At 30.7% G+C, this 72,089-nt stretch overlaps 8 protein-coding genes across 12 annotated transcripts; all 8 read left to right on the plus strand.

Annotated features, from left to right (window-relative positions):
* The first annotated feature begins 5,841 nt into the window (after positions 1 to 5,841).
* LOC107419287 (uncharacterized) lies at positions 5,842 to 12,122 on the plus strand. Of its 3 annotated transcripts, none has more exons than XM_016028033.4 (10): positions 5,843 to 6,016; positions 6,141 to 6,307; positions 6,445 to 6,509; positions 6,904 to 6,944; positions 7,161 to 7,249; positions 7,338 to 7,451; positions 8,214 to 8,291; positions 9,033 to 9,098; positions 10,209 to 10,286; positions 11,541 to 11,654. In XM_016028033.4, the coding sequence occupies exons 1-10, from the start codon at positions 5,881 to 5,883 to the stop codon at positions 11,586 to 11,588; spliced, it is 882 nt and encodes a 293-aa protein (XP_015883519.3). In that variant the 5' UTR covers positions 5,843 to 5,880; the 3' UTR covers positions 11,589 to 11,654. The 3 variants fall into 3 exon arrangements, with proteins under 3 accessions (XP_060670351.1, XP_015883519.3, XP_015883518.3); XM_016028032.4 differs by lacking the exon at positions 11,541 to 11,654 and adding an exon at positions 11,671 to 12,122 and having other exon boundaries at positions 5,845 to 6,016; XM_060814368.1 differs by lacking the exons at positions 10,209 to 10,286; positions 11,541 to 11,654 and adding an exon at positions 9,663 to 10,125 and having other exon boundaries at positions 5,842 to 6,016.
* Positions 12,123 to 14,110: 1,988 nt separating this feature from the next.
* On the plus strand, positions 14,111 to 17,237 carry LOC107419283 (transcription factor bHLH47). 3 transcript variants are annotated; one of them, XM_048473505.2, is made up of 6 exons: positions 14,111 to 14,510; positions 14,703 to 14,754; positions 15,119 to 15,220; positions 15,671 to 15,789; positions 15,963 to 16,090; positions 16,437 to 17,237. In XM_048473505.2, exons 3-6 carry the CDS (start codon positions 15,153 to 15,155, stop codon positions 16,872 to 16,874), a joined length of 753 nt encoding a protein of 250 aa, XP_048329462.2. In that variant the 5' UTR covers positions 14,111 to 14,510; positions 14,703 to 14,754; positions 15,119 to 15,152; the 3' UTR covers positions 16,875 to 17,237. The 3 variants fall into 3 exon arrangements, with proteins under 3 accessions (XP_048329462.2, XP_048329460.2, XP_048329461.2); XM_048473503.2 differs by lacking the exon at positions 14,703 to 14,754 and having other exon boundaries at positions 14,112 to 14,510; XM_048473504.2 differs by lacking the exon at positions 14,111 to 14,510 and having other exon boundaries at positions 14,519 to 14,754.
* A 1,564-nt stretch (positions 17,238 to 18,801) lies between these two features.
* LOC107419264 (HVA22-like protein a) lies at positions 18,802 to 20,816 on the plus strand. The gene is made up of 5 exons (XM_048472967.2): positions 18,802 to 19,024; positions 19,179 to 19,205; positions 19,349 to 19,471; positions 20,032 to 20,278; positions 20,476 to 20,816. Exons 1-5 carry the CDS (start codon positions 18,963 to 18,965, stop codon positions 20,533 to 20,535), a joined length of 519 nt encoding a protein of 172 aa, XP_048328924.1. The 5' UTR covers positions 18,802 to 18,962; the 3' UTR covers positions 20,536 to 20,816.
* A 1,926-nt stretch (positions 20,817 to 22,742) lies between these two features.
* LOC107419289 (uncharacterized) lies at positions 22,743 to 24,127 on the plus strand. Its single transcript, XM_016028035.4, has one exon. It carries the CDS (start codon positions 22,880 to 22,882, stop codon positions 23,834 to 23,836), a length of 957 nt encoding a protein of 318 aa, XP_015883521.3. The 5' UTR covers positions 22,743 to 22,879; the 3' UTR covers positions 23,837 to 24,127.
* A 6,835-nt stretch (positions 24,128 to 30,962) lies between these two features.
* Positions 30,963 to 32,363, plus strand: LOC107419265 (glutathione S-transferase U9-like). The gene is made up of 2 exons (XM_016028010.1): positions 30,963 to 31,286; positions 31,986 to 32,363. The coding sequence occupies exons 1-2, from the start codon at positions 30,963 to 30,965 to the stop codon at positions 32,361 to 32,363; spliced, it is 702 nt and encodes a 233-aa protein (XP_015883496.1).
* Positions 32,364 to 40,434: 8,071 nt separating this feature from the next.
* On the plus strand, positions 40,435 to 41,203 carry LOC112491830 (uncharacterized). The gene has a single exon (XM_025074339.3). It carries the CDS (start codon positions 40,534 to 40,536, stop codon positions 40,918 to 40,920), a length of 387 nt encoding a protein of 128 aa, XP_024930107.2. The 5' UTR covers positions 40,435 to 40,533; the 3' UTR covers positions 40,921 to 41,203.
* A 7,544-nt stretch (positions 41,204 to 48,747) lies between these two features.
* Positions 48,748 to 51,551, plus strand: LOC125422301 (uncharacterized). Its single transcript, XM_048473155.2, has one exon. The coding sequence runs from the start codon at positions 50,863 to 50,865 to the stop codon at positions 51,247 to 51,249; it is 387 nt and encodes a 128-aa protein (XP_048329112.1). The 5' UTR covers positions 48,748 to 50,862; the 3' UTR covers positions 51,250 to 51,551.
* Positions 51,552 to 51,691: 140 nt separating this feature from the next.
* Positions 51,692 to 63,004, plus strand: LOC125422452 (glutathione S-transferase U9). Its single transcript, XM_060815037.1, is given in 5 exon segments — positions 51,692 to 51,718; positions 51,882 to 51,935; positions 61,568 to 61,828; positions 62,474 to 62,841; positions 62,944 to 63,004. Coding segments are annotated over 5 exon segments (771 nt in total).
* The last annotated feature ends 9,085 nt before the right edge of the window (positions 63,005 to 72,089 follow it).

Here is a 72,089-nt window from a genome sequence, read left to right on the forward strand (position 1 = left end):
AACCACAGTTCCATTTCCAGCGTACTACTAATTCGCGAACTCGGATCGATGTGTACTTTGCAACGGTTCCTCGATCAATGTAAGACTTCATCCACAACAACAGTCAACGTGGTCTCACTCAGTCAACCCCCATCAACTTGATCAAATTCAGCCAACTGGCAAAAAATTCCGGTATACTTCGGGATGTGGTGTAACATCTTAATAGGTAAATATTAGCCTACTTATGAAATGCTTGGCATGCTTAATATAAATGTCTTTGTAGTTCTTATTAGGGATGTGCTAAAAAAACTTACTAACCAAATAAACTGATCAATTCAATCCAATCCAATCCATATTATTTGAATTGGATATTTTATGGTAATTCGATTAAACAATTTTAGAAACTCAAAACTGATAATCAGATCAATTTGGATCGATTTCAAAAGATAAAAACCGATGAAATTGATTTAAATTAAATCGATTAAATAAAATATAAATAATTGATTATTTAGTTAAAAAAAATTAGCTACATTTGATATATATTTTTAACCAATTTTGTTATTTCTAAAATAAATATTTTCATTTCTCAAAATGTTAAAGAGATTTTATTTAAAAATTTGGCTATTTTACATAAGCAAAAAAAGCCAAAATCAGAAATTTCAACTACTTAACATCTAAAATTATAAATTCATACACACTAGTTCAAATTCAACCCTAAATTAATCATTCAATCCAATCCAAATCAATAATATGCATGCTAACTATGATTATGAGAAGGTTGCATATAGAGGTTGACAGTGCAGGTTAGGAAAATGTGTAATAACTCCAATTTCAAATAATTATAATTGTTTTATTTTATTTCTTTAATCTTTCTGAATTATATTATAGTTCAAAAGCTAAGGTTCGAAATATATGTAAATGAAAAGAGTAAAAGAAAAAAAGTAAAGTAATATTGTGGATTCGAAACAGCAAGGTGGAATGGAGGGGGAAATATTGTAAGGATTAAAAAGATTAAAAGAAAGAAAGAACAAGAAAGAAAACATCACCTACAAGAAGTCCTGCTAAAATTCACAAATACTTTACTACTAAGACTATGGATTAATTTGTTTAATGAAAAATTAGTTATTAAATATGTCGTGTGACAAGTGTATATATTATCACATTGGCAAATAGGTACTTCGCACCTCGCAGCCCAAAAAAAAAAAAGACTTTATTAATAGGCTCTAAGCCACAAACTTAACGTCTTTTAGCCACAAAAAGTTGTTACAATTTGACTTTTGTAATAAATATATTACAATAATTTAGTTACTAAATATAAAGTTACTTCAATTTGATACAAAATGTTAGTGTATGAGAGTCATGAATTTTAAGTATGCCATTAGAAGAGTTAAAAAAAAGAAAAAAGAAAAAAAGGAAAAAGAAAAGGGGATTGCGATTAGGAAAAGTCTTTATAGCGAATGATTGATTGTAATAGCTGTGGGAGAAATATCTGGAAAAGAAATCAATTAGAATTAAATGAGTAGTAATAATATCCTTAAAAGTCAAATAAAGCCTCTACTAGCGACAATATTGTGTTAGTAATTGTGGTGATGATAATGACCCTGCCAAATCCACAATTGAGATGGGAATGAGAGCAAAAGATGAAGAAAAAAAGAGAGCTAAGGATAAATATAAAGTCCTTACACTCTTAATCACAAAATCGAAATTGTATTTGATAAAGGATTTTTTAACACAAATTCTTTATTAAAAATTGTTCAATCAACGTCTCTCATCCAACTAATCCTACTTTAATATAATAATAATCCCACTCTTTTTCTTTTTTGTGAAAATAACAATCCTACTCTTGACATAAGAATAAAAAACAAGATGTGTATTAATAAATAAATAATTATATAAACATTACAACAAATCATGTCACAAAACTCGCGACCACTATAGATTATATCACTATGCATTAGATTTTTGTCTCAAATAACAAAATAACAAAAGTTAGTATAACTACGTTATAATTAATGATATAAATAAATAAATAAATAAATAACAAAGTTATAATTATATCTTCGTCCCAAAAGTTTACTAACTATAAACCATTGCCAAAAGTTTACTAACTATAAACCATTGCCACTTGTTCCATGGCTAACTTAAATGATAATGATCATTGATGATGATCCCATAGAGCATAGTACAAAATTTTTTTTTTCCAATTTATCTAAAATACATATACTCAGACTTTTATTTTTATCATAGCTGTTTAATTTTGTTAGATTTATTTAAATGGGTTAGACATATTTTTTAAAATTAAGTCTAAGTGGTTAATTTAATAAATCTTTAGCACATATAATATTAAAAGGTCACAATTTAAAGGTACTAGATCTGTTCAATTAGTTGTGATTATCATATAAAAGGTTGATTTATTAGATTTTTAGTATATAATATTATGAAATTTATCCAAAAAAAATAGTATAATATTATTAGGACAATCTTATAAAAAAATTAATGTAAATATATATAATTAATCTTCCGATAAATATCTTCCAACTTATCCAAGAAAATATGATGATATAAATGATAAAAATGGAAACTGACCCATGTTCATGATAAAGGGGATATGTTTGGGCCTTTCGAGCGCCCAATAAAAAAAAAAAAAAAAAAAAAAAAAAAAAAAAAAGGGGATATGTTTGGGCATTTAGTACAATTTGATGGTTATGTGGAAAATTGTGTCATATACCATGATCACAGGAATAGAAAATGGTCTGGTTAAGTACCGATTTAGCACATGGATATGAACCCAATTGGAACATCCAAATGGACCCAACAATGAAAATCTTGTATCCTAAAATTAACAATATGATTAGACTATCTAAACCATGCATGGAATTATCTTCAACCACACTCCTACAAAAACAAACAAATTAAAGCCCGGCAATGATTTTGGAATTTAAAAAAAGGTGGTCTCTCTTAATTATTAGATGATAAGAATACAGAGAGACCATATTTTAGTTTGGCCCATAAAATCTCTTATAAATGTTTTTTTCCCACTTTGATTTTGTGTGGGATTTTGGTGTTTGGGGACCCAGAAAATCTCTTAATCCCAAGGATGAAAATAAAAAAGAAAATAAATATTTTTTTTCCTCATAACAGAAGCATGTGACTTTCCTACTGGCAATGAGCAAACACAGGTTGGTGGTTGGCATACAAGTAACTGTGGGGAAGACTTGGTAATTATATGATGGTAGACCCACCACCACAAATCTAATCCCTTGACTGTCATATCTGTGACTCCTTAGATTTGTGCAGTGCGCATGGTGATGTTGTGATTGGTTCCCACAAGGCCACAACCATTCACTGCCCCTAAACTGCATTTAATAATATATATATATATATATATATAGTTTTACTACGTGGACCATCCATATATCGACCATAAAAAAAATAGATAGTTTGTATAGTAAAATTATTTATAATTTTTTTTTTTAATATCGGTTTTTTGTGCGATCTGTATACAGACAGTCCGCATCGTAAAATATTTCTATATATATATACTATTATACTTTTTAATCTTTAAAAATTAATAATTTTTTTAAAAAAAATTATCTACTCCTATAAAATTTTTTTTTTTTGTTTGAAAAAACTTCTGTAAAGTTTGATAATAAAAATTTACAATTAATAGTTAGAAACTCATCACTCAATATGCATATATATATATATTTTTAGATCAATACATATATTTTTAGATCAATACGAGCATATAGTTAACCTTAGGCTTCTCAGCCAAAAAAAAAAAAAAAAAAAAGTTATCCTTAGTAAATTTGTTATTATTATTATTTTTTTTTGGTTCAACTTTAAAAATATGTTTCTTATTTAAGATCATTTGTTAAGATATTAGGTTGTCTGGAGGTCAATATATTTTTTAAAGTAAATTGCATCTTGATATTTTTAAATTTTGAAATTTTACAGTTTAGATCGTTGATTTTTAAAATAAACAATTTAGATTTTTCAATTTGCTAGAAATTAGTTCAATCTCAATTTTTACAAACATATCGATATCACTTTTGTCCATGGGTTGCTTTTATATTTCTTGATTAACACCTTAATTTCTTTTTTCACATATTCTACTATAAAATTCCTATATATGATCGTTACCAATCTGTCTTGTTAAATTAAAAATTGAAATAATTAAATGAATTAAAAATTAAAACTTAAATCGTTAAATTTGAAAATTGAGGGCTTAAATGATAAAATTTTATAAGTTATTGATAGTAAAATATAATTAATCCTGTTTTTCTGAAATTCTTTTTAATTTTTCTCCTAGTGGGTAATAAAGTAACTCATGTGCTTGCTTGATTTTGAACAAGCAAATTTGGTCGTTTGGACCCCTTTTGGCTTACCACGTCTTTGTCTCTGGATTCATCTCGACTCTAAGCTTGAATAGTTATTCCATTATGTTTTTTTTGAAAAAAAAAAAAAAAAAAGGCTATTTCTTAATAACTTAAATTTGAAAATTTGAAGTTTGGAGGACTGCACCTCTGCTCGGGGAAAAACTTCAATACTTCATAAGTTCCACTTGTGTGATCAATTTCGTTGTGAATGTTAGAGTGTATACTCTCAAATATTGATTTTTTTTTTTTTTGGTAGTTGAGGAATCAATGATATTTTTCCACTGGAATAATGTACCATTCATGACAAACAATTTACTATTTTTTTTTTCTTCCCAGTATTTGAGATGGAAAAATTCAAATTTAGAATTGAAAAAATAGGAATATTGGCGTCAGACTAGGTTTTTGTATTGTTATTTATGGGATGTTTGGATAACAATAAAATTAGTAGAAATCTAAAATTTTTTATAAAAATAAAATTTTATTTTATTTGAATAATTTTTAAAAAGAAAAATTTGTTAATCTCAATAAAAAATAAATCTTATAATGTAAGAAACTAAAAGGAAAAGTGGATTTTTTTAAAATTATGCCATTTTAAAATTTTTTAAAAAATTGATTTTAAATATTTTTTAATACAATTTTATCCTTTAATTTTAACATATAAATTTATTTAATTACTTATAAATCTTTTTTTTTTATAATTAATAAAATACACTAAAAAAAATTCTAAAAAAACTAATTATCTAAAAATGAATTTCAAAAAACTAAAAATCAGTTTCCCTCAATATTTTTCCTTTTAAACACCCCATTAGGCTAATCCCAAGAAAAATAATATTTCCTAGACTATACGTTTAAGCCATTGGTTTTTCCAAAAGCTTTATAATAAATTAATTATTTTGTCAAATTGTATGTTGAATTTTTAAATTTAAAACATTTTGCATCAATTGTTAATTTATAATTTTTTTCATATTAATTGAATTTTCAAATTGATTAATAAAAATTTTTAAAAAGTTTAAAAATTGATCAGATTTTTCATTAATCATTTTTTCATTTTTCCTCGTTCATTTAAAGTGAGAAAATTAACTAATTTCTCAATTTTAAAGTTTCTACCATTCAATTTGAAAAATAAACAGATATGAATGAATTGTAAATTGAGAGTTTCATATCAAACATATTAAATTCAAAAGTCTAATAATATATGATCTCTTTAAAACACATGCATTCAACTCATTTCATATTAAAATTGCTTCTTTAGTCACAAATCTAACCAAATTCAAATCTAAATCATAATCAAATTCAAATCTAATATGTTCTTTTCTTAGAATATTATTCAATACTAGAAACAAGAACAGAGTTCCAGAGGTAATTGTAACTTGGCTTATTATTTATTTAGTACTATTACCGTTATTTGGTTCGATCTCACGTGACAAGCACGTGCAGCGTGGCTTTACTGGTCGTAGTCGTAAATCACACGCAACCTTAGGGCCAGAACAAAAACTATGGTGTTCCAGTCGGTGAGTCGTCCATGGCTAGAGTCTCCTCCAACTGGTGGAAGTGGAACCATACCAAGACCGTACTTCTCCTCTGGCTCATCTCCGCCACCGTCTTCTACACTCTCTTCAAAATGGCCCTTCGCAATGCCGATCATTCCTCTTCTTCAGGTTCTCTCCCTCTCTCTCTCCCTCCCTCCTCCCCCAAAATCATTTTCATTTTACATTTTCCTCCTCTACTGTTTGGTTCTCGAGAATTTTTATTTTTTTAAATGATTTTTTATTTTTGTTCTAGATTCTTCGGTTTCGTATGCGGAGCAAAGGTCGAAATTGTACGATAATATGGCTAGGGATTTGGATGAGCACGGAGCATTGTTTCTTAAAGGCGGTGAGACTTCTCAGTCTTTGTCGATTTCCGATATTTTCACCATAAAGGATGGATCTGTAGCTCCTGTGCTTAAGGTAATGTGGTGGTTACATTTTTTGAATTTGTTCTGTATAGCTAGTGAAGAGCAAATTTAGAAATTTTCGTCTTTGAGCTGTGATTTATGGTTTTTCCTTTTTTTTTTTTGTTTTTTTTTTTTTCCTTTCTTGTGTAGGCTGCAAATCCTCCTGTTCGTGCTAATGTTTTGTATCTAGGGACAGAGTACTCTCAGCCAATCTCGTAAGCATATTGTTTTGGTTCTTGCAATTCTGTTGTTTATTTCGGTTTCTTTATAAGTGCGATCCACCTTCATATTATTGCAATGTGTATATATGTGTATGATTCTAGGACTTTGGGAATAGATTTAGCAACGTGTTAAGCTGGAATTGACATGACTAGGCACAATTCCTAGAATTTTGCTAATGGTGGCATGAAACTTGGACAACTTTGTGCAAAGGGTTGAGATAATTTTGCTTCAAGCTGGGATTCTTAAATGGAGCTCAAGTTTCTTTTTTTTTTTTTTTTTTTTTTTCTACTTTTTTCCCCCTATGTGTTTTGTTACTTGTTAATTTATTTTCTTTTCCGTTTATAAGTGAAAATTTTAAGACATTAATTCATTTTTGGCTTGCTGCAGGGAGGCTGTGAGACAAATATTTAATCCGTACTTTGATAAAGGTAAGCTTTTCTTCTGGGCAACATGTGCAGCATTAATATTTATATTTTCTTTTTCACTAAAAAAAATGTTTCATTAGAGTAACTTATTTGATCATTGCCTGGAGTATTTGTACTTTGGATAAAATATTCAAAATCCTTAATTTTTAATTTTTTATATTTTTTGGGGTTACCACGATATTTTGGTATATGCTTATATTTGTGATGCAACCTGGTCAGCTATCTGGTTTCAGAACTCAAGTTTGTACCATTTCAGCATGTTTCATGCCTCGCATCATATTGTCCCTGTTCCTGCCACTGAGAATGAGGTAACTGTGTTGTGGAGTTCATTTGTGTGTTTTCTATACTTTCTTTTCTGTTTGAATATTGAATTTCAAACCTTTTTTATGTTACCAGAAAGAAGTTGAAGCAAATGCAGTTAGTATGGTTGCTAAGGAACTCTGCCCTTTAAGAATTGTCTTGGATAGAGTGGTATTAACTTCAACAGGTGTGCTGCTTGGATGTTGGCAGGTTCCTTCTTTAACTTTTTACTCTCTTTTTTACAAACCAATTAGCTGTTTTGGTTTAAAGATTTTGTACATTTAGTTGACCTTTCAAATTTATTCTTATTCTTCTGCCATTGAATATAACTTATACATCACTTGCAATAAGCGGTTTGTCCTTATTGTTATAGGATACCTATGTTTGGACTTGATTTTGCATTTCAGTGCAAGATTCAGAAATTTATTATTTTAATACAAATAGTGCAGTTAAAGCAATAATAATATGAATACAAAAACTGAAATATGCTTGTCACTGAAGCTGTTTTTTCATTATATACTGTAAGGTTGGGTTGGATATAATTCAGTGGAATCCCCCCAGTTATATAGTTACGTTTATGAAATTTCTGTACCTAAAAGGATCAGCATCCATTGAATTTGTTTTAAAATTTCAAACTTTAAAATTTTTTTTTCTTCATATTTTTGAGAATGCACGATACGGTGTGAAGGAGTCTTACTATATTTCGATTCGCTCTTCATATTATGTTAGGACAGCTTAGAAATATTCACTTCTGTGGGGAATTTTTTTTCTTTTTGTTTTTGTTTTTGGTTTTTCGTTTGCATGTTCTTGTTCATAAAAGAAAAAATTGGATATGAATTTTTGTCAGATTGGCTATTTGTGGGATAGAAATTAACCGAGTAGCAACAACTTTTCTGTCTTCTTTTTTTATGATTTGTATTTTACAGACATCCAACCATTCGTTCATTTTAAAGGTAAGCTGTTTTTCTATAGGTAATCTCTGGGCCAGATCCAGTAACCATTCGTTCGAAACTACGAACTGCTCTTCCACATGCACCAGAGAAGCAACTTGTAAGTATTATATAGATAACTTATTTCTATTGAACTCGTAGAGGAGCTTTAATTCTTATATTCTGACTTATCCAAAAGAAATATACCAGTGACATGAGATGTACCAAATATACAAATGCACACAAATGATTTAAGCTATTTTTTGGAATGTCCAAGTTTATGGCCCAACAATTGTGCTTATTTTTGTGATGTTACCTTAAATCTGTGAGTAGAATGATCTTGACTCTTGCCATCAACTCAAGACTTCATTTATATTTTTTTAATTGGCCTTGTTCGTGTATAGTTTTGCGCTCGTTTTATGTTATGATTCATTTGGGCCCCTAAAGTTTGAAATGCTCTTCCTGTAGTTTTGTTTGTTAGAATATGCCCCTCAATGGTCATGTACTCGCATACTTTTGACATTGTATGTAAGATATGCCCCAAAAATGTATTTCCTACCCTTTGGCCTCCTTGAGTGAAATAGTGCTTGAATATATATCCATCGTTTCTTTGTAGTTTAAGAGATATTATGTGTAATGAACTAATTTCTCTTGCACCTCGGTCCCATTATTATGCCATGGGCCGATGGCCCGATTGGTGCTTCATGCATTAACTACTAATAAATAATCTTCTTCTTTTCTGCTGGTTTTATATTGATTGAAAAATGAGCTTGTAATTTTCTATCATCTGCTGTGTAAATTTTTTTTAATCCATATATCACTTAGTAATCACTTACTAATGTGCAGTCATTTTCTTCTGCAGTATGATGCTGCAATTCTTCACACATCATTTGCAAGACTTCTTGGTCGGCCAAAAGCATCAACCATGGTAGGCTTTAGAGGAGCCTTTAATTTTCAAAAACTTTTCTATTTTAATTTTCTGGTTGACATTACTTGTTTTTTTGTCTATCAATTGGTATTATATAAAAGAGCAAATATGAGGTCTGATTCTTTTTTTAAAAAAGTTTATTATATGAGATTTACTTCAAAAGAAAAGGCTGAAACAAAAGGTTAAACTAAATAAATAAATAAAGAAAAGAAAAAGGCTGAAACAAAAGCCTGTCTTACACTTGCACAGATATTTGAATTAAATTTTCTGTACATTGTAAAGCTGTTCGAGGATTTGAGCTATGTGTTGGACCATACAATGTAGAGTTTAGATTGTGTAATTGTGAATTTGTGAACAATCGTTTCTTTTTTGTTCCTCTATCCTTTTTCTCATGTTGGGTTGGCTGTCTTGAGCATTATAAGTGCATTGCCCACCCTTGATCCTAAACTAGTTATATGTACCTTTGTATAATTGTTTCTCTCTCTCTCTTTTCTTGCTTGTGTATGGCTTCATCAAGTTATCTAGCAGTTAATAATCTCCTTGTGATTTTTTCTTTCATCCTAGGCTGCAATTGAGAAAGTTGGTTTTAGGTCTGCTTGAGGGTAGCTTGTAATCTTGCCCAACTGAAGCTTTAGTGGTATATAATGTTGTTTTGAAGTTTGAATTGCTACTTAAAAAAAATAAATAAATAAATTGAGGCTCTCTTAACTTGCACTGGCTTTGTGTGTTATGGGTCTAGTGGCTCAAGTCGGATGAAGAAAAATTGATATCTTTGCTAAATTTTCTTTTGTTAAGATCCTTTATAACCATAAGATCAGACTGGATTTTTGTTTTGTATGGGATGCTACGATTTAAATACACAATGTTAACTTACTAGAAAAGTATTTATATGAATCATGATTTTCTACTAAAACCTTAATCATCAAAGGGACATTAATTATAGCCTCTGGCATACGTTAGATTGGGGTGGAGAGATATTACCATTCTTATTCAAGCTTTAGTTCTCAAAAGTTAAGAAAAATCTTTTGTGCAATTTTGAGATGAGTTGCCCATTTTATTACATGATTTATGCCTGTATTGCTCTGTGATTCATTTAGAATTGTTATTCAGGAGCTGCGTAAGTCAGATGAAATCCAGTTCTTCCATGAACTAGTTGCTCGCCTAAATAATCAGCTCCATGGATTTAAGGTATGCCGTGTTTCTTTTATAGTTGTAATAGTTTAGTCTGCTAGTATTTCTGGTTTTGTGTGGTGGAATGGTTTATGGTCCTGTAAAAAATTGGGATCAAACTTGAAATTTTTTAGGGCCTGTGTTTGGAGACATCCTTGTCAGCAACTAGAATGGTGCAATGAATTTATAAGAATCCCTCATGATAATAGCATATTGGATATTTTGAATACCTGGGATGCTAATAACATATCTCCCAGATTTTGCTCTAGCTGGTAAATATCCAATGTACATGTATGTTTCAGCTTAGGTTTATACTTTACAGACAATTCATTGAGAGAATTAATCAATTGATTGCTAGAATGATAAAAAATTAATAATAATAATAATAAAAAGTTTTGTAAGTGTCATCATAAGATCGTGGCATGCAATTACTTTTCTATTGTAAGTTATATTGTATGAAGTAATCTATGACTTTGATCTACATACCTTCTAAAAAAAAAGTATGTAAATATTTTAACATAACAGCAAAAATTTCTAAACAATTATAATATCAAATGGTAGGATCGGTATCTCCATAGGTATATGCTCTAGCATCTAACTTTCGTTAAAGATAAAGACATAATGATAGGATTGGATTCTAAGGTCCACATGATGTTCTGTGAGAAATGAGAATGGCTGTGATTGAATGCTGAAGCAACTTCATTGCCAACTACCTTGGTCAATGGAAGTTGTCTTAATGATAGACCACTGGAAGGAGCTTTGGCAAAGAATTGAATTATGATGGGCATTATTACCATCAATCCACGAAAATTATAATTTTTTATTTTGTTATTGTTTTCCCCATGGTTTGACATTTTCTTTTGCTTCTCCCGGAAAGCTGGGAAAACTTTCTTACAAATCAAAATGATTGTGGTTGGTCTTAAGAGGATTGACTTTGAATGGTTTTTAGATATCTTAAAACAAACTGAACCAGTTTACGTGGTAGTTGTTCTTTAGGTGTCTGGCAATTACCTCTTTATATTTTAAATTCTCTTCCCCCCACTTCTGTCTTGTATATATATATATATATATATATAGAGAGAGAGAGAGAGAGAGATTCTATGGTCAGGACCGACCGGATGGAGTTTCATGCGGACCAGGAGCAAAGCTGATGCAAAATCGGCATTTTTTAGAAAAGCCGATGTTTTTTTTCTTTTTTTTGTTTTTGTAGCGTCTGCTTTTCTTCTAAGACATTTTTTGTTTTTTTGTTTTGTTTTGTTTTTTTTTTTGTAGCATCTGTTTTTCGCGGGTCCGTATGCAATTCCATCCGAACGGTCCTAACTGTAGAAGGACTCTATATATATTATATGTGTATTAAATTTGTAGCTCATATCATGGCACTTGCCCTGCTATTGTAATTCAGGCAGTGGTTTCCGAGCTATGGTATGTGGAGGAATACGATGTCTTGGCACTTGCATTGAATGGAAGAATGAAGGCTCACAGGTTCCAACATGGCTGCAAGAAGACCTGAGGCTTCCAGGTTCATTATAACCTAAAACATATTCCACGAGGTTTATAATATCTATCACGATGAAAATTTGATAAAAATTTTCCTTTTCTTTTGTTGGGTAGATTTTACACGCCGAACTTCTTTTTCTGTAAATAATGCTAAAAAAGAAAAGAAAAAAATATAGTGTGCTGATATTATAAAAACTCCCCCATTAAGTTATGCTTTACGGTGCATTACAAACTAGACACTAGATAAAAAGTATGTAGCATATCTATGTATTTTGCTTGTATTATTCTTCTGGAACTTTTTGTATTGAGAAAGTGGGGGAAACTTATTTGCGGCAAGTCATATTTTATTGTTTGTGATTTGTGAGAGTTATAGGTAGTATCATTTACTGGTCCAAATTCAATCATCCATTAAGCATGTTAAAGAAATTGTATCAATAAAATGATGAGAATCTCAAGTAGCTTTTATCATTCCACAGTGAATTAAATACATCTGATTTTCAGACTTGTTGAAGTGCTTAAATTAGAGAGAGAGAGAGAGAGAGAGGGTGTTTTTATATATATACATATATATATATATATATATATAGTACTAAAATGGTGTTATTTTCATCAATGATTGAGATTTGTGTCAATTGTTGTCTTCAAATAAGAAAGAATTTCTAGTACAATATTAAAATGGTATTAAAAATTAAAAATTTGCTTAAATATGGTTTGCAATTCAACCCCTCTCCACAAGTGCCAAAAAAAGGGTAGACATTCATTTTAAACAATAATAATAACATTATCTTGATTGAAACGAGAAACTAATGAAAATTAAAAAATTATTATATCAAAGTGGTTATTGACTATTCCATTCAATCAAGAGTCGAAATCCTTTTGTTTTTAATTAACATCTTTATGTATTTGTATCTTCTTTTTGGTTTGCTCTCGTGGAGAAAGGTCGAGTAACTTGAACTGCCATCTATGAGGTACGCTTGCACGCTATAGGTTTTGTCTTATTATTTTACCTTTGATTTTAAATATATTATTTTGGTGTTATTCTAACTGTTTCATATTAAAATATAATATTTTGTCAATACGTTAATTAATTTGAGGGTGAAAGATTTAAACTCGTAATTATTGTGTAAAAAAGTAATAATTTCGATTCCAAGATAACTATATCACTATTGTACAGTTATTACAATTTTTTAACATGCTTATTTTTAAAACTATAGTTCTTGAACAAATTTGAAACTAATTCAATTCTTTTAAGCGATTATCTATTAGAATATGATGGAGTTTTCAATTTCTCTCTCTTTTTTTTTTTTTTTCCTTCAAATTTTTATATGTTGGGAGATTGGAAAATGTGTGCTAATTGGACATGCTACATCAAGCTAGCTTATTGTTTGATTTTTCTTTATTGTTTTTTTTTTAAAAAAAAAACCGACGTGGGAATCATTAGGATAAAACATTTTCCATGACATCATGGGTAAGGTCCACTTGTGAATTAGGACTAAAATGCATGGGGTGGACTGACACCATCAATGGGTTTTGATTGGGCTTCTCGTGGACGCCACACGCTTCTTTACCCATTAATATTTTGCATTATTTTCCAAGCTCTTCCAATTCTATTTTAATTTTTTTCAACGTTTCAAATGATCTCCAAGTGGTAAGCCCACCAAGACGGAATTAGGTTTATCATAATTATGCTTTATATATAATTACTCTCCTAAATTAAAAAAAAAAAATTGCAAAACAAAATCGTTTTGAGAATTGGAGATTAGAACACTAATGGTTATTGTGCAAACCAATGGTTGTTGTGTCCAATCATAAATTAATTATTTTCTCAATTCCAAAATCAAATATTCATATTTAAATATATGAAAACAAAAAATAAGAGAAAAACTAATGATTATTGCAATATAAACCGTCTCCAAACTCTAATAAAAATATATAATTAAAATAAAATGACAAAAAAAATTAATAATTTAGAAGGAACATATATGTTTTGAATAATGTTAAATGTACCAACCATTTTATCAAAAAATTTAAAAGTGATGAATATTATTAATTTATATTTTGTTATATTTATCTTTTAAACATTCTATTATTCATATTAAAGTTTAATCCAACAAAATATAAATATGTTACAGTGCCGAAATGTTTTTGACATACAGTAATAAAATGTAAAACATAATATTGTTTGGAGAAATAATGTTAAATAAAAACCTAGGAAGTTAATTTATAAAATAAGAGCATGAATTTTTTGTTTTAGAAAAAAAAAAAAAAAAAATCTCAAATCCTCAAAAAATTCTTAAGCTGTAATCATCAGCAGCCAGGCCCCAGAACCTGCCATTTGATGGCAATTAGATTTAGATAAAAGCGCGTAAAGGCAGAGAAGACAAAACATAGGTCACGTGTCATCCTCACGTGCCCATCTTCGTCTTCACCCAAATGGGCATTCGTTTGCCACGCGCCTTCCTGTGCTTTCTACAATCCCGCCACACTTTTTCTCCTTCACGACACCTTTCAAGACGGCCTCTCCCAATTTCCATTTACCCATCTGACATATATATATATATATATATACACATATATATATTTTGGTTTTTTTGTTAGTAATATTTATTTTTCTGTTTGTATAAATATAAAGATCTTGTTTTCCTACAAACCCTTTTGATTTTTCTTGCTCAGTTTGTTTCTTACAATATCTTCTTGAGGGGTTTGTTTGATATTGCTTACCATTTTTTTTTTCCTTTCTGAAAGGTAGGTTGGTTTTTTTATTTTATTTTTTTGTTGTTCATATTTGCAGTTTTAATTTAATTTTATTTCTTTTTTTTTTTTTTTGTGTTTTTGATGTTACTTTCCTTTTTGCCTTGTGTTGTGGGGTTTCCTGAATGTGAATTTTCTTTTTAATCTTTGTTTTGTGGGGTTTAATCTGATGGGTTGTCGTTTCAGTATGAGCAATTGTCTGACTTCTTGGTGAATTTAGCAATTCTCTGTTTGGTTGGTAAGTTTGTGGCGAAATACTGTGCAAATTAAATTCTTAGTTCTTTCTCAGGCATGTAGTGGGTTAGCTTTCTAATTTTGCCAATATAGAGTATCAAGTTTTACTATTGGGTAGGAGGGACATTGGTGTTAGTTTCTGAATCTAGTTTTCTGGGCAATTTAACCTTGTAGAAGTATTTTCTTTCGAAAGAAATCTATGTTTTCCAATTGTAGGGAAAATTCTCTGATGGAAGTGTCAAACTATGAATTCTGATACTTTGTGTGGGAAAACAAACCTAAGTGCAATGATACTAGTTTGTTATCTGCTTTTCTTTTGATGAGTGGTTGATTTGTTATATGGGCTTAAATCTTGTTTCTTATTTTAGGAGTTCCATACTGGCATTGAATTAATCTATAAACATGGGTTCTGAGGATGCTGTTCCATTGGTTGAAACGGTCAATATGGCGGTTGAGGAATCTGCAGACCGGTAAGTGCTAAATATCTTGGATGCAGCTGGTAGCATCAGTGAATCATGGGTTAGGTCATGTACCGAAGAAAGGGATAGCTTGAATTAATTACTTTCGAGATTTTACGAGTGAAAAATGGTGTGAAGTTTATCCATCTAATGCTTGTCTTAATAGCCCTGAATGTGTTCCTGATTGCCCCCAAAATATTAGGTTCACCTCTTGTGTCCTGCTTTAATTTGTTCTGTTTGATATGAAGGTGTTCTATATTTTATTGATCTGCATAAGCAGGTGATGAGGCATGTGGTGTTTCCTATGTCAACGTTGAATTTATCGAAATAGTTTATGCCTGTATTTAAAGCCTGCCATGATATAATTATGTTGAAAATCCTCAGATTTTTGGTTTATTACATGTCCAAGTGGATTCACGCAGCCTATAATAAGATACCTTGTTTGAATCCGTTCTGGTGCAGGGCTTCTCGTGGAAAAAAGAATCAGAGGAAAGTTTCTAGAAGAATCCACAAGGCTGAGAGGGAGAAACAGAAGCGTGAGCATTTAAACGAGCTGTTTCTTGGGCTGTATAATGCTCTTGGTAACCTCTGTTTCTTTCAATGTTTATGCTTCGCCACCTTTTTGTTTAGTTCTTCTTTTTGTTTTGGAATGGTTACAGAGAATCATAATGATAATGTTCATTTTTTAGCTAATACAGTAAATCATTTTTGATATCGTAGTTGATTTTATCTTAATACGCCATTTCTTTTGCAGAATTGAGTCAGCAGAACAATGGCAAGGCCTCTGTACTATGCGAAGCTACTCGGTTTTTAAAAGATTTGCTTGTTCAGATTGAGTGCCTTCGAAAGGAGCATGCATCCCTTTTGTCTGAATCTCAATATGTAAGTTCCTGGTCAACTTCTTTCAAAATGGGGGAACCGACATATTCAACAATCTCGGGTCTTCTGTAGGGGTAGTCAATTCAAATGGGCTGTATATGCATAAATATGCATTTATTAATTTATATACAAAAACCTTCACATTCAAGACACTGGGTTCCTCTTTGGGGGTAGTGAATTCAAATAGGCTGTATATACATAGATATGATTTATATACGAATATCCGGGTTCTTTGATTTGATTCCCTGTTTAATTTCAGCTTTGTTATAGCTGAGAAGAAATTTGTAGATATTCTAAAATAAAGTTTCATTCAACTATATTTTGATACGATTTCTATGAAACGGAGCAGGTGGCTACTGAGAAGAATGAACTAAGAGATGAGAACTCTACTCTCAAAAATCAGATTGAGAAACTGCAAAGCGAATTGGAAGCAAGGATAGTCCAGTCTAAACCGGATCTCAATGTTCCACCTCCTGTGGAATATAAGGCACCAGAGTTTGCATCCCATTTTGTTGGAGATTCTCTTGCAATGCCTGCTGCAGAACCTGCATTACCACAACCATCTGCTGTCTTTGTAGTTCCCCTCCGGCCAGATCTCCAAGCTTATCCATTGCCTGGTGCCACTCAACCACCCTCCAACCCTATCTCACAGGTGAGCAAACCGCATGCCAGATATCCGACGTCAGCGGACTCCTGGCCATCTCAACTTCTTGATGAGCAGCTGAAAACAGGCAAGGAATTTCCGCACAGCGAGAGCAATAGCGGTAATTCTAGTGATAGGGAATGAAGCCCTGATAACATGTAAAGAGTCTACATTCATTTACATTGGCAATGAGCAAATTGCTCTCCTTATTTTGGGTTTAATTGGAATGCCACTGTTAGTGAGTTTGTAAATTGTACAATGGTTGATAGTAGTAGAAGTGTGAAAAAAATAGGACATAACAGATTAGACCTGCCAACTTAGCTTAATCTGAGATGTTTGGTTTCCATTGAAGAGATTATTGATTTGATATGGTTTAAAAAACGACTGAAAACTGAAACGTACGTAGTCTAGGAAACAAAAGTAATAATAGGATTAATCAATCCATTGTGTATGTTTGTGTATTTTCTAGAGTTGAATGCCCTATTTGATTTAATTATTTGTCTTGTATTTATAGTTGTTTTTGTCATGTTTCTAATCCAAATTAATATTGTATTTTTATACCAAGTTTCTTATTCTTTTAATACGTTTAATAAAAAATTATTTTCAAAGTTGAATATTTAAAACAACAAATAACTTTTTTGATCTGACAAAAGTTTTTGTCCACTAAACGCTCCTTAAAAAGCAAAAAGCCCATTTTTCAAATCTAATAGCAAGGTATTGAAATACAATAAGCGTACTGATAATTAATTTCTCTGACTATAATAGCAATTATCACAGAATCATTATTATTATTATTTGTAGGATTACGATTATTAATTGGGTGTATTTATTTATTTATTTTGTTTTGTAATATTCAATGTAAACATTTTATATATGAAAAAGCAAATTTATTAATAGTAATAATCAAATTGCCATATGGTGTTTTGTACTTCTACTGTACTCTATTATTAACGACGACAAATAGTTTTATTTTCAAAATTATATAGGTAAGATAATGCTACTCTGTAGCTTTCTCCACTACTAAGGACTATCTATAGAACCTTACCAAAAAAAAAAAAAAAAAAGATTCTATATTAGAAACAATAATAATAATAATAATAATTATATAGTTAAAAAAAAATTAACCATTCTATGTGTCTGTATCATAACTAAAAAAAATATTTTTTAATTTTTAATATTTTATGAAATTTTAAAAAAATTTAACGAAATTTACCTCATATTTTATATGATATTATTTTTAATTAATAAGATAAACTCATGCGATTTTGAATTAAATATATAAATATAAGCATTAAACATAAGAATCCAATCAAGAAGATAAAAATAAAAATCTATTCACTTACGTATATTTTCTTCAAAAAAGAAAAACAAAGAAGAAGAAAGAAACGCATATCATATTGTCTATTAAGTAGAAGAGAAAAAAGAAGAAAAAGGAGAAAAATAAAATAAAATTAGGGGTTCAAATCCTGTTCAAAATTCAAAATATAAGTAATTAAAATGTAAAAATCCAAGATGGGTTATTGGCAATGCTAGTTGTTTAGACATGATCATATTTACAATTTGGTTCTGAATTGTTTATTTTTTTTATTTTACATTTTAATTGTTGAATTTCATTTTGCATTTTTAGTTTAACTTTTAGCAATTTTAAAGCATTTTTCAATGCATTTACTGTGGTATAAAAATAATAAAATTACAAAATTAGCCAATTTTGTAAAAATCTCTTTACATGTTATATCATATGCATTGCAGATTTTAAAATTGGTAAAAAAAAAATAATAATTAAAAATAATTTTAGCAACAAAATTATTGCAAAAATTAAAAAAAAATTAGAGACTTAAAATGCCCAAAAAAAGAAAGGATTAAGAAGCAAAATCAAAATATGAGTAAAATTTAGGGATTAAAAATGCTAATAACACTTAATGGTAAAAACACAGTAGCAGCAGTGAATAAATCTCAATCTTTTGTTTAAAGCAACACCGCGTAATTTCCAATGAAGTGAGCCCCGCTTGTTTTTTACACTCGTTTGTCTTTTTGCTCTACTTTTGTACCCTCACACTTTATTTTCATTTTTATATTTTCTCTCAGACCAAACACAAATCTGAACTTCAACAAACAAACAACAACCCTAAGCTTATTCTAGAAGCTTTCAGTTCGAGATCAGAGTGAGGGTTTGGAAGAAGGGCAAGCTGAGATAAGAGAGGCATTGCCAAGAAAACAAAAAAAAATCCGTAAATGGGATCTGGGGCTGGAAGTTTCCTCAAGGTCATTCTGAAGAACTTCGACGTTCTTGCTGGGTATGGGTTTTTTTTTTTTTTTTTTTTTTTTTTTTCGTTTTTTAACTCTTTCACTCACTCTCACTTTACTAAAACTGCGTTAGTTTTTTTATTTGTTTTTATTTTTTATTTTTTATTTTTTGGTAATTTGATTCATGGGTTTTGATTTTTGCAGGCCTGTGGTTAGTCTTGTTTATCCTCTGTAAGTGGGAATCCAATTCCCTTTTCTAGCTATTTTTTATTTATTTATTTTTTTCGATTTTCAATTTGAAGTTTAATTTTATTTTCCTTTTTCCTAATTTTAATAATGGTGGTAAATGTGGATTTTGGGGTTTTTTTGGACAGTTATGCCTCAATCAGGGCCATTGAGACCAAGTCTCATATTGATGATCAGCAATGGCTTACTTATTGGGTTCTTTATTCAATGATTACCCTCGTTGAGCTCACATTTGCCAAAGTCATTGAGTGGTAATAATTTTTTTTTTTTCCTCATTTCTTTAAGACTTTCTTATCTTTATTGGAAAGTAGACATTCACTAAATGTTATCTGTATTTGAGATTGAATCTCTGAACGTGGAAGATTCTGACACTTTCTGTAGATTTGGCCTTTTATGTTCCATAAAAAATCAGAATGAATTAGAATACCTGTTCATACACAAAACAGGGAATGCATTTATTTCTATTCCTAAATCTTTTAAGTTCATTTTAGTGATTGTGCAATGTTGTTACTTTGTAGAACTTCTTTTGTTATTCATCAGGCATATAGAATACCTGTTTGTAGCTGTTTCTTTTGAGTTTGCCTAATGTTTGATACGTATGCTTTTAGTGAAATGAGAAAGTTTAGTAGCTTTGTCCTATCCAATAGGGGCTGCAAACTCTGTTATTGATGGGATTCTATCCAGTTTAGAGTAACAATTTAAGTCTTTCTTATGCATTTCGTATAGTTTGATTGTTTTCCATGTCTCGATACAATTTTCAGAATCTACTTAATTAGCCTTTACTGAAAAATTTCCTACATTCTTATGACAGGATTCCAATATGGTCATATGCTAAGCTAATTCTCACCTGCTGGCTGGTTATCCCATACTTCAGCGGTGCTGCATATGTTTATGAACATTTTGTCAGACCTTTCTTTGTAAACCCACAGCACACAATTAACATTTGGTATGTTCCGAGGAAGAAGGATGTCTTCAAAACACCAGATGATATTTTAACTGCTGCAGAGAAGTACATTGAGGAGCATGGGACAGAAGCATTTGAGAATATAATTCACAGGGTACGCCTCTCAACCATAGTTGAATACTCCAAACAATGTTGTTAAGACTACTAGTGTTCGCAAAGGATTAATATCTGTACTTTCCCGTGAGAGACGACGTAATATATGTCATATTAATTGTCTGCAAAACTCACTATTAAAATAAAATGAATGTTTTCTTCCAGCTGCACGCTTAATGAATCTATCTTGTTATGCAGGCTGATAAGTCCCATAGGAGTAGTGGATTCCCAATCTTCGACGAGGATCACAGATACTGAGTCCATGTTGCTGTCACTTTGTATTATGGCCACCTAGTTCCTTGTGAAGAAAGTTGTAAGAAATAGCTCTAAGTACTCCACTACTCCTGTATCTAATGTTTAATATGTTTGATATTTTCCTACTTGCTTTTTGGATTTCTGAGGAATGCTTGATATTCCTAGGTACTATTTGAATGTAAGTATAATGTTCTGCCTCCACAATTTTCTTTTATATTCTGACAACTTAATTATCATGATCAGCAATGACAAATTATATCGTGATGTCTTGTTGGAGAGACTAATGCTTTTCATCACATATTCTGAAAGTTCACTGTTTGGTATCTGCATTAAGACTATCAGGGTATGGTACAGCTTTGATATTGAGAGCAGTTTTTTAAAGAATAAAATAAAAATGTTTAGCCGTGAAAGTCTCCAACTTATGCCATAATCGGACTAATTTTTTATCTTATGTTTTTATCATCGTCTTTGTATTTGAATTTTAGTTTTGCATTGGTTATTATCAGCGGTGACTGATCATTTTCTATTTGAATGAAAAGTTGAATTTTATTAGCTGGGTTGTCTTTTTCTATTTGTAACTTTGATTGTTATAAACCAAAACAGATGTAGTTGTCAATAAAACGACATTCGAAGGGAATTACGAGTAAAAATATAAAGATAAAATGGTAGATTTTTAATTTATTTTATTTGTATTTTTATGATGCTTAAAAATATAATCACAATTTTTTTGGCTCAGTATCATCAGCACATAAACAGTGAATTATAACAACACTTTTATTGAGTACAAAATAAATCAAAGTTTAACGAAATATATATATATTTTTTTTAAACCAAAGTTACGTACCTACATGGCCCACCAATCACTGTTACATACTTACATGGCCCACCAACCACTTTTACATACTTACATGGTCCAGCAGCTCATTGTTGTGCATGGCCTAACATGAAATTCGCCCCTGAAATCTTTTTATTAAGTAATATCGTTTTCTATATTGACATAAGGTCAAAATTGGTTTATATTACTATATACATCATAACATTTTAGTGTCGATATTTGATTGAAATTAAATAAAGTAATTAACAATCTTAAACTTTTTAGAGACATGTTCAAAGTGAAAAAGGAGGAGCATATGAATCGTGGTTATCTTAATGTACCAAAATTAGTTCTAGAGTCAAATTTAGTATAGTTAGATGTAAGTAGGCTTTAATAAAATTGTTTATAATTATATTGATATTCCTTCACACATATAATTTATTTATAAATCTCTCATCTTAGCATTTTAACAAGTTCTTGCTTAAATGATTATCAGTAGGAAGCCCTTTTTTCTGTTTTTTCTTTTTTTTTTTAACATGGCCCACCAACCACTGTTACAAACTTACATGGCCCAGCACCTCATTGTGTGCACAAAATTTGCTATATTGACATAAGGTCAAAATAGGTCTATTTTACTATATACATATAACATTTTAGTGCCGACATTTGATTGAAATTGAAGAAAGTAATTAACAATCCCAAACTTTTGAGAGACATGCTCAAAGTGAAAAGGAGCATATGAATTGTGGTTATCTTAATGTACCAAAATTAGTTCTAGAGTCAAATTTAGTGTAGCTAGATGTATACAGGCTTTAATAATATTGCTATATAATTAGCTTGATATTCCTTCATATATATAATTTATTTATAAATCTCTCAGCTTAGCTTTTTAATATGTTCTTACTTAAATGATTATCAGAAGGAAGCTTTTTCCTTTTTTCTTTTCTCCTCTTTTTTTTTTTTTTTTTTTTTTTTTTTTTTTTTTTTTGGGGGTCTCCTTAAAGAAAATTTGAGAATATGTCTTGGGGGTTTCCAATAATTGAGTATGAAAGTGCATATAAAAAAATCAAAGAAAACATAATCTTTAGAAGGGGTGAAAACTCATAAGAAAGGCTAACTTTATTGTCATTTAGCAATAATGGAACATGAAAAAGAATAAAATGATGTGCTCCTCTCATTCTAAAAGAAATTTCTGCATGTTTCATTTTCAATGATATAATAACTTATAAAGCATTGCAGGACCGTTTTATCCACTGTTTTTCAAATCTTGTTCCCTAAGCCACCAAAAAAACAATAATATCACAATTTCCGACAGTTCAACCCCTGGGATTCCTTACAAGTTTAGACATCCTATAAAAGACATAATGGTCTTAATCACCTGAGTTGTAATGAAGGAAGATGTTCATTTTAGAACCTCCTTAAAAACCCCTCTTCTATGCCTCACATTCATCATCACCTCCTTTCCTTGAAGAACCAGAAACCCTAGCTAAATAAGACTTTGTATTTTGTGAGAAAAAAATCAAGCTTTTGTCCATGGGTTCTATGCTAGGGCATATATTACCAGGATTAGGCTTTTTTCTCATAGGTTTATGGCACCTCTTTAACCACATCAAGCTCCATGCTCTTCATCCAAACACCTATATTGCACCACCATGGTTTCCTTTTTCCAAGTTTAAGTATTTGGAGCTCTACGTGATAATGGGAGGTTGCTTTGCTTCCATATCCATGGAGCTCTTCATTGGTCCAGACCGACACCATCCTTTTGACACGGATGGAACTATCCCCACCAACCATCTACGAAACTTCGAGCACTCTTCCATCTCCATGGCACTCTTCTCCTACGCTGCATTCGCCATTGTTCTTGATCGTTCACGTGCCAAAGCTCGACATGATTTGGCTCAATTCCTTGGTGCTATAGCCTTTGCTCAGCAGTTTTTTCTTTTTTGCCTTCACTCTACTGATCATAATGGTCCTGAAGGGCAATACCATTTGCTCCTACAGTTTGTTATTCTTGTTTCTTTAACAACAGCTCTTATGGGAATTGCTTTTCCAAAGAGTTTCTTGATCATCTTTGTGAGGTCGCTTAGCATTTTCTTCCAAGGTGTTTGGTTTGTGGTCATGGGAATCATGCTTTGGACACCGGGCTTGGTGCCTAAAGGATGTTCTTTGAATGATGAGGATGGTCACAAAATTGTTAGGTGCTCCAACGAAGAGGCTGCTCACCGAGCCAAGTCCCTTGTGAATATTATGTTCAGTTGGTTCTTGGTTGGCATTGCCATTTTTGGTGTTTGCCTCTACTTGGTTTTGGATAAAATTTATGGCAAAAAAGTTGAGTATTTTACATTGAAAGGGGAAGGTCTTGATCATCATGGACATGGAGACGATTTGGATGATATTGAATCCCAAAAGGAAAAATATAATCTCGGAGCTTCGAAGAACTTTGTTTATATGGAAAAATCAGCTTTGTTGCCTACAGACATGGGAAGGTAGAATTGCTTATATATATGTATGGTAGGAAAAGTCTTTGAACTATATATGCTATTATGCATATAAATATGTTTGTTTTAGTGTATGTATATATATATACACGTTTATGTGTCTATATATTGTAATCAGTTGTATATGTATATATATATATATATATAGATCCAACGGTCTTTAATTTGTTTAATTAGGCCAACAATCTATATTTTGGTGTAACGTAGATATATTACATTATTATTGCATGTACATTCAACAGTTTGCTTATGCGTTTTATATATAATATATATATTTTTTTCAGTATCGGTTTATAGAATAGAATATTTATTTGTATATTCAATAGCTTGATTTATTTTATTTTCGATAGGGAGGATTTGTATGAAGAAACAAATGGATTTCATCACTAGAGGACTGTCCACCTAGGGAAACTTCAGTTCCATTTTAATGTTTAGAAAGTCACATGTATTAATTGCGAATATTTGGTTTCCCATAAAATATTTCAGCTTTTCAAAATGTTTATCATCAATTAACCAAAGCTTCTAATTATCTTAAGAAAGGTGGAAAGAATTTTCGCCGGGAAATTTCCTAAGTTAAGAGCTAGGTTGCTATCTGCTGTGTTTATCCAACCAAACACCTTAATTATATTCTCATTATTATTATTATTATTATAAGAAACTTAATTATGTTAAATTTATTAGTATACTGAATAAATTCTCATCAAACTAATTACAAATTTGATTATTTACTTGGTGTACATGATAATACGCATATTTTATTTATTTATTATATTTTTAAGAGATACATACATACATACATATATATATATATATATATATTTATTTATCATTTTTAGGGGCTGAAATATTTCTCAAAGTAAATGACTGTTTGCTTTCTTTTGTTTTGTAATAGCTTGAGACTTTAGGCAAAGCATCAATAATTGTCCTGACAAGTTAGGAATTGACTTGTTGATAATCTACAAATTAACTTGCAAAAAAGGTACACTCCCTTTGGTTTTAAAAAAGTGTTGCTTTTGACCACTCTTCACCGGAAACTTCCTAATTTTGATCTTACTCTATACATATTATTGCATTTTCCCCCCTATATACCTATTCTTTTAAATCCTTTTGTCCGCATCTTATATTATTTGCTTAATTCTTCATTTGCATTACGCAAAAAGATATTCCAATATCTTGCAGTGTTGCCAAATGCATATCCCATTTTCCAATTCTCACCGTTTGTTTATGCTTTTGTTTTTTATAATTTTATTTCACCTCTTTGTTTAATTTGTTAAATCAAACAAGCAATTGTTGGATTGGCCAATTTAACGTGTGAGGAATAGTAACTTAGTACATTTGTTTAGGCTGTTAATATAACAATGATTGGTGGCATTATATTACCCAACAAAAATCGTCACTAGTATATATAAATCATTCTCATTTTCTTTTAAATTGAAGAAAGTTCACTATGCCAAAAAGGGGATTTAAGGACAGGAGATGCACGCTCTTAATGATAACTGACAATGGATAATGTTCTTGGTAACCACAAATTCACGCTTCATTTAAAAAACAAAAAAAGAAAGAAAAAAAAAAAAGTGATCCTTTTAAGCTTTGATATTTAAAGTGGACAGCCAATTTGAATAAGCCATCTATATGCAGGGTCAGAGTAAAATAACTCCTTTTTCTTGTTTTTTGTTGCTTTGTTTTTTCCTTTAAAAAAAAAAAAAAAAAAACTAGAACTAGAATTGGGTAAGAATTGCAGAAAAGAGAGGTCCAGGAAAAAAAAAATTATAGAAAAGAAGGTAATAATAATTCTAATTAATCTGGTTTTCATATTTATTATTATCGAATTTGGGAAAATGAAACAAGTTAATTAGTTTGACGTTAAATAGGGACCGGTCTAAAGGGTTGAACAATCAAATTAACTATTATTCAGTAAATTAGCACGATATCTAAGAAAATTGACTAAATTGATAAATTTAACTGAATTGATAAATTACTCATATTCATTCACATTTATATTTAAAAAGTTATTAATTTGAATATGAAAAAAAAAAAATTACAAATGAAAAAACAAAAAAGTAAACAACCATGTTCATTCGGATATAATAAAGTGATAATTATAAGTCCACTGCTTCTCATTTGAAAAGGTTTTGTTTTCAGGTTTGTTACAACCAATTAATTTAATGTTTCTTCCAAAAAGAAAAAGAAGATAAACTAATACAATATATGCACTGTGTGATAGCATCTTTAATTATCGCGGAAGTGACATACATATATAAGAGGTAAAGTCATTGTTCTTTGTAGGACAAGCTAAAATCATATTTGTTACATCCCACACAACTGAGACCAAAATGCAAACAAATAAAATAATAATATGTAACTTGATAAGTATCAAAATTATTGAATAATATTAGGTTTGGTCCACGTGCTTTGCCAATTTGTTAATATGCAATAGTATTGATTTTGAAAAACAGGGGGGCCATTTTAACCTTTTTTTTTTTTTTTGCATAAACTATAAGGGGTAAAAAAAAAACAGAGACATAGTAAATATAAGAATATAAACTACCGATTTTTAACCTTTTCTTTGCACAATTAAAGTTAAAATTTAAAAGTTTGTTATGTAATTTTAAGGGAGTCCTAATGTTTTTAACAATTATGGCATTCTACCATTTATGTAGAGCTATAGGAATTTGGTTAAACGCACTTTACTAATCTCTGGCATACAGAGAGTTGATTTAGAGTGTCTCTCACTTCCTTTCTCCACAACACACACACACACACACACACACACACACACACTTATGTATATATTTATTCGTTTATACCTTTAAATTTAAACTTTTTTTTTTTTTCAAAAGGTGTAAAGGTTCATCCATTTTTTAATATACATTTTTATCTTTTTGTTCATTTTATTCACGAAATAATGAATTTTGGATTATTTTAGGATGAATCATTGATATAAAAAAAAATAAAAATTTATTGTTAAAAATATATGAATTTAATGGTTTTCATTAACATTTAATGTTTTTTCTTTCAAATGCAATTTTTTAAATTTAAAAGGTATCAAATGCAAAAAAAATAAAAATTAAAAAAATAGAGATTTCAAAATAAAACTTTGTCCAAACTAAAGGGTGTATTTAACCCTAAATTTAAGGATTCCATGTTTTTAAAAAAAAAAAAATTTGATTTGCATTATTTTGAATGTAGATTCTGACAAATATATTAAGTATTACCATGTATATCAACTTCTTCAATAATAACTGAGGTTAAAATTTTGTGTCATAATCGTAATAAAAATATTGGAGTATTTATTTATTTTATAATACAATATTGGAGTATATTTATTGAATAATTCTATAAACACCATTTTATCTATTAATATATCTATTAAGAACGTACCTGTTATTATTTATTTAGTTTATATTTATTAAAAGTTATCAATTTAAAAATTTATTTATTTATTTTTAAATTATATTAATATGTTAACCAATCAAATAATGATATATATATTCTTAATAGATAAGTTGTTAGATTAGATACTTGTAGCATTACTCTTATTTGTTTATTTATTTATTTATTAACACAATTAGTATTAAATTACTTATTAAACATCCTATAAATAAATAAATTAAGAAAAGGTGTAAGAAGATTAAAAGAAAATCCTCCACCATACATGCAAAGAGGTGTCTATTCTTTATATATGTATGCAATGCGTGTGTATATATATATATGTAATATAGGTATGTTGTATATACGTATGAATAACTTAGAAACTACGTAAAATAATTCCATAGGCCCAAAATATTAAATGGAGGATTAGTAGGCCCTTCTTGGAGAGTGCAAAATTGCATTTTCACCTTTTGAAACATTGTTTTCATGATGAAGAAAAGGACGAGCTAGTCATGCACAAAACCTTTTTAATTTTTCTCATGTTTAGACTACCTTACATGTTTCATCTCTTTACTTTTTAATTCACAAAAACTATGTGAGAGTTGGTGCAAAGATTCTTAATAAAAGATCTACTTTATTATTTAGTATATATTGTAATTATTGGAGGCAATAAAGTTAGAATGAAATAATGGAAATGATCAGATTGAAGAATTCGTTGGTTATTTGCCTACTTTAAGTTTATTATTTCAATCAAACGGATCAAAATGTCATATTCAATTTTATAAGGATCAATCTGTTTAAATTATATAATGTATTTAAGATTTTAATATTTAAATAGATTTTTTTATTCGAGTAGAAAGGCAGTTCAATTATGATTCTTATCATTTTCCTTTTTTTTTTTTTTTCATATTTTTATGGTGGCAAAGATCCAAAATTGGAATCCACCACTTCAAATATTAAAAAAGAAAAAGAAAAAGAGGGTAATTGACACTTTCACATTTCAAATTTTATTGGGATTCACGTTTTGCATACTCTGAAAAATATTTTCCGAGACTTTAAATTTCCACATCCCTTGTACGGTTGGTTTATCTGTCGAGCAATCAAATAGACATGTGTGTCATGTCATGCATAATTAGGGGTAGAGATGTCATTTTGCATTGTCTTTCTTAATTAAAACTAAGAGATTGATTTTATTTATTTATTTATTTTTTTAAAAAAAAGAATCCAATGGAGGGGCTTCGGCAACATTGATCCATCTTTCTTTCTATTTTATTATATATATATATATATATATAGTTTTTCATTTATTTTTTATTTTTTTATTTTTTATATTTAACGAAGGAAAATTCCATTAAACAACAGCGCTGAGAATAGTAAAATTCACATAAAATTGTTCATTTGATTTGGAATTTCTCTCTAATAACATCAGCATTTTCCCATGGGAAAAAGAAAGAAAGGCTATCAGAAGCTGATGGTTAATTTCAATTTTTTGTTTTCAATTTCTTTTGTCCCATTTCCTACAAATTTTGAAAATTTTTAAAGCCACCCACCAAATCGAGAACTTTGTTTTTCTTTTCTTTGATTATGCGTAATGATTGCGAGCAGTATTAACAAACACATCCATCAAGAAACTCAAAGCCCAAGATATCAGGCAACTATTTTCTTGGAAAAAAAAAAAAAAAAAAAACAAAAACTGGTTTTTTGAAGTGGAGAGTTCAGGGAGCTAGTACTCGGGAGAGGAATCTTAGTAATTGAAGAGAGAATGATGTGGAGCTTAGATGACTGGAGCAACTGGTGCAAATGGGTGATGAAGATTGCAGCAAGAAGCTAATATGAATATCCTTATTTACTTTTAATGAATTTTATTCTAAGGCAATGTTTGTATGTCCCTGAAACCAGTCTTGAGCTTTTTGTTGATCGGTAATTATTTATTTTCCATTTTTCACTGCCATTAGCTAGTATCTAAGATCAAAGCCAAGCGCTTAGAAAAAGAAGAAGGGCCAGCCAGTCATGGGTGCAAAAGACCTCTAATACCCTTACTTTAAAATCATGTGCAACTCACATGATAAATCCGTTGAAAATTTTGACAGAAAATTAAAAAGGATCAATGATGCAATGTTTCTGCTAGTTTAACGTGTAAAGCTTAAGAAAAAAAAAATGTAAAATGTAAATTATGGCATAATTTAGAGCGTTAAAATTTTGATAGTAAATTAAAAAAGGACTAATGATGCAATATTTCAGCTACTGTAAGGTGTAAAAAAAGAATGCAAAATGTAAAATGTGGTATAATTTAAAGTGTAATTGTATCAATATTTTTATAAAAAAAAATGAGATCTTTTTTGTTGTCAGATTAAATGATATCATGAACATTCATATAGGTAATTAGATGAACGTAAATCCATTTTAAATAATGAAAGAAAAACCAATATATTTCAACCTAGACCTGACAATTTGGATCATGATACGGCGACACGACTCGAAAACGACACGGAATAAATGGGTTTGAGTTTATTATAAATGGGTTCGGGTCATAATCGGGTCAACCCGTTTAACACGATTATTAATCGTGTCATTTTCGGGTTGACCTGTTTAACGCGAAATTGACCCGTTAGGACCCATTTATTAAACGTGTCAGTTTCAACCCGACACGATTATATACCTATTACAACCCATTTAAATTTAATTTTAAATTAATATTTTATCACTAATATAATATTTAATAACTAAAAAATATTATAAATTAAAAATTTTATAAAAATAATTTTCTATTACTAATTTTTTAAAAACAAAAAATACATCTTTAATAAAACAAAAACATAAAAATAAAAAAAAATAAAAAAATAAAAAAAAATTCGGGTTAATAGGTTAATTTTCGGGTTAACGGGTTAATAGGTTAGTTTTCGGGTTAATAGGTCAATTTCAGGTTAACGGGTTAATAGGTCGACATGACCCGTTAAAATAATCGTATTAAACGGGTCGTGTCGTGTTGACCTGTTTATAAACAGGTCGGGTTAGTGTTTTAGGTACCTGACACGATTAATAAATAGGTCGTGTTCGGGTTAGGCATTTTTGACACGATTATTAAACGGGTTGACACGAACACGACCCACCAACCCGAATTGCCAGGTATATTTCAACCAACAACAATTAGGTAACTGCCATTGAATTGGATGGGAGGAAAGTAATAATTGTTTAAGATAAATGTCACTCTGTTGGGTCAGCGAATTATTTAAATATCTAATCCTTTTCCAATTAATTTCCACTTGTTCCAAACATCCATTTTCCCAAAATTCCACAACAAAATTAGAGGGTGAAAAGCTTGTAATGTCTTTAATTTTTAGTTAATTTCAAAAATTCATCCGTAGAAAAGTATATATATATAACAAAAAGAAGATAATTTTAAATTTTTAAAATTAGCAAGTCTCCATGTGTATATATATATATATTTAATGTATAGATAATTTAGCCAGTTTCTGTAATAAAATTATATGTATGTTAGACTCCTAGGCATTCGAAAAGTAAAAGGCCTCAAAATTCAAAGTGTGGTACACAAATTGAATAGGCTGGGCTTTGAAATATCACTAGGATTCTTTCTACAAATGATCTAAATGGTCAATTTTGTAGACAAAATAAAATTTTCACACGCAATTATAGAAGTTAGAAGTCTTTATTAAGCAGCTAGATAGGCAGTAAGTTCAATGTGAAAATCAGAGCACACAGAGAGAGAGAGAGAGAGAGAGAGAGAGATGGAGGAAGAAAACAGAGCGACTGTTCATGGAGCTTGGGGAAGCGCATTCAGTTATATGGTGGAATTGGCTCTGAAACTGAAGGGAATTCCATACGAGTATGTGGTAGAAGATTTGGGGAACAAAAGCCCATTGCTCTTGAAGTACAATCTTGTTCACAAGAAAGTACCTGTTCTTGTGCAAAATGGAAAACCAATTGCTGAATCGCTTGTAATCCTTGAATACATCGATGAAACTTGGACTCAAAATGGTCCCAAATTCCTCCCTCAAGATCCATATAAGAAAGCCCAAGTTCGTTTTTGGGTTGACTACATCTACAAACAGGTGAATATAGAAATAAATCCATGCCCAAGTATTTTTATACTTTTTTTTTTTTTGTTTTTTCTTTACCAACTTATTTCTTTTTTTGTTTCTCTCTCTCTAAATTTATTTGAACTAATTTATTTAAATATATAACATATTTTCATATAGTTTTGAAAGATACTTGTAGAGATGCAGATGCATTGAGTTTAGAGAGCTAATTTCCTATTATAAAAATCAACATGGGGTAATTAGAAATGGTATAGCCTTAAGACTAGTTAGAAATATTATAACCACATAATTTTTTCTTATGATTATTGATTATCATTATTTAAATATCTTTTAACTTTTTTAACTAACAAAAAGTAAACCATATATAATTAAATTGCCATAGTATGTAAACCATATATAATTAAATTGTCATATTAGTTATCGATCCTATTGATAATCATCACCGATTATGCAATAATATTGTTTTAAAAAATTTTGAACAAAATGCTTAACCACATGCTTACTCACAACATTACCAAACCTAGCTAATAGAACCTGTTGTAATTTCATGCATTTGGTTGTCTATATCTACGAACTATAGTCTATATATGATTCCAAATAGAAGGCCATAAGTATGCTCTGAATCTAGGGGTTAATACATAGAAAAATAATGTGATATTTTTCAAGATATAAGAGAATATTATTGAACCCTTTCGTTATGTGGTACTGTAGTTGTTTGATGCATTGTACTCAACACTCAAAACATATGGAGAAGCACAAGAGAAATTCATCAAGGAAGTACATGACAAAATGCATGTACTTGAACTAGAATGCACTTCTTATTCTTTTGTCTCTTCTGGTCCTTCAGTTGACCAACAAAAAATGGGATTATTAGACATTGTTATTTGTTGTCTATTGGGGATTCTCAAGCCTAAGGAAGAAGTACTTGGCATAAAGTTTATGGAATTGGAGAAGACTCCACTTCTATATCCATGGGTAACAGCTCTAATTGATCTACCTTTGGTGAAAGAGACAATCCCTCCACATGAAAGATGGGTGCCATTTATGCAATGCATAAGGCAGCAACACCTTAAATCTTCTACAGCATAAGCTTCTACAGTCACATATAATAAAGTTTTATATATATATATATATATATATACATATATATCCATATTTGCTGTCTACCATGTATTGTTTCATAATTTTTTGTTTTCTTTTTCAAGGTTTAGCAAGATTGATTACCATGTTTTTGCGAAAAGGGTATATATAGGTTGGACCTACTAAATAATTCCTTTTCGGTGGAGAGGTTCATGCTGATTGCAAGGAGGCTGTGCGTTTGATTCATGATCTTGGGCCTTTTCTAGGTGCTGAATGTTTTTTGCTTGAAGAGATTAAGCATTTGTTGCTTGCTCACCTACGCTTTTGAGGTAAATATGCTCCTAGATTAACAAATAAAGCGGCTGATGCTTTAGCTCGTTAATCCTTGAGTCCTTGTTTTTATCTATATATGAAACTTGGTTTGAGGATGGCCCGCACTCGTTGGACCTTATTCTTGAACCAGGATGTTTGTAATTGTGTTGCTGTTTGATTAAGTTTGATGTTTCTTTCCAAATTAAAAAAAAAAGAAAAAAAAAAGGAAAAAAATTAAGTAGAGCTTATTATTTCAACAAGGGTGCAGGAGGGGTTGCGGGGGTTTCACAATGTTAATTGTTACCACAATTTTTATTTGGTTAAATTGGAAATTAAATCAATTTATAACAAATTAAAAAATTAAAAATCTAAATAGCTATTTTTAAAAAATTAACGATCTAAATCATAAAATTTTAAAAATAAATTATATCAAAATTCAAATCACTTTAAAAAATATATCACATATGTGAATCTTTTTACAACCGTGCCTACTATAATTAATCATAAAATTAGCGAAACCCAAAACTAAAAAACAAAAATATTTATTTTTATCTAATGTATTTTCAAACATGAAATCATAAAAAATAAAAAAAAAATCCCAGAAAACAAAATACATACTTAAAAATCATCATAATAGAATGTTATAATTTGGAGTAGACAAGTGCAACTAGCAAAGAAAAAATTCATATTAACTAAGTTCAGCGGCGGCGCCACATTAACGACTATAATTTAAACATCTATACTTCTTCCACCATATATATATATATATATATATAAATACATGTATATACACTATTGGCCCCCCTACCATTAATGTCCTAGCTTGCCCCTGGCTATGATTTATAGGCTTCAATGGTCTAAAATATCTATTGCTAATTACTAATTGATCATATGATTCTAAGCCAATTCAATGTAGAATCTAACTTAGCCAATTCAATGTAGAATCTAACTTAGAAGAGAAAAAAATATATGCTGAAGATATTAGATATAGTCAGGTCCGTCTAACTTTTAGTGAAGCCCTAGGCAATCCTAGGTAATTGTAAGGTCATTTATCAAGTACTGTTAATACCTTTTTAAAAAAATTAAATTTTTATTTTTTTATTATAAATATATATTTTTTAAAAACTTTTAAAGGTAAATTTTGATAATTTTTTTGACCGTTAATGAATTATGCAAATGACAGTTCTAATAATTTTCTTTAAAAAAATAAATTAGAGAATACACATTAAAAGAATATATATATATATATATATAGTTTGTTTTTATGTGATAAACAATTGTATAATTGGGGAATTGATAACTACAAACATGAATTAGGAAAAAAACAAATATATATGTATAATATATATATATATATATATATATATATTATGAAAATGAACAATATAAATCATTACATAAATAACAAGTAATAAATAATATGGGGAAAAAAAACTAATAACTAATAAGATTACATTTTTCTAGGAGTTCTTTAAATAAAAATTTTGTTGCTTATATGTACAATGTTATTGAGTGAATGAAAAAAAAAATAAAAATATATATATATATATATATATATAAGAGCAAGATAAGAAAACTCATGAATTGAGAAGTTTTTAACCTATCTGTTTCTTTTTAACCATTTAAAGATTTAATAATAATATATAAAATAAAAAATTTAATTTTTTGTTAAAATGGAACAAATAGTTGATTGAAGCTATTTTTCAAAAATAAAAAAGAAATATGTATAGATATAAATAATAAATTACAGTTAATATAGAATTAAAACAAGTCAATTTATAAATTTCCTAAAATATTATTCTATATTATTTATTAAACAAAGAGTAAAGCACATAAAAACAATATATAGTACTTTTAATATAATTTTTTCGTTGGGCCGCTGCATAGTGGGATGCCTATGAAGCCGGGCCTGGATATAGTTAACGGGCTTCATTAGTAAACATCACAATTTTAAGTTTATAATTAAACATGCAGAGACGGAGTTTGGATATGAAATTGAAACAAAAATCAGTATTGAAATCTCAATACCCTGGGTAGGAAGAGTAGCACACCGACATGCATCTTCAGAGATTTCTTATCAGCTTTGGTTTGAACATTAATGTGAAGTCTTACATCAGTTGAAAAGGGAAACGAAGCATGCCATATAAGTGGGTGTAGATATTTTTCCCATAAGATGCGTTCCCATGAAAAAAGTAAGAGGATTCCCCCTTTGACAAAACCTTGAGGGACAAAATCTCATACTGGTGATCTGGACTATGACTTCAACACGAATCTTCATTGGTTAGAGGATTTTCCAGATCCAAAGAAGACAATATCTCATGCGGATGGTCAGGGCTGTTAGAGGATTTTCCAGATCCAAAGAAGACAATATCTCATGCGGATGGTCAGGGCTGTGAGTTCAACACGAATCTTCATTGGTTTAATTTAACATGGTTAACTTTTGCCACAAATATTAATGGATACAATCAAATAAATAAATAAATTATTGTAAGGACGCCATAATTTTCACTAAATATGCTTGTAATTTTGGAGGAATTAGATAAGAGAGCAATTTTAAAAGGATACGTAAAAGTTCACCTTCTACAACAAAGCCGAAGACACAAATTTAAGCACTAATTTTCAATTTCAAAAGCAAAACTCAAAGCAATAAAATGCAAAATTTGCTTCAAGAAAGCAGTTCAACAATTTGCCTATTAATCGTACAAGCAGAGAACACATTCCATGGTATGTATATTATCTAATTCATTTGTCTGTTGGAATATATTGCTTTTAGCTTTTGGTGAATTGTGAATTTCAGAACTGCAAACAATGTATATTTGTTTTACATATACCTGGCAATTCGGGTTGGTGGGTCGTGTTCGTGTTAACCCATTTAATAATCGTGTCAAAAATGCCTAACCCGAACACGACCCATTTATTAATTGTGTCAGGTACCTAAAACACTAACCCGACCTGTTTATAAACAGGTCAACACGACACGACCCGTTTAACACGATTATTTTAACGGGTCGTGTTGACCTATTAACCCGTTAACTTGAAATTGACCTATTAACCCGAAAACTAACCTATTAACCCGTTAACCCGAAAATTAACCTATTAACCCGAAATTTTTTTTTATTTTTATTTTTATTTTTATGTTTTTGTTTTATTAAAGATGTATTTTTTGTTTTTAAAAAATTAGTAATAGAAAATTATTTTTATAAAATTTTTAATTTATAATATTTTTTAGTTATTAAATATTATATTAGTGATAAAATATTAATTTAAAATTAAATTTAAATGGGTTGTAATAGGTATATAATCGTGTCGGGTTGAAACTGACACGTTTAATAAATGGGTCGTAACGGGTCAATTTCGAGTTAAACAGGTCAACCCGAAAATGACACGATTAATAATCGTGTTAAACGGGTTGACCCGATTATGACCCAAACCCATTTATAATAAACCCAAACACATTTATTCCGTGTCGTTTTCGAGTCGTGTCGTCGTGTCATGATCCAAATTGCCAGGTCTAGTTTTACACACTTCGCTGGCATGGACATTTCTGCTAAATAATACATGTTTCTTTTAAATCTCTCTGCTATGTGATATACATGTTCATTGCCACAAACAACTTGGCCATTCAAATGGAAGCCATGGCTTTAAACAAGGCCACTCCCCTGAACTAAGCGGCCGTATCTGATCCTCTTCCGCAACCTTCTTATTTTCGGATTCCTGTATTAACTCTAGTTGATATAAGTTTCATTCCCACATGAAAAAATTCTCTGTGTCGAACGAGAACGAACACCATTCAAATTCCTCAAATTCCATGAAATTGTAAACATGATCAATAAGCTACGAGATGGATATGACATAAACTATGTTCCAGAAAAAAAGCAATCCCAAGCATTCTAGGAAGGCTGCATAGTTAGTCAAGTACCCATGTTGAGCAATGTGAAGGGTTAAGATGGGGGTGTTTGCAAACAGTTGCTTTTGAAACAGTGTTTCCCCTGACTCTCTCTGTGCATCACCCGAATTTTTGCCTTTGCAAATTATCAAATCCAGGAGACAAATATTTGCATGGTTATAGATTTACTGCAGAGTAGATGAGAGCTAGTTTGCCAATTTTGGCCTAATTGAAGGGTCATTAAATATCACCTATTTAGTTTTGGTTATATACAATATGGTTTGAAATAATAAAGAATTAGTTTCTAATTTTACATCTGAAACTATGCTTTGAGTTTGTGAATTTTCTTTTATATTAATATTTATGGAAATTGGAAATCAGGAAATCGTCCAAGGGTACTAATAATTTCAAACGCAGAATTCTAAACGATATAATTCAAGTATAGGCACAAACAAGACCAAATTAATGAAGCAAAAGCAAAACATATAGAAAGAGAGGGAATTTTGTGAAAGCAGAAAACAGATATACCTTTAATTTGGATGTCATTACATAAACACAACATCAGATTAATTTTTTCAATATATATATATATATAAGTTAAAACAACAAAAACTTATATATCTACTTATATATACAACACTTAAACAGATATTATTATATAAGTATATAATCTAATCAAGATGTCATCTGAAATCTATATAAGGGACATAATTTGCTATTTTGGAGCCACTTAACAATACAATCTCCATGAAAAGATGCGAGCAAGGCAAACGAGCAGCTTCACATTCTGTTTCATAATCATCAAAGCAAACAGAACAGCATACAGCTTCTTCTTTCAAACCTTCTTCAACCTTTACCTTCCCCAACTCTTCAATGGAAACTCTATTGGCTGGCTCAAACTTAGGCTCCCAAGCTTCATCATCCAATTCCGCCATGTCTTCATTATCATAATCATAATAATCATCATCATCATCATTATCATTATCATTCGCTGGTAGGATTTTGTCTGTAACAGGCGCAATGCCCATCCGAAAATTGACGGTGGGACCCACAACTCAAGTCTGGACCGGAACTCTTATATCAGAAAGTAAAGTGGTTTATGGCAACATTTTACTCTAAAGCTACATCTCTGCCAACATCAACGCTATCTTCTTCCTGATCAATGGCCATATACAAAAGAAGAGAAGAAGATGGACAACACCGAACAGAAATACAGAGAACACAGAGAGGAGAGAGACAAAATGATTCTAGCTACTTGAAGAACAAGAAATAGAAAACTAGCAGATTAAAAGGAAAGCACAGATTTTAGATTTAGATTCAGAATGGGAAGAATATATATATATATATATATATAACCGTTTAGAGAAGGGTATCCTAGTATGCATATACATATATATATATATATATATATACGTATATATACAGTCCATCTATGGTGCGGACGGTCCTCATGCGGACCACATTATTGGTGATGGTTTTTCATAATATTGGTGACAATTTTCTAAAAAACCGTCGTTAATACTATGAAAAACCATCACTAATACTGCAGTCCTCACACGGACCGTCCTCACCATAGAATTTCCTCGTATATATATACAGAAAGAGAGAGTGAGAGGTTTAATCGTTTATGTATTTGAGTTTGGTTTCGTTAGAGATTTTGTTCTTTGAAAACATGTTTTCAAACCCCGAATTAAAGTTGTATTTTGATTAATCCAATTATTTCTAGTTTTGGTTAGAGCTCAGTCAGAATGGTATTTTGAATCCTGTTAATTGAGTTGCTTGCTCAACAAGTAAAAATAAGTCTATTTGTTTTTTTTTTCTTTTTTTGGAAAATAAAATTTAAAAAATAGTAGTCGAACACAAATAAATATAAAATATTGATTTCTATAATGATCCTATACATATATATATAATAATAACATTAACAATAGTAAAATTATTAATTAGCATCTTGATATATAAGATGCTCTTAATCGAATGTGCATTTTTATGCATATATATATATATATATATTATTAGTAATTTAAGCATATAGAATACTTTCAATACATGAATAATATTATTTATATTTTAATTTTATAAAAAAATAGTTAATGAAGTGTATTGATCATTTTAAAATGAAAAAATTAAGAAATTAAATGCATACTTTTTGAAAGCACTTCTTTTTAATTAGATTATGGAATATGCTTACTTACCATACATTTAATCAACTAAAATAAAGGCAAAAACAAGAACAAAAGGAAAGCAATAACATATGATTTACATACTTTAGGATTCTGGTAAGCCATTTAGCCTATGTGACTTTCAAATTATACTTACAAAAATACCAAGGGTTAAACTAAAACCAACATTAAATTATATGGGCTCCAATTTATCAATATATATATATATATGTATATTGTAAGGATTGAACAAATTGATCAATTAATCCAAGAACAGACAAAAGGGTAAGCAGAAAACAGATATTTGAAGGCCATAAAAGGACCAAAATCAGTTTTTTCATTTGTTCATTGTATAAAAAAACAGAAAAGAAAAAAAAAAAGGAAAAAAAAAGAGAAAGTCCTCTTTACTTAGTACTCTTTCACTATATACATCTACTTTACAAGTATATCTAAACTTAATCAATATGGCATCTGAAACCTACATAAAGGACAGTATTTGCTTTTTTGGAGCCACTCGACAATACAATCACCATGAAAAACATGCGAGCAAGGCATACGAGTTGCTACACACCCAGTTTCCAAATCATCTAAGCAAACCGAACAACATCCACCTTCTTCATTCAAACAACCTTCAACCTTGACCCTCTCCAACTCTTCTATGGAAACTCTACTAGCTGGCTCAAACTCAGGCTCCTCATTATCCGATTCGTCCATGTCTTCTTTGTCATCATCGTGATAATCATAATCATAATCATAATCAGAGTCACTATCATTATCATTTTCATTATCATTAGCTGGTGGGATCTCATCCATAGCAAGCTCATTGCCCACCCCAAAATTAAATACCGACCCACAACCTCAGCATCATGATAGCCTGGACTGGAACTCTTATACCGTAAAGCATGTTGTTTATGGCATCGTACTTAAAGACACGTCACTGACGCTATCATCTTCTTCATCATCAATAAGCCATATCGGTTAAGAAAAAGAGAGAAAGAGGAAGAGTAAAATGCTACGTTTCTAGTTACTTGAAGAACAAGAGATAGAAAATTAATAATAAAAACCACAGATATTAGATTTTTAGATTTAGAGCGATAGGAATATTCTAGTGTGTATATATAGAGAGAGAATGAAAAGAGAGTGAGAGGTCCAAGACTATATTATTAGAGTTGTACTTCGAATAATGTATAAGAGTTTTTATTATTTGAAAGTACAAGTTTTCAAATCCGGGAATTAGAGTTCTATTTTGGTTAATCCAATTATTAGTAGTTTAATGTAAAAAAAAAAAAAGAAAAAAAAATTTGTTAGTAGTTTGGTTAGAGCTGAATTAGAGTTGTATCTGAATCCATTTAATTGCCTTTCTTGCTTCACAAGTAAAAGTAATTAAGTGATCTTTTTTTCATAAAACAAAATAAAATAAAAATATAAAGATTGGTAAGTTGGATTGAATGCTTATTTGAGTTACTTACTGCTATCCGTATTATCTAGTTACTCAAGCAAATTAGAATTTTTATTCATCCGCTTACTTGAGTTGCTTAGTCCTCAAGCAAAGTTTTTACCATCAATCCTACTTCCTCTAGAATTCACTATCCTCCTTCCTCTAGAATTCACAATCCTACTTCCTCTAGAATTCACTATCCTACTTCCTCTAGAATTCACAATCCTACTTCCTCTAGAATTCACATTCGACCCAAATTGCCTCACCGCCTTTTCAAAGCTATATATAGACAGAGAGCACAACACACAAAAAGGTATATTACGCAAATAGTTAGACAAAGAAAGAAAAAAAGAAAAAGGAGAGAGAAAGAGAGGATTCAGAATGGCTTTGGACTACTACAGCGTTCTGAACGTGAAGAGGAAAGCCAGCGACGATGAAGTGAAGAGGGCGTACAAAAGGCAGGCGTTGATATGGCATCCAGACAAGAACCCGGCCAGCAAACAATCTGAGGCCGAGAAAAAGTTCAAGCAGATCTCCGAGGCCTACGAAGTGCTCGGTGACCCTCGCAAGCGTCTGATCTATGATGTGGAAGCAATCAAGTCCGTCCAATTTCCTCCTCCACGTCCATCGTCTTCCTGTGCGCCAGCTGCTGCTTCAAGATGCCATCAGAAACACCACAATCGGCAGCAGCATCCGGATATTGTGAAGTTACGTGTTTTTGGTGAAGAAGGTTTCTGGGTACGCGTACACCCTACCAGTTGTAATTGAGGTTTTCTCTTTCTTGATTTTGACCATTTAGACTTGTGAGGGATACCTACCTACGTGTTGCCGGTACTCTTTTTTCCTTATTTGAGGTTTTCCCACTAGGGTTTTTTCTTAATGAGGTTTTAATGAGGCCGGTGGTATTCCCTTGAGGTCTTTTGGTCGGTTAGTCCTTCTTGGACTCGATTTCAGTTGTACTTGACTGACTTCATATTGTATTTGATTTAATGGAGGGGTGCCAACCTAGTTGGGATGTCTCCTTTCAATAAAATTCATCTTCTTATTCTTATTCTTGTTATTATTATTTTTTCTTATTCTTATTATTATTAGTTTTATGCTTGTTTGATATGTAGAGTTTATCTTTTATTTTCTTAATCGTTATCCTTGGACTGTTATAACTAAATGGTATATTATATGAGAATAATATAATATATTGGAATAATTAATGAATTTAGAAGAAAGTGGGAGCATGACAATTATCTACAAGATTGAGTCTTAATCATAAAATTAGTTAATAATTACTGGATGAAAAAAAAAAAGAAAAAAAAAAGGAAAATAACCACAAATAACCAAAATAACCATAGATGTCAAAATAGCATAAATTTTTAAAAATTAACATCAAAAGAAACAATTTAAAGTAATATTACATCACCAATCATAGCAAACCATGAATTCAAAAGTAAAAATATGAAACATTAATAAAAAACATAAATCATGTATACTCAAATAAATACAGAATGCAACTGTATATATAACAGAATGTCCAAATATATATATATAAAACCATCCAAAAGAATGATAAAAGAGGAAGAAGGCTAAAAAAATTCGAAACTTTATATAAAAAAAACTAAAAGATTGGTAAATATACTACAGCAGAGGAAGAAATTATCTACTAATTAAAAGTCTTGATCAATCTCATTCCTATTCTGTCATATTTGGCAGTCCACTATTCACCAAATTCACTGCATACCTTTGTCTAAAAAATAAACCAATTCATTCAGGTTTCAAGCAAAGAGTTAATAAGGCACTTGCTTCCACTAATTTTGCCTGCTATTTTTTGTTTTTATTTATATAGTTCCTTTTTGAGCCAAATTTATTGGGGCCTTCTGGAACTCCCATTGAACCATCAAGCCCATGAATATTATTGTTCCTTAAAAAAATCATGATAACCATGGTTAATATACATTGGTTCAGGAATGCAGACTTTTAACTTGTGGTAATGTAAATAGTCTATCCTATCTCCATTTTACGATTAGAATACACATAATTTTTTATAAACCCAAAGAGGAAAGAAAATAACAATAAAACCACCCAGAATGTAGGGTAACTATATATTTTATCAACCTATTACAACTTGACTGAACAGATTGAATAAAGAATGATTAATATGTCTATAATTAGATGAACCACTTGCTTCCACTTCTCAAAAAAAAAAAAAAAAAAAAAAAAGTCCATTAATTTTCTTTTACTTTTCCTAAAAGGCCATGACAAAAAACACGTACTTTTGATAAAAACACTCGTTCTTCCTCTATTGAAATTGTTCATCCAAAATCCACATTCTATTTAATTTTATTATCTTTTTCAATCAATATCTCCAACAAAAATTAATAGACACAACGACTTACTGAAAGAGTAGTTTTTAGGAAAAGCCAAAATCCAGTATTCATCAAAAAATTTATTAAAAAAAAAAGGTTTTCAAGGAATGACCTGATCATTTGTATACAAGACACCAAATTACGTGCATAGATTGCTCGCAACAGATATAAATTTGAGGAGATGGATATTCTTCAGACTGATTTGTGGAAGCGATATATGAGGTAAGAGAACTGTGAATAGAGTTTACTGACACTACAAAAGAAGGCAACACTTGCACTGCATTTTTGTCACTGTATGCCTGTTTTTTGTCCACTTTCATATATAATAACAACAGTCATGCATCACAACGATGATACAAAAATGTGACACTAATAAGGAATCAGTGTCAACTAATGTTTGTAACTGAAAGGGCACATATTTGTGACAACAGTAGGTTATCAATGTTTGATATCATATTAGCTACAATAAAAATGTCAGTGTATAGGCTAGCAAAGTTGTCATAGTATATGTTACATTCTCACTAATTGTATTCTACCATCTGGTCAAATCTATAAATTTGGTTACATAGGTATTTTAATTGTAGGTAGTTGTAACATTTTGATGTTGGGCACTACTATTTTACAGTCACAACTATTATCTTGACAGAAAAACATTTCAGTTACAACTTATAGTTCACACTGTAGGATTTGTCACATATTTGTCACTATTATCATAATTTATGAGTGACACTAAGCCATTTGTTACATCATTGCACCGACATTGACATACTCATAGTTAACCATGGTTAAATTAAACATAAAAGAAATGCGAAATGGTTATGTGAATTTGAGCAAGTACCATAAAGTGATATTTTATATATTTCCAATGAATACAAAAGGAAATGAGAGTATATATCATAGTCCCATCCAAAAAATTTAACCCGAAGTAAGAAAAAAAAAATGAAAAATGTGCTTCAATAATATTATATCTTATAACTTATAAATATTGCAGTATTAGTGGCACACCGAGCTAACCTTCACTCTGTTAAGGATTGGAGCCTCCGCATCAATATAGTGCTCATCAACAATGTAGTGTGTCATCTTTGGTTGTTGGACTAGGACCAAAACTGTCAAGATAACAAAGATACATAAGGACCCCAATAAAGCAATCACTGTAAAGCAAAAGACATCTAACAAGGTTCAATGAAGTTAGAGACTGACAAGATTAAACAAATACAGATCTAGAAAATCTTTTGTCGTGCCAAAAAATTACATCACATGTCCCAGCAATCCTTAAAATATCCAAAGGGCAAGTGTTATCTGAAAGAAGTATTAGAAAGCAAAGTACACTACAAAAAGTGAAATTAGTACCAAGTAAGATCTAAACTTAGACAAGGACTTACATTGTAGCATGTTCTTAAACCAAAATAAGTACATATTATATTTTTGGAAAAAACCAAAATGAAATTTTACCATTAACAGATAACAGAAGAATACTATACCTTGAGAAAGGAATGGAAAAAGTATGTACGGTAAAACGCCTCAGAGAATATAGCCAGCAAATATTATATCTGGAGTAGAAGATATTAAACAATTATAAATAAATTATTAAACAATTATAAATAAATAAAACCATTCATTTCAAAGCATGGACCCAGAATTTATTATTATTATTATTATTTTTCCCCAAAAAGAAGGGAAATCTATATAATTTGGGCATTCCATGTTTTAGGTAGGTTTCTAAGTAATTACTCTATCCATTTTATTAGCATTTATTTTTTTAACACAAGTAAGCTCCTATAATAATGGCAATAGCATGATCATGCAAGATTTAGTAATTTTTTCAACTACTAATTATTAATTAAATATAATTTTGTGTTCATTATTTTATTTTAAATATTTTGACATAATTTTTTATAAAACTTATTTAAAATAAATTACATAGTTGAGCTTAATGGGGCTAACTGTAACAGCACAGATATTGTCCTCTTTGGGTCTGAGGAATCCTCTTACAACCCAATAGCACAGTCCACCCATGGTCAAATCCTCTTACAACCCAACAGCACAGTCCATCCCAATAGCACAGTCCACCCATGGTCAAATCCTCTTACAACCCAACAGCACAGTCCATCCATGGACGATATTGGCCGATATTGTTCTCTTTGGGCCTGTGGAATCCTGTTACAACCCGGACCTGAGGAATCCCCTTACAACCCAACAGCACAGTCTATCCGAAGGCCTGAGGAATCCTCTTACAACCCAACAGCACAGTCCATCCCAATAGCACAGTCCACCCATGGTCAAATCCTCTTACAACCCAACAGCACAGTCCATCCATGGACGATATTGGCCGATATTGTTCTCTTTGGACCTGTGGAATCCTGTTACAACCCGGACCTGAGGAATCCCCTTACAACCCAACAGCACAGTCTATCCGAGGGCCTGAGGAATCCTCTTACAACCGATCCCAATAGCACAGTCCACCCATGGTCAAATCCTCTTACAACCCAACAGCACAGTCCATCCCAATAGCACAGTCCACCCATGGTCAAATCCTCTTACAACCCAACAGCACAGTCCATCCATGGACGATATTGGCCGATATTGTTCTCTTTGGGCCTGTGGAATCCTGTTACAACCCGGACCTGAGGAATCCCCTTACAACCCAACAGCACAGTCTATCCGAGGGCCTGAGGAATCCTCTTACAACCGAGCCCTCAAGATTTTGTCAAAACGCATCCAATATTGTACTCTTTGGGCTTAGGGAATCGTCTTACAACTCAACCCTTAAGATTTTATCAAAACAGATCGTACGGAAAAGGTATCCACACTACCTTATAAGGCGTGCTTCGTTCCACTTTCCAACTGATGTGGGATTTCACACTAACAAACCTTTCTTTCTTTTTTTTTTTTTTTTTTTTTTTTTGGGTAGAAAACAAATGGATTGTTAATAGGTTACACAATAATAAACTTACTGTATAGTGTTTAAACAAAAGAATTATAACCCAAATACAACATGACATATTGCTAGGTCTTGTTGCCAAGTGTACATATATATATATATATATATTATCCTAAAATATAGAGAAATAAATTAGTGGGGTTAGAGTTGTACGTAATTCGCTAAACCATTATGTATGAGCTTAGTAAGCACAAGACCTTGTTGTCGACTGGCTTGCTGGCCAGCATATGTTTCTGTCAGCAATTAGAAACGTGTGAGAGAGCTGTAAAGTATATTAGGCCCTAAGTTGCCCTAAGTTAAAACTCTTGGTAGCTCTGTACACTTTGTGTGAGAATGAGTACTTTTTCTCTGTTTTTGGTTAATGGAAGAAACAGAGCAAATATCGTGCGCTTGTATTTATCTCTGTTGGTTTTGTTCGTTTTAATGAAACTTACAAACCCATTTGGAATAACTATTTTTGAAAATTAAAATAAAATGATGATTGCATTCACTTTTCTATGCATTCTTACTGACTGATGAAATGACTTGTGTAAATAGTCCATATCAGTTAAGTTGAAAATGGGTCTTAAGTCTTTATCCAGTGGAATATGCCCATTTATTATGACCAACTGCACAAAAGCACTATTTTTCTCTCTTTTTTGGAAGCATTTCTTCATCATTAGAATTATGCAATATGCTTACATTACTATACTTTTCATTTTGAATTGTTCTAAACTTTGATAAAAATCTAATTCTATAAGTGTTTCCTTTTTTTTTTTTTTTTTTTTAAACAGTTTTCTGTTTTCACCTTTGAAAATTTCCTTACTATTGTGTCTTTGGGACTGGTTCAATGTAATAGCTTTTAATTAGAACGAACATCTTAGACCCTTTTATTTTCTTTTCTCTCTTTCTTACGCTATAAAATAACATCATCACAGCTCCTAATGTTGATAGAGTTGTTGATGATAGTGCACAATGATATTGTCATCATTGCAGCCATTAAGGGTAGTGTTGCAAACAAAATTGCCAGTGCAGACTTTACAATAAATGGCATCGTGTACAAATTAGTGGATTTTGTGGGAAAGAACAAACCATATGCTATATAAATTTGTACTTAATTCATTTCCTTTCTATCTGTGTCCGTTAAATATTATCATTTCGAATCTTAATTTGATTTCTTCATAAAATCTACTTTTGTTGACAGGTGGCCTTAAACGGTTTAGTGATGTTGTTTGGATAGTAGAGTCACAAAGTAGATAGTCATATAAAATTCACATATAACGGCAATTATGGTGAACATGATAACATTTTTATGATTGATTTTTGCATTCCCTTTTTCTTACCATTTTGGTTTTGCTTGTTTCAAAATAACTTTCAGCTTTGGGTGAATTGTGAGTGTTAGAGCTATGAAAGACATAATATGTTTGTTTTTTTACACTTCACTAACATTGAGATTTCTGCTAAATAATACAGACTTCCCTGGAAATCATTCTGTAACAGTGACATACATGTTCATTGACACAAACAAATTGGGTATTTGCATGCAATGGTTTATAGATTTACTGCAGACTAGATTAGAGCCAGCTTGAGAATTAGACCAGTCTTATACTAGCGTCATTCATAATAATTAGCTCTGGAGAAACCTCTCCTAATTAACAGGCTATCAAATGTTTTATTAGGCTCGTTTAATCTTGGTTATAGTTTCAAATAATAAAGAATGAATTGCTATTGCCATCTGAAATTCTGTTTCCATTCCTTTTGTTTTTGCCAATCCCCATGAGCTAGCTGTTAAACATTCGTACTTGGAAGTCTATAAAACAGTCCATATTGTGTATGCTATGCAGTTTTTCATTGATAAATTTCATAAAGGCAGAGTAATATTATATATGTGTCCAGAAATTGTTTTTCTTTTTTTTTGTTTTTTTTTTGGTTTTTTTTTTGTTTTTTTTTTTTTTTGTTTTAAGAGGGTGTAGACTTCTATTTGATTGTCAAACTCATCATTCAAATATGCAACCTAAAACTTTTTAATAACAAAGAGAATCTAATCGAAATTGGGAGATTGTCCAAAAATCTTTTCTAAGTTCAAAATTGTGAGAATCTAATGAAAATTAATTATCTATATTAATGAAAGAATTGTTCTTTATTATCTACATTTCGAATCTAACTGAAGCAGTGGATTTGGTTTATAAAGTGGTGAAACAACTAGCCAGCAACAGCCACATCAATTGAAGGCTTGGTTTCGAACATAGCAGCTCTGAATGATCAAAATTCTTCACTCCATATCAAACTAATCAAATGTGGAGCAAACCCAAATGAGTGTCTGTGAGGAGAAGCATGAAAGCTAAGGCTCTTGGGAAACAACCAGCCATTGACTAGGCCTACCCAATTGCTACCCTGGATAAGGAAGTGCTACAAGCGTAATCAACCTGATTTATGCAGAGGAGCAACATATCAGAGCCACACATTGAATAATGAAACGTAAGGATCTGATCGGACTGCTACAGCCATGCAGTGGGATATTGCGAGAAATGAAGTTTGATAGTTTATTGGATGACGATTCATATCAAAAAAGCACTTTTTAAACAATCAAAAAGTCTCTGATAGCATGAGTCATATTATCATATTAGGTCTGAATTTCGGATTCTTATTGGATCTCCCTTGACAATAGGCTGTGGTTGTGTATTCTGTCTATAGAGCTTAGAAATTTGTTTTTCAATTTGACAAGTTTTGATTGTGTTTGATTATATTTTCTTGTTTTGCTTTTCCTTTCCGATACTCACATACGAATAGCCCTTTAAGTTGTAGATATATTAGTATAACTCTCATACTAGGTGAACTTTCTGCTGCAATATTTTAGTATAAACCTCAAAATAACTAATGACCAATAAACCAAAAGATGCCCAAATTATAAAAAGATGAATTTTTTTTTTTAAAAAAAGCCACGAAATAATAATAAGAGAAAGAAAAGTATGAAAGATGGAAAACAAAATAAATTGGAAAAATAGACCTTTAACTTTTTTCATTCTCTCTTTGATTGCGGTCAATCAATGGAAGAAAATCACAAAAAGTACAATTATGCACTCACATTGGGTTCTTTCATTTTTCCATTACATTACGTATTGGTTAAGTTTCGGTAATCAAATGAACATGGACTGCGGTTGTGTTTGATGATTTTTAACTACTTGTCATTTTGATTATCAAAGTAAACAATCTCACTTTTTTACATTTTGAAATTGGAATTTTTTTTATAAACTCTTTGGGATGAATCTTTCTCTGTTAAGGAGATGGAATGCATTATATTGTGTAAAAGAAATCACAAGTTTACAGCTAGAACTGAATTACAGTATCTTCTTGCACAAGCAACTCGAAAACAATCCTGTGCTGGGATTGCAGTGAAAAATATGGAGTCAGGATTGCAATAAAAATGAAATCTGATAGTTTCAAATCCCAAAATCACTTTGAAACAAGAAAGGCAGTCCGTGGTTGCAGGTATTAGTTATCTGAAGAAAAAGACTGAAATGGTCATGTAGAGCTAGAATAGTATTTACAACCAAAAAGCTTCCCGTTAATCAATCAACTAAACTTTACTTTAGAGAGGGAAAAAAAATAAGAAAAAAAGAAAAATAAGAAACCTGCAATCTAGAGAACCTGGAAAAGAAAGATTTATCACAAGTCAGTTAAAGGGAATAAAATAAGTATCTAACATACCAAAAGCAGAGAATAATGAGAGTATCACATTTACATTTTTGAGTTTGTTAAAAAAAATAACATTTACATGTGATTTTTCGCTGTTTGTTTTTTGCGTGCATTTTGTTTACATCTCTTTATAACTAATTCATGGTCATTCATGAGTTTGCAAAATATTTACTAAAAGCAAAAGAAAAAAAACAAACAGGGAACTGAAGTACCTGCTTATATGTGAGAGATTGTAGAAATGAAGTACCTGAATTTAATAATTTTAGAAGATGCAGAAATGATCAATCTTATGTGACCAATCTTACGTGATGAATGTGATGGATGGTAGGCCAATCTTCCCCTACCCCTCTCTGACGTTGTGGCTTTAGGAAATGCCATCTCCAGATACTCGGAAATAGATGTTGGCAGCCTTTCTTCTGGCTAGCACTGGAACTCTAGGCATTCATGAAATGGTCAATATTTTTTGAGAGACTTAGCAAAGACTTGGAAAGATCTTAGCAAGTAGGATCTTGGTGGATCTTAGGGACTTACCAGTCATAATCATGACAGGAGGGTTTGTCAAATTCTTGTTGGAATCACCGATGATGGTGGTTAAACAACCGGCCAACATTATTTTTCAGAATACTAAATAGTTAAAAACCGAAAGATGAACAAAAATTTAATAATAAGAAGAAGAAGAAATAAAATCATGAAAGATGGAAAACAATGTTTGTTGGACCCTTAGTCTTTTCACTGTTTTCCTTTCCTCTCTTTCATTGCTATTAATTTATGGGAGAAAATCAAAAGTAATGAACAGAATTCAATAAAATTATTCATAGATGTATAAACAGATTATGGATACAAAAGTCATTATTGTCCAAGTTTTGGGAATAGAACGAACATATATAGCAAAAAAGAAAAATCTGGTTTAGAGTTTTAACGCTAGCCTTTGGTTTCAATTCAATATACTACATGAAGTAGAATATGTGATTAATTTCATCAGTAATCTATTGGGGATTGTGGGATTCGAATTCTTAATCTTTGTAGAAGGAAATAGAAGCTATGCCACTTAACTCTATTGGCTCCCAATCATCTTCACCCTTTAATTCCATGCTTCACACTTTGTCACGGCTAAGCAACTCACTAGCCATATCTTGAATAAAAAGATGAACAATTAACACTGAATTGAACAGAGACAGTGATACAATAACAGTAAATAAAGTAGATTAGATTAGTTACATATATCAGCTGGATTTTGAAAACTTACTTGAGTTGCTTACTCGTCAAGCAAAGTTTCCTCCTGAACTTTTATTATCCACTTACTTCAGTTGCTTACTCCTCAAGCAAAAGTAAGTTGGATTGAATGCTTATTTGAGTTGCTTACTGCTATTCGTATTATCTAGTTACTCAAGAAAATCAGAATTTTTATTCATCCGCTTACTTGAGTTGCTTAGTCCTCAAGCAAAGTTTTTACCATCAATCCTACTTCCTCTAGAATTCACAATCCTACTTCCTCTAGACTTCACTATCCTCCTTCCTCTAGAATTCACTATCCTACTTCCTCTAGAATTCACAATCCTACTTCCACTAGAATTCACTATCCTACTTCCTCTAGAATTCACACTCGACCCAAATTGCCTCACCGCCTTTTCACAGCTATATATAGACAGAGAGCACACCACACAAAAAGGTATATTACGCAAATAGTTAGACAAAGAAAGAAAAAAAGAAAAAAGAGAGAGAAAGAGAGGATTCAGAATGGCTTTGGACTACTACAGCGTTCTGAACGTGAAGAGGAAAGCCAGCGACGATGAAGTGAAGAGGGCGTACAAAAGGCAGGCGTTGATATGGCATCCAGACAAGAACCCGGCCAGCAAACAATCTGAGGCCGAGAAAAAGTTCAAGCAGATCTCCGAGGCCTACGAAGTGCTCGGTGACCCTCGCAAGCGTCTGATCTATGATGTGGAAGCAATCAAGTCCGTCCAATTTCCTCCTCCACGTCCATCGTCTTCCTGTGCGCCAACTGCTGCTTCAAGATGCCATCAGAAACACCACAATCGGCAGCAGCATCCGGATATTGTGAAGTTACGTGTTTTTGGTGAAGAAGGTTTCTGGGTACGCGTACACCCTACCAGTTGTAATTGAGGTTTTCTCTTTCTTGATTTTGACCATTTAGACTTGTGAGGGATACCTACCTACGTGTTGCCGGTACTCTTTTTCCTTATTTGAGGTTTTCCCATTTAGGGTTTTTTCTTAATGAGGTTTTAATGAGGCCGGTGGTATTCCCTTGAGGTCTTTTGGTCGGTTTGTCCTTCTTGGACTCGATTTCAGTTGTACTTGACTGACTTTGTATTGTAGTAGGAGGGATGCCAACCTAGTTGGGATGTCTCCTTTCAAGTAACTGTATATGCAAAATTCATCTTCTTCTTGTTCTTGTTATTGTTATTTTTCTTATTCCTATTATTGTTATTTTTATGCTGGTTTAATATGTGGAGCTTATCTTGTATTTTCTTAATAATTATCCTTCTAGTGTTATAACATAATAGTATATTAAGTTAGAATATTATAATATATGTTGGAATAATTAATGAATTTAGAAGAAATTGGGATCATGGTAATTATCTAAAAGATTTAGTCTTTGATTATAACATTGGAACGATTTGAAAGTTAATAATTATTGGATGAAACATGAAAAAACAAAATAGAAAATAACAACACATTACCATAAATGTCAAAATAGCATAAATTTTTAAAAATTAACATAAAAAAATGAAAAGAAAGAATTTAAAATAATATTACCTCACCAATCACACCGGACTATATATTCAAAAGTAAATAAAATATGAAGCATTAATCATCTTACTTAATATTATTTTGTTTACTCAATCTTATAGCACAACGAGATGTCTAACCCATTACCGCAATATTATAGTATGTGCACATTGATACAGAATGTTACCGTATATATAACATAATGTCCAAATACATATATATATATATATATATATATATATATATATTTATATAACTATCCAAAAGAATGATAGAAGAGAAAGAGACTAATAAATATTCGAAACCCTCTATAAAAAAACTTAAGGATTGATAAATATACTACAGCGGGGGAAGGAATTAACTGCTAATTTAAAGTCCACTATTCACGAAATTGACTGCATACCTTTGTCTCACAAATATACTCCACTGGAAAGTGCAAAATTGCATTTTCACCTTTTGAAACACTGTTTTCATGATGAAATTATGGAAATAACAGATTGAAGAGTCGTTGGTTATTTGCCTACTTAAAGTTCATTATTTCAATCAAACATATCAAAGTGTCATATTCAATCTAATTTTTTTAAGGATCAATAAAATCTGCTTAGATTATATAATGTATTTAAGATTTTAATATCTAAATAGATATTTTTATTCGAATAGAGACAGTTCAATTATGATTATTATCTCTATCTTTTTTTTTTTTTTTTTTAGTGGCAAAGATCCAATATTGGAATCTTCCACTTCAAATCTATATAATATATAAAAGTAAGAGAGTCAATAAAATTTTTTTACCACATGTCATCCTCGTGTTCATTTTGTTCCTTTCAAAAGCATTTAAAAAAAAACTAAAATTCAAAAATAAAATTATCTTAAAAATTCTACAATTTTAAAATTATTCTCATATGTTTCCTTAGATTCATTTTATTTCCTTTCAAAGGCATTATTAATAATTAAAATCCAGAAATAAAATTGTTTAAAATTTTTCACAATCTTAATAAAACTTGAAAGAAATAATTTGATCTTGATTTTTTAGAAATTTCCATAATATATGGGCATTATCAAGATTTGACTATAAATCTTTGCAATAACATGTACAACAATTTTAGCATAATTTATATAAATAATATTTTCACAAATAATTTATATATATATATATATATATAATATTTCTAAAATAAAAATTATACAATCTTAATAAAACTTGGAATAAAAAATTTGATCTTAATTTTTTAAACTTTCCATAATATATGGGTATGAAGATTTTATTTTTGGTGATGGAATGAAGCATGGCAAGAGGAATTTTTTTTTTCTCTCCTTATTTGGTTTCTTTTTGAATTTTTTAAAGATAAAGTAAAAAAGCATAAATGTGTGTGTATATATATATATATATATATAATAAAAGATATTTTTATTATTAAATATATTTAACAAAAAACTCTATACAATAATACATATTTATATATAGATATGCAATAAATGAAATTTTATTGTAAAATATTAATATTAATATATGGTAATTACTAATGAAATTTTAAAGATAATGCATTTTTTTTTCAATATTTTCCAAAAATGCTCAAAATGTACTTATATATATGTATACATATGAAAAAATTTAATCAATATGTAGCAACATAAAATCAATTTTATATAAAAGGTGAATTTCATATTTAAAAGTGTAATTGAATACTTTTGAATTTTGAGTTTAGGGTTTAGGATAATGTAAATTTTTTTTTGTAATTATACAATGTAATGAAAATTATACAAAACTAATAACCATTAATTTGATTTGTGATTATGACTGAGTTATTTGTGTGATCTTATTCAAGCTCAAATCTTAATTGTTATCCAGTGCTGATTTTATTTTATTAAATAACTATTCTACTATTTAATTATTTTTATAATTATATTATTATATTCTTAAATATAAAAAATGGATAAACTCGAATTGGAATAAGAATTATGAAATATTAAATACTAAATTATCTAATATTTAATATTTAATATAAAATAAAATTGAAGATTTTTCAGGAATATGTTAAAGTATGATTTTTGTTAATTAATACATATTCATACAAGGTTCGACTAAAATCTACAAGATAAAATATTTTATATAGGTTTAAATAATTGTAAATAGAAACAATGAGTTATAAAATTTAATGAAAATAATTATTTTGTTAGAACATTTTAGAATATATATAAAAAGAAAGATTCCTAAAATTAATATATATATATATATATATATATATATATATATATATATATATTTTTATATATATAATTAAAAAGATTTAGGGGAATACTATTATTTCATTTAAATTAAATTTTGTATCTAATCAAATTAAATATTCTATATAAATAAATAATGTGTATTTGAAATTTATATTTTGATGGAGAGATAAATATATATTTTAAATTTATATTTCAAATTATTAACTTTAAGAATTAAAATTTAAAATCAAAAATTGAATTTAAAATACAAAATTAACAAAAAATATAAAATATATATCTATATAATATATAAAAAAAGAAAAGTGAATGCTTTGTGTTAACATATTATCATTATAATTTTTCTTGCAAATCATCTTTTATTTATTTATTTATATTGATGATACTACCTTTTATAGTTGCATTCAAATATATATATAATTAATTTTTGTTTTGAAAAAAATTTAAAAAATATATATTTTTATTAAATATTGATAACCATATATTTAATATAATAAAAAAATGATACATTACTATACTCATAGAATTGCAGGCCCATTCTTTTATTATAAATATTATTATTATAATATTATAATATTTTTATAGTAGTATACACGTTTTCTTATTTTTATATATAATAGATTTGGGTTAGCAATGAAGGAAGCAAAATATGTATTTTTATTATTATAATATTTTTATGACATAAAATGTACTCGTATATATATTGTGTGCCTAAATAAACATATTTTAACTATTTTTACATATATAAATATGCCTATATGGAAATTAATAAAAATATTTTTTATTTGGACATCAAAAACATAATATTATAAATAATAATTATTAAACATAGCAAAATAAAATTTATTATTATATATAATAAATTTGATTTTAGGAATAAAAGAACAAAAAAATATATTTGTTATTATAATATTATATATCATAAATATATGATGTATATAGCTTCCTTAATTAAACATATTTTAAATATTTTTTCATATACAAATATGGTTATATAGAAATTAATAAAGATATCGTTTTATTTGAACATAAAAAGTTAATATCATAAATAATGATGATTAAACATGGCAGAATAAGATTTATATTCAAAAAAAAAAATTTATTTGATCTTATCTTAATTACCAATTAATATATATTTTTATTATTATAGTATAATATTATATAAATGACTGAAAAAGTAAAATTTTTTTTACGTTTTATGGTTGTACTTAAAAATAGATAAAATCAGTTTTTGTTTTAAAAAATTAAAATAAACATACTTTTTTTATTAATATTAATAATAATCTCTATATATATATATATAAATTCTGACACGTGTCATCTTATGAATACTTAAGTTTCCCTTCAAAAACATAAAAAAAATTTATTAATTATTATTAGGTTGTCAAACAACCATAATGAGATTTTATTATATAAAAAATGCATATATTTGAGTTTATTTATTTTGATAAAATTGACTGTAAACTTAATGGAATAAATATTTGATTATGAATATTTTATATAGAAAATCAATATATATTATATATATTTGATTTTATTTAGTTTTGGTAAAATTGGTTGTGAAAATTATAAAATGAATATTTGATTGCGGACATTTCATATAGAAAATTACAAATAATGTAAATGTATATATATATATATATATATATAATACTAGTATTCATCCCGTGTGATACATAGCATGCATAACTATAATAGATGATGTAACCATAATAGATGATATTAAATATAATCTAAAATAATTAATTATATTTAAAAATTAATTTAATAATTTTATTGCTAATAAGTATATTTGGATTTTTTTTTTAATCTATACTATAAAAGTTTGTTAAAAATTATAAATTTGACTTCTATATATAATACTATTCAATTATGAAATTCAAATTCAAAAATTACCTATATAATATTTTCCATCAATAGAATTTTTCTATTTAATTTTTCCATCTATGGAATTTAAATTTAAATTGAAATGCATTTATATAATTTAATTTAAATTTAAATGTATTTAATAATATTTTCCATATATAGAATTTTAATTCTAATTCAAATGTATTTTTAATTATTATTATTATTATTATTATTATTATTATCCTATAAATACATTTTTACCTTATAAGAAAAATTATTTATGTGATTCAATTAAAAAATATTTACCTATTTAATTCTTTCCATCTATAAAATTCAAATTCAAATTCAAATTATATGATTTAATTCAAATTCAAATGTATTTATATAATATTTTCCATCTATGGGATTAAAACTAAAATTCAAATATATTTCTTGATTCTTTATAATAATTAATTTTTTATGTTAAATCCTTATATTTAATTTGATTAGATAAAATATTCAAATTAAATGAAATAATATCATCTTCTATATCTCTTTTATTATCTAATATATATATATATATATATATATATATATATATATATATATATATTTTAATTTAAGGATCTTTCCTTTAATATATATTTTAAAATATTTTTGATAAAATAATTATTTTTACTAAATTTTATAACTCATTGATTCTATTTACAAGTATTTATATCCTGTATAAAATATTTTATCTTGTAAATATTAGTCAAACCTTGTACAAATATGTATATTTATAATAAATAAAAATCATAGCTTAACACATTCTTGAAAAATCTTCAATTTTCTTTCATATTAAATATTAGATATTAGATAATTTAGTATTGAATATTAAATATTAAAATTTAGATAATTTAGTATTGAATATTAAATATTAAAATTATAAATAATTATTAATTTTTCCATTTAAATTTAAATTTAATAATTACCATTCCAGATCGAATTTATCTATTTTTTATATTTAAGAATATAATAATATAATTATAAAAGATAATTAAATAGTAGAATAATTATTTAACAATAATAATTTTAATAATATTATTATTCTTGTTAATAAAATAAAATCAGCATGAGATAACAATTAAGATTCATCACAAAATCAACCCAATCATAATCACAAATGAAATTAATGATCATTAATCTTGTACAATTTTATTACATTGTAAGTATTTAGTTATACTTTTAAATATGAAATTCACATTTTATATAAAATTGAATTTATATTGATCCATATTAATTAAATCTTTTCATATGTGTACATATATATATATATATATTGAGTATTTTTTGAAAAATATTGAAAAAAATGCATTATTCATTTTAAATTTCTGATAAAGAGATCAATTTTATTAGTAATTACCATATATTAATCTTATTATTTTATAATAAAATTTCATTTATTATATATCCATATATATATATATATATATGAATGTATAGAGTTTTTGTGTGAAATATCTTTAATAGTAAAAATATCTTTTATTATTTATATTTTTTTTAACCTAATCTTTAAAAAATTAAAAAAGTAACCAAATAAGGAGAGAAAAAAATTTCTCTTGCAAGTTTTATTCCATCACCAAAAATAAAATCTTCAAACCCACATATTATGGAAATTTTCTAAAATTAAAATCAAATTTTTTATTCCAAGTATTACGAAGATTGTATAATTTTTATTTTCAGAAATAGTATTTATATTAATTATTTATAAAAATATTATTTATATAAATTATACTAAAACCGTTGTACATGTTATTACAAAAGTTTATAGCCAAATCTTGCTAATGCCCATATATTATACAAATTTCCAAAAAATCAATATCAAATTATTCATTTCTAGTTTATTAAGATTGTGGAAATTTTTAAGCAGTTTTATTTCTAGATTTTAATTATTTATAATGCCTTTGAATGGAAATAAAATAAATATAAGGACATATATGGCAATTATTTTAAGATTGTAGAATTTTTAAGCTAATTTTTTTTTTGAATTTTAATTTTTTTAATATTTTTAAAGGGAACAGAATGAACATGAGGATAACACGTGGTAAAAATTTTTGCTGACTCTTTTACTTTCATATATTATATATATGTATATATTTAGGCCATAATTCCGTTATAATATATATTAGGCCATATATATTAGGCCATCTGATATTAGGCCATATATATGTATAATTCTGTTATAATATATGTATATATATTAGGCCATATATGTGTATAATTGCGTTATAATATATATGTATACTAATTAGGCCATAAATATATATTTGATAAATAAGATAAAATCAAATATTTTATTTATTTTTAATTTATTTCAAAATTATTATCATATGTAATTTTATTAATTATTTGATAATGATGGATATTTATATCAAAAATTAGTTTTATATATATTTGATTATAACCATAAAAATGTAAGATAATGAATAATAAATAATAAGTAATAGTAAATAAAATAAAAAAGTGTACTTTTGGAGGGAATTTAAAAGAAGAGTATACTAATGTGTGGCGCATACGCTTATTCTTTTATACATTATATAGATTTTATATAACAATCACTATGATAAGATTATTTGTAATTGTTTGGATATTTGTAGTCGTTTGGATAAGCATTATATGGAAAATAATAAAGACATACATAATTTTGCCATTAAAAAATTACATAAATAATGTTTTATTTTAGTGATAGAAAAATTTTGAAATATTCTTTTTAGAATATAATTATTAAAAAAAATCATCTCCTTTTTTATTATTTATGATTCTATCAAAATATTAATCAGTACCAAATAAAACAGCTGTTTAAAAAAAATAATTTGTTTTTACCTTTATTAGTTGTATTCAAAAATATATATTTTTATTATTATAATATTAGATAATTGATTGAAAAAGTATAATTATTTTTACCTTTTATAATTGTATCCAAATATATATAAATCATCTTTTATTTTGAAATAAATTTTAAATAAATAATAAATATATATTTATAATATTATATATATATATAATTTACTATAATGAATATTGTCATGGACATTAAATGTAAGCCATAATCAAATTATATGTAATATTAAAATAAAATACATACAACATACTATAAGTTACTTATAATTTAATGTTGATCTATATCGTAATATACAAGTCGACAGATATAGTAATGAAACAGTATATATGGTATGTATAGATATATCTTTTTTTTAAATCCAAATTATTCTTAATTTAGTTATAATAATAATAATAATAATAACAACGACAACAGCAACAACAACAACAATAATAATAATAATAAATATAATTAAATTATATTATAAAAATTTAACATAGAAAAAATTAATTATTTGTAAAAAATCAAAAAATATATTTGAATTTAAATTTAAATTTCATAAACGAAAATATTATATAGATAAATTTGAATTTGAATTAAATTATATAAAAATATTTGAATTTGAATTTTACAGGTGGAAAAAATTCGGTAGGTGAATGTTTTTTAATTTGAATTCCATAATAATTTACCTTATAAGGTAAAAATGTATTTAAGATAAATAATAATAAAAAATAAATAATTAAATTACATTATGAGTATTTAATATATAGAAATTAATTATTTGCAATGGATTAAAATATATATTTGAATTTGAATTTGAATTCTATCGATGAAAAATATTATTTGAATACATTTGAATTTGAATTAAATTATATAAATGCATTTGGATTTGAATTTAAATTTCATAGCTGGAAAAAATTAGATAGAAAAATTTTATAGATAAAAAAAATTATATAAATAAATATTTTTAAATTTGAATTTTATAATTAAATAATATTATATATAGAAATCAAATTTATAGTTTTTAACAATTTTTATAATATAAATAGAAAAAAATTAAATATATTTATTAATAATAAAATTTTTAAATAAATTTTTAAATTTAATTAACTATTATAAATTATTTTTAAAATTATGGATTTTGTATATCATGCAAAAACTATAAATGTTAATATTAACCCAAAAAATAAAATAAAATTGACACTTGCACATTTCAAATTTTATTGGGATTCACATCTTGCATATTCTGAAATAGATTTTCCAACACTTTGCACTTCAAACTTCCACATCCCTTGTACGGTTGGTTTATCTGTCAAGCAATCAAAATGAATATGTCCTGTGTGTCATGCAATGCATAGTTAGGGGTATAGATGTCATTTTGCATTGTCTTTCTTAATTAACATTAAGGATTGATTTAAAAAAAAAGAAAAAAAATTGCAATGGGGGGCTTTGGCAACATTGGTCCATCTCTCTCTCTATTTTATCATATATATATATATATATATATATATATATATATATTTTTTTTAATTAACAAAGGAAAATTCCGTTAAACAACAGCTCTGAGAATAGTAAAATTCACAAAAAATTGTTTATTTGATTTGGAAAATCTCTCTGATAACATCAGCATTTTCCCATGGGAAAAAGAAAGAAAAGGCTATCAGAAGCTGATGGTTAATTTCAATTTTTTTGTTTTCACATTCCTTTGTCCCATTTCATACAAATTTTGAAAATTTAAAGCGACCCACCAAAGCGAGAACTGTGTTTTTTTTTTTTCTTTGATTATGCGTAGTGGTTGCGAGCAGTATTAACGAACACATCCATCAAGAACTCAAAGCCCAAGAGATCAGGCAACTATTTTCTTGGGGGAAAAAAAAAAGAAAAAAAAAGAAACAAAAACTGGTCTTTTGAAGTGGAGAATTCAGTGAGCTAGTAGTCGGGAGAGCAATCTTAGTGATTGAAGAGAGCACTGAGCTTAGATGACTGGAGCAACTGTTGCAAATGGTGATGAAGATTCCAGCAAGAAGCTAATATGGATATCCTTATTTACTTTTAATCAATTTTATTCTAAGGCAATGTTTGTATGTCCTTAAAATCAGTCTTGAGATTTTTGTTGATGGGTATTTATTTATTTCCATTTTCACTGGCATTAGCTAGTATCCAAGATCAAAGCCAGAGCACCAAGAAAAAGAAGAAGAAGGGTCAACCAGTCAAGGGCGCAAAAAAACCTTTAATACCCTTACTTTAAAATCATGTGCAACTCACATGCTAAATATGTTAAAATTTTGACAGTAAATTAATTTTTAATATAGTGCGATTAAAAACATGAAAAGAGACCGATCATTGAATTTTAATTTATCACTCGAATTATTCAAATTATTATTTATCATATGTGACACCAAAATTTGCTTCACGAAAACATTCTTTTAACCTTTCCGCTATTCATTATATATATAGATAATTTAGTTAGTTTCTCAAATAAAATTATAAGTATGTAATACTCTTTGACATGGAGAAGTAAAAAGACTTAAAAGTCAAAGTGTGGTACTCAAATTGAATATGTTGGAGTTTGAAATATCACTAGAATTCTTTCTACAAAAGAACCAAATGGTCAATTTTGTAAACAAAAGAAAATTTTCACACGCAATTGTAGAAGTTGGAAGTCTTTATTAAGCAGATAGATAGGCAGTAAGTTCAATGTGAAAGCAGAGCACACACAGAGAGAGAGAGAGAGAGAGAGAGAGAGAGAGAGAATGTTCATGGAGCTTAGGGAAGCGCATTCAGTTATATGGTAAACTGAAGGGAATTCCATACGAGTATGTGGTAGAAGATTTGGTGAACAAAAGCCCTTTGCTCTTCAAGTACAATCCTGTTCACAAGAAAGTACCTGTGCATAAGGGAAAGCCAATTGCTGAATCGCTTGTAATCCTTGAATACATCGATGAAACTTGGACTCACAATGGTCCTGAATTCCTTCCTCAAGATCCATACAAGAGAGCCCAAGTTCGTTTTTGGGCTGACTTTATCTACAAACAGGTGAGCATAGAAATAAATCCATGCCCAAGTATTTTTATACTTTTTTTTTTTTTCTTTACCAAGTTATTTCTTCTCTTGTTTCTATCTCTCTAAATTTATTTGTGTTATTTTATTTAAATATATAACATATTTTCATATAGTTTTGAAAGATACTTGTAGAGATGCACATGCATTTGAGTTTTGAGCTAATTTCCTATTAAAAAAATCTACATGGGGTATTTTGAAATAGTATAACCACAAATTTTTTTTTCTTATGATTATTGATTGTCTTTATTTAAATATCTGTTGATTTTTTAACTAACAATATATTTATTGGAAAAGTAAACTATATATAACTAAATTATCATGTCAATTGTTCATCTTATTGATGATGATCACAAACTATACAATAATAATTTTGTTATAAAATTTTGAACAAAATGCTTACCAACATGCTTGCTCACAACATTACCAAACCGAACTAATAGAACGTTTTGTAATTTCATGCTTTTGGTTATCTATATCTACGAACTATAGTCTATATGATTCCAAAAAAAAGACCATAAGTATGCTCTCAATCTGCGGGTTAATACATAGAAAAATAATCTGATGTTCTTCAAGATATAAGAGAATATTATTGAACCCTTTTGTCATGTGGTACTGCAGCTGTTTGATGCATTGTACTCAACACTCAAAACAAATGGATAAGCACAACGGAAATTCAACAAGGAAGTGCAAGACAAAATGCATGCACTTGAAGAGGGAATGAACAAATTTATTTTAGAATGCACTTCTTATTCTTTTGTCTCTTCTGGTCCTTCAGTCGACCAACAAAAAATGGGACCATTGGACATTGCTATTTGTTGTCTATTGGGGATTCTCAAGCCTCAGGAAGAAGTACTTGGCATAAGGTTTATAGAACTGGAAAAGACTCCACTTCTATGTTCATGGGTAACAGCTCTAATTAATCTACCTTTGGTGAAAGAGACATTCCCTCCACATGAAAAATGGCTGCCATTTATGCAATTGATAAGGCAAAAACAACTTAAATTTTCTACAGCATATATATATATATATATATCCATATTTGCTGTCTACCATATGTTATTTCATATTTTTTTGTTTCGTTTTTCAAGGCTTAGCAAGATTGATTACCATGTTTGCGAAAAAGGTTTATATAAGTTGGACCTCTACTAAATAATTCCTTTGCGGTGGAGAGGTTCATACTGATTGTAAGGAGGCTGTGGATTTGATTCATGATCTTGGGCCTTTTCTAGGTGCTGAATGTTTTTTGTTGGAAGAGATCAAGCATTTGTTGCTTGCTTACCTATGCTTTTGAGGTAAATATGCTCCAAGAGTAACAAATAAAGCGGCTCATGCTTTAGCTCGTTAATCCTTGAGTCCTCGTTTTCGTCTATGTTTGAAACTTGGTTTGAGAATGGCCTGGACTCGTTGGATCTTATTCTCGAACCAGGATGTTTGTAATTGTGTTGTTGTTTGATTAAGTTTGACGTTTCTTCACCACAGCCACACCCCCAACCAAAAACAATAAAAAATAAAAAATAAAGTAGAGCTTATTCTTTCAATTAGGGTGGAGGACGGGTTCGCGGGGTGTTCACCATGTTAATTGTTATAAATTATTTGATCAAATTGGAAATTAAATCAACCTCCAACAAATTGAAAAATTAAAAATCTACATAGTTATTTTTAAAGATTAACAATCTAAATTGTAAAATGTTAAAAATAAATGATACCAAAATGCAATTAACCTTAAAATATATATCACATATTCACATCCATTTACAACAATGCCTACTATAATTAATCATGTAATTAATGAAACCCAAAACTAAACAAAACATTTATTTTTATTTAATGTACTTTAAAAAATGAAATCATAAAAAAAAATCCCAGAAAACAAAATATATACTAAAAGATCATCATAATAGAATGTTGTAATTTGCAGTAGACAAGTGTAACTAGCAAAGAAAGACTTGACATTAACTAAGTTCAGAGGCGGAGTCACATTGTGGCATGAGGGTGCCATGTGTGACGGTCCGCACCTTTGGAATGGCCTAGTGGCATTTTCGTAAATATTTGAAGGTCGGGATCTTCGATCCCGGGCCGTGGGAAGTTCTTAAGAATGTCACTAGGATGGTGCATATCGAATGGCAAGCCAAGATGTGAAGGTTTGCTAGAGAAAACCCCATTATGATTCCTCGCACAAAGTGATATCTATGGCTGCCAGAATGGAAATGGCTCAATAAGCTCTTTAGGGGGGGTGGTCCGTGTTGGCTCTCCACGGCCCCCGGCTCCGGCTTCTAGCTTGGGCTAAGCGAGCTTCCCATGGGCGACGGCAAGCCATGGGGCGGACATATAGTGCCACGAAGGTGGGCTTATGTCTCCGAGGGACAGGGAGTCCCGAGGACAGTACCGGTAGGCGCTACGACCTGGTACTGCGCGTCACTCCTGTGTCAGAGGCTAAGTGTAGCATTCGCTATGCCGTTTTCTATCGGCTATGCCAAGAACACACGTAGGCCTTTGTTACAAGGTTGTGGCAAATGTGCCAATGAGCGGGGGCTCGGGTTCTGCCTCGCTCAAGAGGGTCGGAAGCTAAATAGGCACGGACGGGGCGACACCGTGCCATTGGGTGACATTCATATGTGGGCTTCCAACCTTGTGTTGCTACCCTGAGGGCATGTTGGCATGATGCTGGTGTGCATGCTCTAGGGTCGGATGCTATTCGAGATGTGCATGGACCAAGGCCCGAGTGAAGAGATGGGTTGCTGGCTAGATCTTGGCACAAGATTGAGTAACAAGCTACCGAGTGGGCGCAAGGCCATCGGGCTAGCTTGCTGAGCGACATGAGCCATGACGACTATGGGAACCTCATGAGCATACAATTGGTATCAGATGGGTCGATATATGAACTCGGATAGTGAAAAGGCTGGCCATGACTGGAGAGTCTTGGCGCCGCACGGTCTATTCCGCTGCATAAAATGTAGGACCGTGACAAGTGGTATCAGAGCCCGGTTTGTCCTGCAATAGGCGAACCGAGGAACGGATGGTATTGGTTGGTGATGCTTGGATCCGTAGAACCCCGATGCTACTGTGAAGGGGGCATTCTTGCATGGAGCATGGTTAGTTGTGGCGGCATGCCCAACTTGAATATGATGTGGGGATGTTCACCAAACGAGTACCAATGTGCGATACAAATACACTTTAACTGGATGCTCGAGCAGCGAGGCAAATGCGAAGTTCATGAATGGGACAAGCATTTGGAATAAGTGACTGGTGCTCAGAAAGGAATTCATGCGTCGTTAAATGAGAGCACAAGCCGTAAGTAGTGCAGTTCTCTTGAATAATTGAGGGCTTGTTAGCCATGTGTTTCTTTTGGGGTATTGGTCTTAAGAATTACAGAAAATACCAAAAATAGATCCATTTTGACGAAGAGTCTTGACAGCCACAAAGAGTGGGGAAGAAAGAGCAAGCCAGTGCGGCTGGGTGGCAGAGGCCACGTTTGTCCAAGAGAAAAGACAACCTTGTCGAAGCGAATGAGAAGTCAAGACGAGTGGATGCGTGGAGCACTGTAAATTTGCCAGAGGGCAAAACTGGCTCAGAGGAGGAGCCGAGATACAAAAGTGAGCAAGATTGAGGCAAAGAACTAAGGAAAGGACTTAGTTCAAGACGACACTAGGTGTCAACAGCCGAAATAAGGAGGTCGCAGAAGAGAGGACCTCCATTCAAGATGTGGTAACTCGTCGGGAAGAGGATGCCACTTGCGCAAGGGTTGGCTTTGGAAGCCACAAGGATAAATGCACACTCGAGGGATGTTGTGCATAAATTTGCCTTTGGAGAAGGCAAAGCTAGCTTGAGAATTGCTAGCACATCACCATCGTGGAGATGGAAATTTGAGATGCACACTCAAGGGATGTTGTGCATAAATTTGCCTTTGGAGAAGGCAAAGCTAGCTTGAGAATTGCTAGCACCTCACCATCGTGGAGATGGAAATTTGAGCGCGGGAACAAGAGCTAAGAAGGGAAACTTAGCTCGTCACGGCAACAGAGTGCCGAAAATGCATGAAGTGGAGTTCAAGAGAGAGGAGAACTACCACATGAAGAACTCTCGAGTTTGGGTACCGTTGGGATAGTTGACGTAGGGGCACCACCTGAGAGGAGACGGTGTGCTCGATGAGAGGGTCAATGTCACCATCGGATTATTTGGTAGAGTTCGGTCCACGAGAGGACCTTGAAGGCAAGAGGATGCCTTACTTTGGAGCTCGGGAAGCTATTCGTCCAAGAAGGGACATGAAGTTGGCTAAGAGTGATGCCAACAAGTGAAGAAAGCATTTGTCCAAGGGGGACATGAGTCTGGCTAGGGTGCCAGCGAGATACACAAGAGGCAGAATTTGTCCGAGGGGGGGACACCATCTGCATATCGAGCTGAAAGTGCGGGGCGAAGCACTAATTTATGCACAAGGAGGTGCACGTTTTGAGGAAAGCTTGAGTTTGGGTGAATGCATGTAGTAGGTCCTTGGCCAAGTCCAAGAGTGGGCGCGCGAAGGTCGTCACGAGGGTGATTCTACAGAGGTAGAGGGACGAAGTATGCAGGATCTTGAGTTTGAGCCTGAAGAGCTTATGTGGATGAAAGGTGTTGCGCGGAGTGCAGGAGTCTTGAGGATAGCCAGCGGGCACGTCGATGAGGGCATCGACGTAATGAAGTGGGGGAGGATGTGACGGTCCGCACCTTTGGAATGGCCTAGTGGCATTTTCGTAAATATTTGAAGGTCGGGATCTTCGATCCCGGGCCGTGGGAAGTTCTTAAGAATGTCACTAGGATGGTGCATATCGAATGGCAAGCCAAGATGTGAAGGTTTGCTAGAGAAAACCCCATTATGATTCCTCGCACAAAGTGATATCTATGGCTGCCAGAATGGAAATGGCTCAATAAGCTCTTTAGGGGGGGTGGTCCGTGTTGGCTCTCCACGGCCCCCGGCTCCGGCTTCTAGCTTGGGCTAAGCGAGCTTCCCATGGGCGACGGCAAGCCATGGGGCGGACATATAGTGCCACGAAGGTGGGCTTATGTCTCCGAGGGACAGGGAGTCCCGAGGACAGTACCGGTAGGCGCTACGACCTGGTACTGCGCGTCACTCCTGTGTCAGAGGCTAAGTGTAGCATTCGCTATGCCGTTTTCTATCGGCTATGCCAAGAACACACGTAGGCCTTTGTTACAAGGTTGTGGCAAATGTGCCAATGAGCGGGGGCTCGGGTTCTGCCTCGCTCAAGAGGGTCGGAAGCTAAATAGGCACGGACGGGGCGACACCGTGCCATTGGGTGACATTCATATGTGGGCTTCCAACCTTGTGTTGCTACCCTGAGGGCATGTTGGCATGATGCTGGTGTGCATGCTCTAGGGTCGGATGCTATTCGAGATGTGCATGGACCAAGGCCCGAGTGAAGAGATGGGTTGCTGGCTAGATCTTGGCACAAGATTGAGTAACAAGCTACCGAGTGGGCGCAAGGCCATCGGGCTAGCTTGCTGAGCGACATGAGCCATGACGACTATGGGAACCTCATGAGCATACAATTGGTATCAGATGGGTCGATATATGAACTCGGATAGTGAAAAGGCTGGCCATGACTGGAGAGTCTTGGCGCCGCACGGTCTATTCCGCTGCATAAAATGTAGGACCGTGACACATGGCCACTGCCCCTGGGAAAATCATTTATTTTTTATGTATTTTTTTAAATTTTTTTCATTTAGTTACCCTATGTAACTTTTTATGGCCCCTAAAATAATTAATTTCTTCTTTTATCCTGTTTTATGATCATTTGAAACTTTTTTAATATAATATCTTTTATTCGAGAAAGTTTATATTATTTTTCCTTATTGATATTTCAATTACATTCCTAATTTTAAGAGATTACTTGAAATAGTTTGTAATTTTATAATCTTTTATCCTAATTTGATCAACTATACTTCATATATATACATATACATATATATATATATATATATATATATTTTTTTTTTTTTACTATTGGCCCTCTACCATTAACATCTCAGCTTGCCCCTGGCTATGTTTTATAGGCTTCAATGGTCTAAAATATCCTATTGCTAATTACTAATTGATCATATGATTCTAAGCCAATTCAATGCGTCTAACTCAGAAGGGAGAAAAATACATAATGCCGATAATTTGATATACTCAAGGCCGTCTCAACTTCTAGTGAAGCCCTAGGCAACAATTGTTATAAGGTCCTTTATCAAATACTGTTAATACTTTTTTTAAAAAAAATTATTTTTTATTATAAATATATAATTTTTAAAAACTTTTTAAGGTAAATTTTGATAATATTTTTTTGACTGATAATGAATTATGCAAAAGGCAGTTCTAAAAAAATAAATAAATTAGAGAATACACATTAAAAAATATATATGGGTTGCTTTTATATGATAAACAATGGTACAATTGGGGAATTGATAACTACAAACATGAATTAGAAACGAAAAACAAATATATATGTATAATATACGTATTATGAAAATGAACAATATAAAATTATTACATAAATAACAATTGATAAATAATATGAGGAAAAAAAAAAAACTAATACCTAATAACTAATAACTAATAAGATTATATTCTTCTAGGAGCTAAGAATTTGTAGGTTATATGTACTATGTTATTGAGAGAATGAAAACTCATGAATTGAGAGGTTTTTAATATATCTTTTTTTTTTTAACTATTAAAGATTTAATAAAAATATATAAAATAAGAAATTTAATTTTTTGGCAAAATGGAACCAATAGTTGATTGTGTTGACTGTGTGAAAGGGAAGCTAACTTCCGAAGTTAGAAAAGATAAGATAGCAAGGTGTGGAGATGTTTTGAAGTTAATCCACACTGATATATGTGGAATTTTTATACCAACTGTTTTGGGTAGTTATAGGTATTTATTACCTTTATTGATGATTTCTCTCATTATCGACATGTTGAGCTTCTCTGTAAGAAGTCGAATTCTTTGGTTGCCTTTAAGCAGTTTAAGGTAAAGATAGAGCTTCAAAAAAATAAGAAGTTGAAGGCTGTGAGGTCTAACAAAGATAGTGAATTTTATGGCAGATATGATGAGACTGGATGGAATCCAAGACCATTCACAATTTATTTACATGAGTGTGGCATTGATGCACAATATATAGTTTCTGGTACTCCTTAGAAGAATGGCATAGCTGAGAGAAGAAATCACACTTGGTTGGATATGCTGCGATCTATGTTAGCAAATTCTAGTTTGACAAATTACTTGTAGGGAAAGGCTTTGAGGAAAGCAACTTATAATTTGAATCAAGTTCCAAGTAAATCTATTCCTAAAACTCCTTTTGAGTGTGGTAAGAAAGAAAGCCTAATTTGCACCATTTTCGTGTATGGGGTTGCAGAGCTGAAGTACAACTTTATAATCCCCACATTAACAAATTGGATCCTAAAATCATTAGTGGTTATTTTGTTGGCTATTGTATAGGATCAAAAGGTTCATGATTCTTTTGTCCATCTCACACCATCAGAATTGTGGAGTCAAAAAGGGTTGTTTATTTTAAAGATGATTTTGGATTTAATGATAGTAATGGTCTAAGGGAGCTTCAATTCAAAGAAGATAATATATACATTTCCAGTGTTATTGTTCCTAATAGAGATGTTATTGAACCCATTGTTAATGAACCAGTAGTTGATCGTTGAAGAATAGGATGTTCCAGCTATTACAGATGTTAATGTGCCTTTGAGAAGGTTACAAAGGACTAGGAGATCAGCTATTCCTTATAACTATGAGCTTTACTTGCAAGAGCATGAGTTTAATATAAGTGATGATTCATATCCAGTCTGTAACACCCCGTCCCAAATCACATTGGAATTCGTGCACATAGACCGAGGTTGACTGTTGACCGAGTGGGTCAAAAGTTGACTTTTTGTTCCAGTTGAAATTTCTAGTTGACCATGGTACCGTGGTAAAGTGCATGATGGCCCGAGTTTGTAGACTAGAAGCATGTCGAAAACGGAGCTACGGTTTGAAAGTTATGGGCAAAACAAATCGAGATGCAAACAGTCCAAAAGGTGCCGGGAGTTGACTTTTTGTTTTTGTGTAATTTTGTTTTGACTCTTGTATGGTTGTAAAGTACTCGTCGATACGAGTTCATAGACTAGCGGCACGGTTAAATTGGACATCTGGTTAAAAAGTTATGGACGTTTGAAGTTCGCCGGATACCGTAATATTTTATTATATCTGGCTTAAGTGCATAGTAATGCCACGTGTCATCACCTGATTGGTCCACATGTATGAACAGTGTCACCCACGGTGGCTTTTATTTGGCAAAAAGTCAGGGAGGAGAGAGAAAGAGAGAGAGGAGAGAGAGAGAGAGAGAGACGACCGGCCGCAGAAAATCGTCCAATTTTCCGGCCGATCCTTGCTACACGTGCCGGCCAGACGGGAGCACCTTTCCATTTCCAGCCAAACCCCAAAATCTCACGACCGCCGGTCGCCGGACGCGCCCAGATCGAGCCGGCGAATCTCGACTGCGATTTTCCCCTCCACCACCGGCCACTGCCGTTTGACCCATTTCCTGCCATTTTCAGGCCACACGCGCCAGCCACCCCTCACCACCTCCTCATTTCCGGCCAGCCCACCAAATTTCACGACCATCGGACCTCCGACGCGCGGAGCATTTTCCGGCGTGGCGCCGAAAATCTTCAAACCCCGATCTCTCCATCGTCCGGCCTCCGTTTGCCTCACCGCCGATCCCGTTGGAATCCTCTCCCCTCGATCTACAAAACTGCCAAAAATCTCAGCCAACAGCCACCGCACGCGCCGCCGCCAATGACGGTTGCCGGTGACCGCGGCGGCTCGTCGGAAGTCACTGTTCCGGCGAGTATCCAGTTGCACGGCCGGTCCCTGTCTACTGATTCCAACCTCCTGAATCCAAATCCACCATCCTTTTCCTCCAATTCGTGATGGTTTGGGAGAATTGAGGAGGCGAATCTTGAAAACTTTCCGGCGAGATTCCGGCCACCTCGGGTCCGATCTCCGAGAAGTAAAACCGAATCCGTGATCCTCATCACTCAAGCTTCGATTCAGTATATCACTCGTAATTTTTAGTTGTTGTTTGTGTTCGCTCCCCGGGTACCCATTTGGGAGTTACCCGATTAAAATATTAATATATTTGGTTGGTGTACTGTGGATATTTTAGGTGCGCGTGCGAGTAGTGGAGTTGATCCTGCGGAGGATCTTAGCTGATATACGCGCTTAAGGTGAGTGACCCACCTTTAAAAATATTTTGGGGCAATTAATTATATTTAATTAGTGTTTATTTGATATTTGAATTATGCTCATGTGGTGCAATTTAATTATTATTTTATTGTGATTAAATTTTAATTATTATGCATGAGCAAGGTATTTTCACTAATAAATCGTATGTGGTTTTAAATATTATTTTTGGGCATAATTGGTTTAAATATTTTATGAAAATATTTGTTTAAATTGGTGGTTTAATTTTTATAATTATGCCCACGATATTTTATTTGTTGAACCTCGTATTACGAGAAAAATTATTATTTTATTGGTTATCGATGTTTTCGTACCGGGTTTGTTAAATGGAAATATGTGGGATGGTAAATGTGAAAATTGGTATATTTCCCACGGTAATTTTGGAAAGAACGGTACGGTTGAGTTAATAATTATTTTAGATGCATTCATACAGTATTGGTGTTCTGGTGTATGTATATGTGGTTTAGCGCGCAAGTATTATGTCTCCCGTGAGTTGCCATTGGACCGTGGGCAGGCAAGTTTGATATTGGCCACAGCCGCCTCCCTCCTTGGCCGGGATGACGGTTTCAGTAGCGGTATTGTCGGGACGCCAAAGTGCCGTTTGCAAGTTTCTCTCTTTAATCTCCCCGCCAGTCGGTGCTCAGGACACTGAGTATCAGAGGGCATCACCGGTATATGGTGTGGTGCGTCAAGTGTAAATTTTCAAATGAAATTTCAAACCCCAAAGGCGTTCAAAAAATTATTTATTATAATTTATTATATTTTAATTATAATTGGGGTATTTATTTATTTATTGTTTATTAAATTGTTTGATCCCTTGGTTTTCGGGAAATACGAATATCGTGTTTTGTGAAAATGTTTTAAAAAGAGAACATTTCCAACGGAGTGATTAGTGAGAGTTTTGAGGGAAATTATTATTTCCAACTGCTATTACTTATTTACCTATTTAATTGCCGGTATTACTTAAATTCC

Source organism: Ziziphus jujuba, chromosome 2 (genome assembly GCF_031755915.1).
Source record: "Ziziphus jujuba cultivar Dongzao chromosome 2, ASM3175591v1".
NCBI classification, from domain to species: Eukaryota; Viridiplantae; Streptophyta; class Magnoliopsida; order Rosales; family Rhamnaceae; genus Ziziphus; species Ziziphus jujuba.

Bases quoted from the DNA above. Each gene is read 5' to 3' on its own strand.
- LOC107419287 (XM_016028032.4), top strand. From the start codon at position 5,881: ATGGCTAGAGTCTCCTCCAACTGGTGGAAGTGGAACCATACCAAGACC. The intron at 6,945-7,160 runs GTAAGCTTTTCT...CAACCTGGTCAG, and splicing joins TAATCCGTACTTTGATAAAG to CTATCTGGTTTCAGAACTCA. The intron at 7,250-7,337 runs GTAACTGTGTTG...TTATGTTACCAG, and splicing joins TTCCTGCCACTGAGAATGAG to AAAGAAGTTGAAGCAAATGC.
- LOC107419283 (XM_048473505.2), top strand. From the start codon at position 15,153: ATGGGTTCTGAGGATGCTGTTCCATTGGTTGAAACGGTCAATATGGCG. The intron at 15,221-15,670 runs GTAAGTGCTAAA...GTTCTGGTGCAG, and splicing joins GTTGAGGAATCTGCAGACCG to GGCTTCTCGTGGAAAAAAGA. The intron at 16,091-16,436 runs GTAAGTTCCTGG...GAAACGGAGCAG, and splicing joins TTTTGTCTGAATCTCAATAT to GTGGCTACTGAGAAGAATGA.
- LOC107419264 (XM_048472967.2), top strand. From the start codon at position 18,963: ATGGGATCTGGGGCTGGAAGTTTCCTCAAGGTCATTCTGAAGAACTTC. The intron at 19,025-19,178 runs GTATGGGTTTTT...TGATTTTTGCAG, and splicing joins AACTTCGACGTTCTTGCTGG to GCCTGTGGTTAGTCTTGTTT. The intron at 20,279-20,475 runs GTACGCCTCTCA...CTTGTTATGCAG, and splicing joins TTGAGAATATAATTCACAGG to GCTGATAAGTCCCATAGGAG.
- LOC107419289 (XM_016028035.4), top strand. From the start codon at position 22,880: ATGGGTTCTATGCTAGGGCATATATTACCAGGATTAGGCTTTTTTCTC.
- LOC107419265 (XM_016028010.1), top strand. From the start codon at position 30,963: ATGGAGGAAGAAAACAGAGCGACTGTTCATGGAGCTTGGGGAAGCGCA. The intron at 31,287-31,985 runs GTGAATATAGAA...GTGGTACTGTAG, and splicing joins TTGACTACATCTACAAACAG to TTGTTTGATGCATTGTACTC.
- LOC112491830 (XM_025074339.3), top strand. From the start codon at position 40,534: ATGGCTTTGGACTACTACAGCGTTCTGAACGTGAAGAGGAAAGCCAGC.
- LOC125422301 (XM_048473155.2), top strand. From the start codon at position 50,863: ATGGCTTTGGACTACTACAGCGTTCTGAACGTGAAGAGGAAAGCCAGC.